The 60948-nt window shown below is 41.1% G+C and overlaps 1 protein-coding gene, 2 non-coding genes and 1 pseudogene across 3 annotated transcripts; 3 read left to right on the top strand and 1 right to left on the bottom strand.

Annotated features, from left to right (window-relative positions):
- Window positions 1-2549: 2549 nt before the first annotated feature.
- On the bottom strand, window positions 2550-2656 carry LOC111766235 (U6 spliceosomal RNA). Its single transcript, XR_002798330.2, has one exon. It is a non-coding gene; the product is annotated as a U6 spliceosomal RNA (small nuclear RNA).
- A 6783-nt stretch (window positions 2657-9439) lies between these two features.
- On the top strand, window positions 9440-45583 carry GOT1 (glutamic-oxaloacetic transaminase 1). The gene is made up of 9 exons (XM_004467145.5): window positions 9440-9720; window positions 21642-21823; window positions 29120-29243; window positions 29952-30064; window positions 30243-30347; window positions 32133-32283; window positions 32382-32547; window positions 34587-34729; window positions 44786-45583. Exons 1-9 carry the CDS (start codon window positions 9603-9605, stop codon window positions 44923-44925), a joined length of 1242 nt encoding a protein of 413 aa, XP_004467202.1. The 5' UTR covers window positions 9440-9602; the 3' UTR covers window positions 44926-45583.
- LOC139439226 (ER membrane protein complex subunit 4 pseudogene) lies at window positions 12970-13748 on the top strand (annotated as a pseudogene).
- Window positions 20263-20366, top strand: LOC111766236 (small nucleolar RNA U13). Its single transcript, XR_002798331.1, has one exon. It is a non-coding gene; the product is annotated as a small nucleolar RNA U13 (small nucleolar RNA).
- Window positions 45584-60948: the final 15365 nt, after the last annotated feature.

Raw genomic sequence — 60948 nt, forward strand, 5'->3', positions numbered from 1 at the left:
TTCCTGGGGAATATGTTCACCACCATATCCGTAGCACATGATGCAATGCCTGGCACATAGTAGATGGTCACTAAATATTTATGGAATGAATGAGTAAGTGAATGAAGAGATCATGCAGAAAAAGAAACACTGGGAGTAAGCCATGAGATGAAGTTAAATCAAGGTTAAAACTAAAAAAAAAAAAAAACCTAATGAATGAATGAATGAATGAATAAATAAATAAATAAATAAATAAAGCTCTCAAGAATTCTACGAAGTTTAGGTATAGAGGAAATATTCCTGATTATGAACGTTGGAGATCCATTGGTTTAGCTGTGTGGAAGATTAAAGACACACACACAGCACTTTAGCCTTTTAAATAATTTTGACATTATTGTTATGTAATTCTTCTCTGTAAGCCCTTATGCCTCTTCCATTTCTAGAGCAGGATGTTTCTCTGCTCAGAACTTGGAACAGTTATCATGGAAATTAAAATGATGTCAGAAAGGAAATACAGCAACCTATTCACAGGAACAAGAACTTCCACATTCTTTTTAAACACAATTAGTGAACTAGTAATACATTTTTAAAAATTTAAATGTGCTCTACTTTAAAGGGAAGTTGTGGAAATTATTTTCAGATATGATTTAATATAAAATGTTCTGAGCTCCCTGGAATTAAGGCACAATATAATTTCAAAAACAGTTAACACCTCATATATTCTTTTATTCAACCAACGTTTTATCCAGTGAGAGAAGCCACAGCACAGTGGTTAGGAGCAGGGACCCAGGGTTCATATCTTAACCGTTGTCCAGCTGTGACACCTTGGGCAAATTGCTCAACTGCTTCTAGCTTCAATTTCCTTAGCTGTTAATGGGATAATAAGACCACCTCCTTCAGTTTTTATGCAACTTGAATGAGTTGATATTTGTAAAGCACTTAAAATGGTTTCTGGCTATATAGTAAGCACTATATAAATAAACTCTTGTAATGTATGAGGCAAGTATTAAGCACCAATAGGACCCCAGGAAACTAATATCAGGAGCCAGGAAAGTAGTATCTACTGAACACCTGCTATGTAAGAACTAACTGCAGGAGCTGATGTGGCTCAGGGGTTGAGTGCCGGCTTCCCACATAAGAGGTCCCTGGAAATAAACAAAAAACCTAATCGTGAGGCATTTTGGCATAAATTCTTATAACAGCCCTCATGGAGGTATCATTCTCATTCATTCCTTCAGCCAATATTTATTTTCTACTAAATGCCAGGTGCTGTTCTAGGGGCTGGGGATACAGTGTCTTGGAATTCATATGTGTTTTTAAAAATCACTATTTTATTACCAAGAGATTTTCGATCCTCTCTAGATTTCCAGATCAGCTCTAGACTATGGTCCACCATATTTTTCTTTATTAAAAAGTAGTTTCTGGGAAGCGGGCTTGGCCCAGTGGTTAGGGTGTCCATCTACCATACGGGACGTCCGCAGTTCAAACCCCGGGCCTCCTTGACCCGTGTGGAGCTGGCCATGCGCAGCGCTGATGCGCGCAAGGAGTGCCCTGCCACACAGGGGTGTCCTGTGTAGGGGAGCCCCACGCGCAAGGAGTGCGCCCTGTAAGGAGAGCTGCCCAGTGTGAAAGTGCAGCCTGCCCAGGAATGGCACCACAATTGGAGAGCTGATACAACAAGATGACACAACAAAAAGAAACACAGATTCCCGTGCCGCTGACAACAATAGAAGCGGACAAAGAAGAACACGCAGCAAATAGACACAGAGAACAGACAACTGGAGCAGGGGGGTGGAAAGGGGAGAGAAATTAAAAAAAAAAAATATTTCTCAGGGGAGTGGATGTAGTTCAACGGCTGAGTAACTACTCCACATGTACAAGGACCCAAGGTCAATCCCCGGTACCTCCTTAAAAAAAAAAAGCTTCTCCTAATTTCTGATGTTTTAAAATACTACATGTGTAGTGCTTTGGAGAATGATTTTAGTTTCCCTCTGTCTATTCCTTTATCACTGTTAGGAACTATCCTAATTTTGTATTCTTATGTAGTCTTTTTCAAGCCTGTTATTTTTTCAATAAAAGCCTGATTTTTAGCTTATAAAAATAATACTTCTGTTGGAAAGTATGTTGTTGTTTACTGTTTTTCTATTTAAGCAATGCTGCAATGAATATTTGTATATTTCTATACATATCTATTTTTGCAAACTTGTATACATTTCTGTAGGATAGCGTTCTAGAGGAGAAGTTGCTTGGTCAAACGATATGTGCATTTTAATTCTGACTGATATTGCCAATACACACTCTAAATTTACATTCTCTGTCCTTTTCTCTTCTCTCACCAATGCTGTTTTACCAATTTTTAAAAATTTTGTTAATCTTATGGGTATAATGGATAAATTAGTGTGGTTTCAATCTAATAATGAGAAGGGCCATTTTATTGATTCTTTCCTTTTTGACTTCTTTATATCCTTAAGTCATTTTTCTATCAAGACAACGAAGCTCTGAGTATATAATAGATATGCCTGACAAGCATGGTGCAAATATTTTTCTAAGTTATTATATATATATATTTTTTAATTATGGACTCCTTCACAAATTTGTGTGTCATCCTTGTGCAGGGGCCATGCTAATCCTCTCCATATCGTTCCAATTCCAGTAAATGTGATGCCAAAGTGAGTACTATATTTTAATTTACGTAGTCTTCCACCATAAAAACTCATATGTTTTGTGGCTTCTGAGATTGTGTTATGATTAGGAAAATCTATTCTATCAAATACTGTTTCAAATGCTTCATTATTTTCCCTATTTTGCTTATATTTAAAAATATTTAAATCTTAAATACATCTAGAATTTGTTTTGGCACTTGATTTGATTTGAGAAAATCAAATGAATATGACATGGTAATTGATAGTCACAACATTAGATGAAGATCTGTGGTTGAAAAAAATGCATTGTTTCTTCTTTTCTTTTTTTTTTAGGTACTGGGGGGCTGAGGATTGAACCCAGGATTTCATATGTGGGAAGCTGGTGTTCAACCACTGAGCCACATAGGCTCCCATGAGTTGCTTTTTTTGTTTGTTTGTTCTTTGTTTTTGTTTTTTCAGGAGGCATCAGAACCAGATCCGGGAACTCCCACTTGGGAGGCGGGAGCTTCACTGCTTGAGCCACATCCACTCCCTGCATTGTTCTAAAAGTACATGTTGAGAGTTAAATACAGTCATGCCATTTTGAGAGGCTTTTAGATGCACATATATCTATAGCCAAAGCAGTGTCCTTGTCTGGGACAGTTTCTCCTCATACTGCAGTCCTCATATGCGCTAGCTAAATAAAAGTGCTACTGTGAGAGAAATAAGGATGAAAAATAATACTTTATTTTCAGTAATTAATAAAAACCAGATACCCTGAAAACCAAATAATTGGCAAATGAATTTATATTCTAAACATGATCATTTCCATCTCAAAAATATTGAACTATATGTTAGACATAAATGACTCGTGAAATCCTTTATGGAGGTGCCTCCCTTTTCTGGCCCATATTCCCAGGTTTCTAGGAAATGGCTAATTTATAGGTTAGGGAGAGAATAGAGCAGAACCTCTAAGAGGGGAAGATGAATTTAAAACATTCTTTATCTTACTCCACACATCTCTGGCCACACAGTGAAAGGTCATATTTTTTGCCCATTTTTGTCCAAGCAATAAAGGAACACTTTGGAAATAGGGTATTAGCAATGTAGAAAATAGTTATTAAGCATTAATTCTAATATTGTAGTTTATGTTTTTTAATCAGTTAACACCTATTTGAGAGCCTATTAGGTGTCAAATATTTTCTTGCTGTGAAGGATACAAAGAAGCTCAATTGATGGTTTCATTTCGCAGGAAACCAACAATCAAGTCCGGGGAAAAAAGTTAAACACACATTAAAATTAACTATGTCAGGCACTTTAATGATTACAAAGGAGGAAAAGAGACAAAGTCTAACGTCTCAAAGGAGTTTAGAAATTGAAGGAACCTCTTTGGGTTACAATGATAAAAATATTTGTTAGGTATTTAAGGGCTTTCAAAGCACTTTAACCTATATTTTCTAAATTGACCTTGTCATAAAATCGAGGAAGTATTATCTCTGTTTAACAGATGAGGAAACAAAGGCTCAGAGGTTGCCCAAATTCTTGTGGCAGAGCTGGGAACTAGACGCAAAGTCTTCCAGCTCCTATTCCTAGTGGGATTTATTTAAATCAGCACTGAAATTTGCTGCCAAAAATGTTTTGAAGGTTATAGCAGAATCCCACTATGCAATTTCATGTGGCATGAACTTGCTAAAATCAGGATTACTTTTTCCTTTGTACAGCTGGTCAAAGAGCATCACATAACTGTTGATACAAAATAATTTTATGTTTTCTTGCTACTTACTTAGACACAGACTCTCAAATCATACTGCGCAGAACGAGGGCCAGCATAGAAGGCTTCACTTTTACTGCTATTTATGCGCTCCCGTTTAGCCAGCTGGTAGCCCCATAGGAGACATTCCTTACCCACCATGCCTGCCATCATTCTTTAAAGTCATAAGAGATGTAGTAAATTTGTAGATAGTTCTGATCTGACCCAGGTAAACTAACAGAGAGAAAAAGCAGTTATCAGGGCTAAGACCATATGAGTTACACACATTTTTTAAAAAACCACATCCTGCCAGCTCAGTAAATTGACTTCTACCCAGCAAGAGCAGGAGCATTAGGTCTGTTCATACAATAGCCCTATCTGATTACCCAGGGTCAAGCTACTGTTTATCTTTGCCAGACAGAATCCATATCCTGAGCAGGAGACCTAAAACCTGTGTTTTTCGCCAATCACCTGGCCTACTACTTCCAAGGCAGCACCGGCTCTGGTGTTCTTTTTACGTAATCACTTAAATAAGAAAAAAACCTCTTATTTCTTTTTAAAATATTAGATAATAGAAAACAGGAATTTACTAACCCCCCGCCCTCGCCCCCACCCCCACATCCCAGCTCACAGTGGCCAGGAGCTTTTCTTCCCTTTGCTTTCCCCCCGCCCCCACTTTCTCAAGACAGCGCCACATATTTCAAAATAAGAGCAGTCCTGCCCTCTACTGCCTGATGTTGAAATGTTAGAAATACACTTTCACATCCCTGCCATCTATCCTGAGATTTAAAATGTTACCTTGTTTTAAACTATCCCTTTATGAATTGTTTTAAAAGAAAGTTTATCTTAGCAAACACATTGAGTTTGTTTAATTATCTCCTCCTCTAACTTAATCTTGTACCAAAAGGTAAGATTTTAGGATTTGACCCAATAAAGAAAGGACATCATAACTTGGGGGAAAAAAGCTTAAGACAGTGCTTTAGAGGCTATATTTGTGATCCACCTTCAGAGAAAGAGGGCATGGAAAGGAAACTTTCTTCTTACTTTACAGTCTGTAGTCATTCTACTTTTCTGACATTTGGAGTGTCTTCCTTTGCTTTTTTGCTAGGGCAATCCATGTCCTTCTTTATGTTTCTTTGACAGGAGATGATCACAGTCATCGGGGAATGTTGAGAGAATGTGGGAGTGTCTGCAAAAACTTTCTACTCTTGAGAAAAATATAGAACTCCAAACGGCTATTATTAACATATTTACATTTTAATGATTAATGACGTTCCTTTCAAATTGCCTTGAGAATTTGCAGATCTCCATAAAGATTTCTTTTAATTAAAAAATTTTTATTGAAGTATATTATTCATACATGGGCATATATAAACAATAAGTGTACAGTAAGAGCTGTGAACTTACAAAACAAACATGCATATCATTATACAGGGCTCCCACATATCACCCCACTATCAACCTCTTGTATTATGAAACATTTATTGCAAACTATGGAAGAGTATTGTCAAAATATTACTACTGACTATAGCCCATATCTTATATTTGGGGTATTTTCCCCCAAACCCACCCAATTATTAACACCCTTTATAATACTATTATAAATTTGCTATAGTTCAAGAGAGAATGTCCTCATATTTGTACAGTTAACCACAGTCCATCTTCCACCACAGGATTCACTGTGTTATGCAGTTGCACACTTTGTACAAAGATTTCTTGAAGGGCTCTAGATCTTTGAAAATTTGTGTTCTCTGCTTTCTTTTCCATTTTCTAAAAACAATTAGATAACAAAGACTAGATAACAAAGACTCATGATTAAAGAGAAACAGGGTGTGTGAGGACACATGGAATCACAATTCTGATACAACCCAGCCGTATCAGTGCACAAATCATTGAACAGAAATACAGGTTGGTTGCTCAGAGAAAGTGCTGGGGAATTGCATGGACAGCATTCACCAGTCTATGTCAAAATGCCCTCAGGAGACCGGAGGAGATGGACTTCAAAGAGAATTAGCCAAACACCTTGGAGGTGTTTAGGGACTAAAATAGAACATCCATGACAATAACAGGAAGAGAAGCAAAGGGAGAGATGGTCCCATCAAGGCAAACCCTAGACACAAGCCAGTTAATTCCAGAGGAGCGAGGATGCATAAGCAATCACTTTTCCTCCTAAGAGCAAATTCACTTCAGTGAGAGAACTGCACCACCTCAAAGGCTCTATGCTTATCCAACTATGCACTATTTGCCACACTGTGACTCTTGAGCAGATTTCCTCTTACAACTTTGATTTTTAATGAAACATTTGTTCAGCACACAGGTCAGTTTCTAAATAGTATCCCATACTTAGCTACATAAGCTCAACTATAATCATTCCACAGTACTTGAGGGCAAAGTGTGATAAACCCCTCCCTCCCCTGACTTATCCCTAAATTTAGACCCTTAGGGTATTCAGGGGCATGACTGAGTAAAACAAGAAGGTGCGTATTTGCATAGGGGTCCTTGCAGTGCCCACTGCCGCCCTTGCCTGTCCTGCCTCTTATGGTATGGGGCAGTGCCACTCAGCCCTGAAGGCTTCAAATTCCCAAGAGAGTATATTCTAAAGGAATTCGTTCCAGATGAAGATGTTTTTTTGTGTGGGTTCCCAGGTCTTTTTTTCTTCTTCTCTTTTTCCTAATTCTTTTCAAGAAAAGGAAGGAAAAGGCAGAAGGAGAAGATGAGATGAAGATGCTTGAATAGATAGTCACAACCAAGGCAGCGAGCAAGAACACCAGCCCCTTTCTTCTGACCCTTCCTGCCCTTTGCCTGGATACTCACCTTACCTGGCTGCCTGCTCATCGAGGCAGCATTCACCCCTCAAATGTCTTTTGCTTGAAATAGCCATGCAGCAGGGAGGCAGTATTGGGTCCATTCTAAATCGGTGTTAAAATTAGCGATGGCCTGGAAAGCATTTTGTTTATTTTAAGATAGGCTCCTTACTTAGAGGGCAGCTTCCAAGGTTCAAGCCAGAAGGATACTAAACTTAATCTCAAGAAGCTCACATTCCTGAGGGGAAAAGTTGGAGACTTTGAGCCTACATATTATGTAGGTTTCCCTCTCCACCACTCCCTACCCAGTAACTGACCTTTTCTAAAATTTACATCAGATAATATGGGGACATGTAGAAAACACTGCATTATGGTGCTTTCTCTGCCCCATCAGCATTGGCTTGTTTGTAGAGCTGCTTAGGTTGTCAATAAATATTTATTCGGTCTTAACCAAGTTGATAGCGTTTAGGTAATCTAGGGCTGTTTTCCCCCCTGGGAGTGACGTAAATAGTGACCGTGATATTGGTTGGCCAACACTGTGAAAATCTTAAACCAAACTCTGGGAAGGTTGAGCTGTAGAACACCCATCTAAGCAGTTGCCCTTTGCCTCTTCTTTCCGGAGCACTAGAAGTTCACTGTCATTTGACCTTTGGTGTTGAACTTGCAATCTTTAGAGGAAAGTGTTGGTAATGAAATGCGCAGACAAAATTGCTTTTAAAACCAGAGGCAAATTTTCTGAACAGCTGATGATACAAAGAGTGTTAAAGTTCCTTTGGCTTGTTTTGATGACTTTGAAGGAAAAATCCCATTTTTTTAAAAAAGATTTGTCCTATTATCCAGTAAATAAAGGCTAAGGTATTGTTTTCTTCCAAAACTCCTTCCACCAGTTATTGACTACTTACTATGCACAAGAAATGAAGGAGACTCAGACAGGATATGATCCCTAACAGAAGCTTACCATCTAGCAGCGTTGCAGCAAATGTGAAATTATAGCAACAGCTAACATTTAGAGGGTGCTTTCTATTTGCTATTAAATCCTTTATATATTAATTTATATAATCCCCACAACAACCCTGATGTAAATACTGCTATCTCCACTTTACAAATCAAGAACAAATCAGGTTACTTAATTTGCCTAAACTTGCCCAAGCTAATGAGTGGAAGAGCTAGAATTCAGAATTTAAATAAAATGATAAACTCATACAGGCTTTTTTTTTTTAGCTTTAAAAACTTCATTAAATGTTTAAGGTACTAAAGCAATACATGCTCACCGTGAAAGTGAAACAATATAGACATATAAGGAAAAGGTGAATAATTCCTTCGTTCTCCCCATCTTGAGGTCAGAGATAGGTTCTCAACCACAGTATCGTTTTCTAAAATTGTAATACTGCCAATAAGGCAAGAAGCACAGGAAAGGGAGACGAAGGCCTAAGGGGAGTCTTTATAGGGGAAACAGGCATTTGCCCCGGTCTTGAAGGTCAGCTGGCGGGGAGAGAGGCTGGGAAGGAAGGACTATCAGGCGGGGAAGAAGGGCCTGACTAAAAGTAGAGGCAGTCTGGGTTCTAGCCAGTTGACGCGGGCAAGATCTGGCTGGGAACGAGAGTGGGAAGAAGTCTGGAAGGGGGGGCGCGCCCTAGTCCTCAAGGTCCTTCGAGACCAGGCCCTTACTCTATAAGGCATGGGGAGCAAAACAAATTGCAATCTGAAGGGCAGCAGAAAGGACCTCATGGCCACTCTCTCGCTTTTAGAGGGCCAACCTGGTCGGAGACCAAGGCGGCAGCCCACCCCTAATTTCCTCAGGGGCAACGGCGGGTCCAAACAGTCAAGGTCGTCCGCGCGGGCTCCGGAGCTGCCAGTCCAGCGAGGCTGCGAGAACGCCGGGGCTCTGGCCGCCGGCCCGGGCCGGGTCGGGTCAGGAAGGTGCGCACTGCCGGGCCTGGCAGAGGGCGCCCGCTCGGCGGGGACGGTACGGCCAGTGCCCCGGAATTCCCGCCGGCCGCTTGCCCCTGGTCTCCTGGCCCGCGAAGGTCGAGGAGGCGGCCCCCGCGGGACCCCAGCCGCTCTGCTGGTCCAACCACCGCGCCGAGCCCCGGGCGACCCAGGAAATAACCTTCTCGGCGATAGGAGCCCGCGTCTGCCAATCACCCCTAGCCTCCGCCCTCAATTTGCCGGCATAAATTGCATTGGTTGCATCATTGCCGGCCTTCGATAAGATTCTCTTCTCGGATTGGCTGATACCATCCCCTCCCTCCGGTCCTTTTTGCGTCAGAAGCTCGCTACTGGCCGAACGCGTTGCCAAGCTCCGGACGCGGCTCGCCCATTGGAGGGCGCGGGCCCGCCCCCTTCGGCGAGGTGAAGGTGAGCGTCTCCTCCAGGCGCCGCGGCTAGCAGGACCGAGCAGCCCCAGAAGCCGGGAGAAGGCTGTCGGCGGATTCCGGCGCTCTCGCTATGACGCCTCCATCATTCTTTGCCGAGGTTCCGCAGGCCCAGCCTGTCCTTGTGTTTAAGCTCACCGCCGATTTCCGGGAGGATCCGGATCCCCGCAAGGTCAACCTGGGAGTGGGAGGTAAGGATGCAGTGCCCAGGAGTGTGAGCAGCTTGAGGAGTGGAGCGGACCCAATCCGGGCTATGGGGACTGTGGGAGAAGCCGAGACCTAGTTTGGGGCTGCCTGGAGAAGTGGGAAGCAGAGGATCCGTGAGAGCTTAATTCCACCTGCCCGTTTTACAGATGAGAATATGGAGGCCTTGAAAAGGACGATGTGCCCAGGGTAACACAGAGCAGGTGTAGCAGCCAGGACACAAACTCAGGTTTTCAGATCCTGTATTCCTGATACTACATCCTTTTATCTCCTAAGGTATGGGGCGGCCAGGATTGTAAAGGCAGGGAGCAAAATAGGAAACCTGATAAGCTTGGGGTCCAGATTGCTGGGAAATGGATCAAGGAGAACTCCTAGCCTTAGGGATCCCTGGTATGGATCGGTAAATATTTGGCTGACCATCGGGTCAGGTATCTTACTAAGCATTGCCGGGCGGGGTGGATGGGAGGGTGGAGGAGCAGAGAAGACTGACCCTTGGTTGTTTGCACTCAAGGAGATTAACCAGCAGTTGCTAAATGCTATAAAAGGTTTCTAAATGCTTCTCATACAGATTATTGCTGCCTGCGGGTGGGGGTGGGGGGGGATCTGGAAAGAGGCTTGAGGCCCTCACAGATAGGGTAGGACTCAGTAGAGATGGTGAAAAGGTTGTGCTCAAAATGGAGTAGAAAGAGTGTGGTCAGTAGAAGCTCAGTTGCCACAATCCTTGTCCTCGATTCTCTCTTGTACTTTTTGGACCTTGGAGCGCTCAGAGACTGGACCTCAGTTTCCCAATCTGCCAAGAGAAGGGTTTGGACTGGATTGCCTTTGAAATTCCTTTAACACTAACTTTCTCTGGTGAATTTGTTATTTCAACCACCATCATTTGGATGATTGAAGCCACACAGACACTTTCTTTGGGCCTTGCCACATACAAAGACTAACCAGAGTAAAGAAAATGAGTAGGATAACCTAGTTGAGAGAACAGACTTAGAATAAAAGGACTAGAGACTTTGGAGAAGGAAAATTGAACTATTTTTTAGCAGAGGGTGATGTGAAGGAGGTTCAGAATCAAGTTTTCCACAGTTACTGTTATCCGTACATAGAAAGTATTAAAAAGTCTTCTCCACCCTACCCCCACCCCCCCACCCACCCCCAAAAAGAATATCTACAACTGCAAGCAAAACAGTTCCTTCCATCTTCCCCATACGTTCCAAGCCTTCTCAATCTGAAGCACAGCGGGCATCACCATCCCCAAATCCTCAAGATTGAGGAATGAACAAACATAAGAGGGAATGCAGCCATGGACCTAATTGGACTTATTGTAGTAATGAAAGAACTATAATTGATATAATGATAGTGGTTACCAGAGGTTCTGAGGGGACAGAGGGAAGAATAGGTGGAACACAGGGCATTTTTAGGGCATTGGAATTGTTCTGCATGATATTGCAGTGACGGATACAGTCAATTACATATTTTGTCAAAATCTATAAAAACGTATGGTGCAAAGTGTAAACCATAATGTAAACTATAGACCTTGGTTAGGAACAATGCTTCAATATTTGTTCATCAGTCGTAACAAATGTACCACACTAATGTAAGATGTTATTAATAGGGGAAACTGTGGGGGGGAAGGGTGGGGTATATGGGAATCCCCTATATTTTTGAGGTAACTTTTCTGTAATCTAAAACTTCTTTAAAAGTAAAGTTAAAAAATAAAAATAATATCCATTAAAGGTTTACTATCCATGACATACAAAGAGATAATACAACTCAACAATAAAAAGAAAAACTACTCAATTAAAAAATGGGCAAAAGACTTGAAAAGGCAATTGTCCAAAGAAGAAATACAAATGGCAAAGAAACACATGAAAAAAATAATGACCATCACTAGTGATTAGGGAAATACAAATCAAAACTACAAAGAGATATCATTTCACACCTATTAGACTGGCTACTATTAAAAAGTCAAAAAACTGTAAATGTTGGAGAGGATGTGGAGAGATAGAAATGCTTATTCACTGTTGTTGGGAATGTAGAATGGTACAGCCACTGTGGAAGTCTGTTTGGTGGTTCCTAAGGAAGTTAAATATAGATCTACCATGGGATCCTGCAATACCATTACTAGGTAAAAATACCCAAAAATACTGAGAGCAGTGACATGAACAGACGTCTGCATACCAATTTTCATAGTGACATTATTCACAGTTGCCAAAGATGGAAACAACTGAGCTGTCCATTAACTGATGAATGGACAAACAAATTCTGGTATATACACACATTGGAATATTATGCAGTGGTAAGAAGAAATGAAGTTGTGAAGCATATGACAACATGGATGAACCAGGAAGACAATAGGTTTAGTGAAGCAAGCCAGACACAAAAGAACAAATATTTTATGATTGCGCTGTTATGAACTAAATATATTGTATAATCTCATGGAGTTAATGATTAGAATATAGATCACCAGAAAATAGAAGGAGGGTAGAAAATGGAAAGCTGACGGTTAATCTGTGCAGAATTGGTGAAAAAGTTGTTTGTAAATCTTTGGAAAGGAATAGAAATAGTAAATGCATATCATGGTATTTGTAACTGGTAGAGCTGTTACATGGATATGACAGTGGTTGAAAGAGGAAGTCTAAGTTCATGTATATTACTAGAAAGAAAGCTAATGACTATAACATGGTACTGTGAAAGTTGGTAAAACCTCATGCAAAACACAAATATGGGTGATATTGCATATGTGACTGTTTTTACAAAATATAAATACCAGTATACTAGGGAGAAGGAAACAATAGCAGTTACGTATGGCAGAGAAGCATAGAGAAATTGAGAGGTGAATGGCTTTTGTTTGTTATGATTAGAATAATGAAAGTGCTTTAATGATGAATGCACAAATATGTTATTATACCAAATATCATTGATTGTACACTTTGGATGAATTTATGCTTTATTAATGTGTATCAATAAGATTGATTTCTTAAAAAAAAAATGTTATCTTCACCAAAGAGGGGATGGGAATTTTAGAAAATGGTTATTAAAAAATGATGATTTATTGAAGCTGGATGACAGGCCTCCATTATATTATTCTCTCAACACTTGTATATGTTTGAAATTCTCTGTAATAAAGCATTTTTTTAAAAAAGAGTCAGTACTACATAGTTTCCCCATGGCCAGACATTAATGTATTTAGCAGTCATCAGAATGGGAGAAATATTGAAAAGACTGCCTTGAATTGAGTTGGAATGGGTACCATTTAAGCTCTTTAAATCCAATGCAAGAGCAAGATGAAGAAGGGCATGCCAGCAGCACTGTGGTTTGGGAGTTGTTTTGGAGTGAGAGGTTTCACAGCTTTTGGAGGTGACTGTTGCTGTGATGGCCCAAGGGGGCCTGGTGGCCAACCTTGGCCTGTGCTTCAAGTGGACCATTGAGCTGAGCAGTCCTGGAGGAGGTAGCAGAGTCCAAAGTGACCAAGGCAGTGACCAGGGAGACTCCTTGTACCCAGTCAGTTACTTGGACAAGCAAGTGCCTCAGACCATTGCCTTGGGTCCCCTCATACAGATTCCCATGAACCTCTTCGTCATGTATATGACTGGCAATACTACTTCTATCTCCATCTTTCCTACTATGATGGTGTGTTTGATTGCCTGGTGAACGATTCATGCACTTACAGCCATTTCAGCCACTTTCAAGATGCTAGAAAGTTCAGGCCAGTAGTTTCTGCAGAGTTTGGTCTATCTCATGGGGAACCTCACGGGTTTGGCATTGGCTGTGGGACTACGTGGGACTACTGCCTACACGTACATCAGAGTGGTTAGCCTTCATCAAGCCTCCCTGAGAATGGAGTTCAGGGGTAGGGGATTGCTTCTGTGAATCTGAGAAAGAAGCACCTAGCACCTTATATATTTGGATCTCATTTACATACTTCTTTAGACCCAATGGCTCCTGAGCATATGCACCCTTACAAATTATTCTCATGTTGAAAATAAGCAAAAGTTCTCTTTTCTCCATGATGAGGAAACAAATCCTACAAGGACAATGTCCATATTGCTACAAATGCAAAGAAACTAAACTGCAATCCTGACTGAAAATACTATAGAAAACTTTGTTACCAATACAGAGCAAAACAACAAATAAAACCATAACTCTATGGAAACAAAGTATAGTTGCTAGGGGATTTGAATCTCTGGACTGACAATGTGATAGCCAGGCCCAGAGCCTCAACAGACTTCAGCTCCTACACTCTGATTTATTGGACTTACCCCACTCAGCTAACATGGAGTTGAAGAATGTCAACCACCACACCATGGAGCCTAGAGTGCCTACAACTGAAAGCAGGAGGATTGCATCTAGTATCCATGTGGAATCTAAGCCCCCACTTGACATAGATGTGCAATGGACACAATCAATCCAATGTCCACAGAGAAAATGTGGCATTGGTGTGGGAAGGGTGGCCATGGTGGCTGCTGGGTGCGGGGAAGGGGAGGAAGAGATGAGATGGGGAGGCGTTTTTGGGACTTGGAGTTGTCCTGGGTGGTGCTTCACGGACAACTACGGGACATTGTAGATCCCCCCAGGGCCCACTGGATGGAACGTGGAAGAGTGTGGGCTATGATGTGGACCATTGACTATGGGGTGCAGCGATGCCCAGAGATGTACTTACCAGGTGCAATGGATGTGTCATGATGATGGGAGAGAGTGTTGCTGTGGGGGGAGTGGGGGGTGGGGGAGGTGGGGTTGAATGGGACCTCATATTTTTTGAATGTAATATTTTTTTAAAAATGAATACAAAATTAAAAATAAATAAATAAATAAATAAAAAACAAAACACAAAGTATAGTTGCTGCTAAATCAAGAACCACAGCAGCATCTCAATAAATTCAGTGGTTGAGAACAGCAACAACAAAAATCCAATCCAAAGCCTCCAGGTGTTTCTTGAAGACCAGATACACACTGAAAAGCTACTACTGATACTACTCTAAAGATAACTTCTAAAAACTTTAGATTTTGCTGGCTCCATTTCCTGTGGACTATCTTATAGAGATTTTGTGAAGATAAAATGCATTTAAAGTGCTTAGCACAGTGTCTGGTCATAAATTGGAGTTATATAAGCACTAGCTGTTACTCTTACTGTTTTGGCATTTCTTTGGGTGGGGTCTTACAAAGGATGTTAAAAAAAATGTTCAGCTGGAGAACTACAGAGTGAAATAATTCCTGAGACTGTTTCAGAAATGAACTGCTCATGCAAAGGGAAAGCACCTTGACAGCCCAAGTAAGAGGTGACTGACTCAGAAACATAGTCCTCAGCTCAGATGGTCACCTCAAGTGTGAGGATGCTTTATGATGTTTTCCAGGAACCTGGGAATCCCAAGTCCTTACTATGAGCAGATGATTTATACGTGTAATCTTATTTAAGCCCCGTAACAACTCTGGAGTGTTCTTTGTACTATAAACAGTTTTAGAGGTAAGGTAGCTGAAGCCCAGAGAAATGAAGCATGAGCCCCAGATTGTATGACCAATAGGTAGAGGTGGGACTGGGATTCCAGGCCAGCTGTCTCTAGTCCCTGCCCCTTCTTCCATGCCTTCAGGTGGTCCAGGGTAGCCAGTGCACTGGAATGGAAAGAATCGAGATCTGGGTTCAGCCTCAGCCCTGCTATCCAGTGATGTGACCTTGGGAGGGCTAACATTTTCCAGACTCAGTCTGTTAAGTGAAGAGCCAGAGCTGAATAACATCTCTCAAATTCTAGTCCAGGATTCCATTCTACTAAAAGGTTACTCCAGGATTTCTCTAAACAATGAAGTTAAACCATGTTTTTGAAGCATGTGGTTGCCTCGACCCCTTATCAGCATATTCATTACTGTTATGTGGGATAATAATGTTACTGGCCTCACCATTGACTATGAATTAAATGAATAATTGTGTGTGAAAGTGATATGTAGATGAAAGGTGTTATATAAGTGTATTTTTAACTATCACTGTGACCCAGCCCTTTTTCTAGGTGGCAGGTGCTGGGATAAGGGTGCAGTTAAAGCAGAGTAGAGTGAAAGGTCTGTTTCCAGCTTTTGGGGGAAATGTATACATATCCCAAAGTGTATCCTTTATGTCGGAAATGTAATTAATCACTAAGTTTGGGAAAAACACTCTTCTTTTTTTCAAGTTAAAGTAAAACCAAAAGGTTATCCAGCTCATGTTCTAGTGATGCTGGACATGTTTAGTGTGACTTATAACTCGTTAGCCAGTTCCTACCTGCAGATAGCCTTCCCAGAGATTTTCTTCTTGCTGTTGCTATTTCAATTTCCTTTTAGTTAAACAGCAGAGTATCACGTTACGCTGTTAAGCACTACACTTTCTGAGTTGAATATTTTAGTGCTTCTCAAGGTTTTAGACTAAAGTGGCTTTTTAGTTGGGGTCCCGCCTGAAGCAAGAAATTTCTTCCAAGATTCCAGTCCATTTTATCATGTAAACTTAGCTTTCTTTTGTTCTGAGTAAACTATGTTTGCTTTAATATTTGCTGTTTTTAATGTGGTATCCCAACATCTTCAAATAAAATTGTTGGGAAGATAGGCTGTGTCAGGTCTTCTGAATAACCTCTGGCCCTCTCCCCAGGATCCTGTGTGGGCTCAGGAGGTGGAGTCGGTCATGGGAGTAGAGATCTTGGGAGGAAGAGCGTGACGGCTTGTTCATGTAATTCTCTATGTTCTTCCCTCTTCTGCAAAGCAAGATGGCAAACTCCCCGCCCTGCCCCTCCCCAACCTGTGTGTGACTCTCTTAGAAGGGCGTGTAGCCAGGAGAAGGAAGTCAATGGAGCTGGCATGAAGGCTGAGTTTGAGGAAAGGGCTCCTGAGACAGCTTTCTGGGGCTTGCTGGCTTCAGCTTTCCCTCGACAGCTCTTGCACTTTAAAAAGTACTTAAGTAGTTATGGCAGCCTAACTCTTATCATCGTTATGATCTAGGGCAGTTTATTTAACTTTTCTGGCCTTAGTTTCCAGATCCCTAAAATAGAGATTATAATATCTACTTTGTGGGGTTGCTGGGAAAATTAAATGATAATGAAAAAGTGTAAAGGGCTTAGCACAGTGCCTTGTACAAGATGTACCAAGTATTGAGTTAAGTTCTTGTTATTGCTATGGCCCCGGATGTCACTGGTGTCTATATTAGGAAATCTCTCTCTGCCCTGAGTGCCAGACCACTCTTGCTACAGTTTCCTGGACATATCCTACACCTGCCTTAAATTCAATCTGCTTAAAGTACAGCTCATCATTTCCACTTCCCCTTGGTCTTCTTTTTCTTCCCCTTGTGTTCTATATCTTGGTTGACAGCATCACCACTGTCTTCTCATCATCCAGACTAGAGAGAGACATTGGAGTCACTGGCAGACATTTCCCTGATCCCATGTCTATTTACTTGGTCATTAAGTTCTGACTTTTTTTCCTCATAAATCTATTTTTTAATCTCTCCCCCTTTCTGTATCCCTGCTACTGCTACCTTAATTCAAATCCTCATCATTTCCCTTCTGCATTATTGAACTTAACCCCCTGACTTAACTGTCTGCATCTGTCCTGCTTTCCAGGTTATTTCCCAGGATGTCACCCAAATAATCCTGGTAAAATGTACACCTCTCTGTGTCACTTACCTTCATGGCTCTCCCTTGAAACTCTTGGAGTCATTCCCTATTCTTTCCCCACAGATCCTACATCTGAGCCATGCTCTGAGTGGATCCTCAAAAACCTCATGTTCTCCAAGCCTCTGGGACCTTGCACAACGTGTTCCCTCTGTCTGGAATGCCTTTCTCCCTTGTCTGCCTTTGAAACCCTTACTTATCTTTCACATTTCATTCTCTGTAAAATCTTGTCTGACCTGTCAAAGAATTAGGGGCTCTGTGTTTCCTGGAGGGCAGCAGTATCTTAGGGTATCATATCATCTCCATGTATCTACTTCAACCCAGGGCCTGGCTCATGGTAGATTCAGTGAATCCTTGTTAAATGATTGAGTGAGTGAATGAAAAGTGAAAAAGAAACTGCAATAAAAATTCCCTGGGAGAGCAGGAAGAGTGGTTGTTGATAATTCTTGACCTCACTTCTTCAAGAATAGTCTGCAGTTCTGCTTCATTGGGGTAGTTAGGCAAGGCGTTAGAAATAAATTTAGAACTGAACTTGGGAGAAACTGGGCAGTGAAGAAGGAAGGGGGGTATAAATTGGCCAATTTCTCTTTTGTCATAAAATAGACAATGTAGTCACAATCTCCCCCCTCCCATGTTAATATAGGATTGCTGAGCATTGCAAAGAGTATACAGTGCTAATAAGAACAGTGATATTATGGTTTTTTCTTTCTCTTTCCTGTTTTATTTGCTTTATTTGTTTGTTTGGCTCTCTGTCCACATTTCTATCACTAGCTTGAAATGCTCATTACATTTGCAGATGACACATTTCTGGGGGGTATAGAGTTGGCTGATAATAATAGAAGATAGATGGAAAATTCAATATGGTCTTACTTGTTTTATACCCATTGATCTAGTAATTTTTAAATCTAGAGATTTTTCCTAAGAAAACAATCAGGAATATGTATAAAGATATAAGAATGTTCATCACAATGTTGTTTATAATAGCAAATAATTGAAAGCAAAATAGATAGTTAATAACTCAGGCATAGAAAGGAATATTACCTAGCTGATAAAATAGTATTGTAAATGACACATGTATATGAAAAATGTCCAGTTGCATTGATAATTAGAGAAATGCAAATTAAAATTACCCTGAGATACCATTTGATAATCATGTTGGCAAAAGTTCACTCAGTGGAAGGTGGATGTGGCTCAACTGCTTGGGCTCCTGTCTACCATGTGGGAGGTCCTAGGTTCACTTCTCGGGGCCTCCTTGTGAAGGCGAGCTGGCCGCGCCCATGGAGAGCTGACGGCCCACGCCCACAGAGAGCTGGCACAGCAAGATGACATAACCAAGTGAGACAAGCAGCAAAGAAGAACGTGCAGCGAATGGACACAAAAAGCAGACAGCAAGAAAGTGGGGTGTGGGGGAACCAATAAATAAAAAATACATCTTTAAAAAAAAATTCACTCAGTGAGTAAAGCTGGGGGGAAACAGGCACTCTCATACATTGCTGGTGGGAATGTAAATTGGTATAGTCTCCATGGAGAGCAATTTGGAAATATCTGTGAAAAACAGAAATACACATACCTCTTAGCCCATTCATTCCATTTTCCACCCTGAATCTTACAGATCTGTTTGTATCATATGAGATGACGTACGTACCAAGTTGTTCTCTGAAGTATCGTTTTGTAATAGTCAACAATTGGAAACAACTCAGAAGTCTACCAGCAAGAGACTGGCAAAATAAGTTACGGTACATTCATCAGTTATGCAGCTGTAAAAGAGAACAAGGATACTGTCTACACACAGATATAAAAAGATCTCCAAGTGAAGTGGGAAAAGAAGCAAAACCCTGTATAGTGTGCTGTATGTTACCTTTAGTGTAAAAGGGGGGAAATAAGGTACTGCATTTCCTTGTGTATGCATAAAGGAATTTTGGAAGAATGATACTAAATTCAGTAGAGTTATTTATGGAAGGAAAGGATTTGGGATCTAAATAGATGGGGGATATGGATGAATTAGAAGAATAGGCAGTGAAGGATATTCATAATATATAATTAAGTGGAAAAAGGCATGTTGAAGATTCTATGTACAGTATGAGCTCATATTTTATAAAAGAATATGTCCATGTAAAAGAAAGCTTGGAAGGCTGTACACCAAAATTTTCATACTCATTGTCTCTGAGTGTTGGGATTACATGTTAATTATATTCTTTATTATTTACTTTCTGGACTCTTCTAAGTTTTCTGCAATCAAAATGTGTTCAGAAAATAATACCCTAAAGGTGATTTTTTAAAAATTCAGGGATTAATGTTGGGTAGAAATCAACAAGATAAAACTTAATCAGAATTGCTATGAAGTTTTGTTTCAGTTTCAAAATCACTTATATAAGTATGTGATTGCTAGAGACATAAACATTCAAGCAGAGGCAAATGACCTCCTGTCGGGAATCTTATACAGAGCGGTATTGACTTAGGTACAGGACTAAAGCAGCTACCCTCTAAATCTGTATCCCAACCTAGTCATGAAGTAGTAGAGGAAAAAACAATGATAGGATAACTCAAGTAGACTGGGAAGCAGCTGTGGCTCAATCAGCTGAGCTCCCGTCTACCACATGGGAGGCCCTCAGTTTGCGTCCCAGGGCCTCCTTGTGAAGGCACGCCCGCCTGCGCGCTGCAGGCACAGGCACCGCGGAGAGCTGACTAATAGGTGATGCAACAAAAAGAAGGGAGACAAGCGAGAACACAGAAGGGCCCACAGCGAATGGACTGTGAGCAGACAGCAAGCAAGCCGCAAGCGGGGAGGGGAAATAAATAAATACGGACAGAAGAACGTATAGCGAATGGACACAGAGCAGACAACACGCACAAAAAGCCACAAGAGGGGGGAGGATAATATATATATATATAAATAATAAAAAGTAGACTATGATCCTTTTGTGATTCACAGGCATGATGAATGGGTAGTCATGCACTTATATGAGGTGTGCCTCCCTCCAACCTTGTTACGATATCGGCACATTACTCGTCTGACGTGAAAAAAAAAAGACTAAAAATACCTTTAGTGTAGTAGAAATGCATGGAACTTGCAGTATCAAAATTAAATATTATGAAATAGATGAACTTTATCAATAAAAATGTGATGCAGATAAAGGGGGACAGTCAAAACAGTAAACACTGGCTTATGGTAAAATACAGAGAGGCAAGGATGTGTTCACGGGAGTCCTTCGGTCGTTGTGTAACCAGCTGTTGGAATCTTCACTCCCAGGGCATTTGCTCACTATTAGTCCTACCATTGATCTTAGAGGACTAGAGGCGGAGGTGGGCCTCCTTTCACCGCTCTGTGCCTTTGGCTAAAGTTTGAAGGGATGGAGTCCATCTGAAATAGCACCTGGCCCTTTTCTGGAAATCCCCTGGGGAGGTAAATGGCAATAGGATTGTTCCTGGGAGGATAAATTCTAAAATCTTGATACTATGGCGGTTTCACTTCCTGGTGGGGTGGGGGTACGCAACTTCGATTTAATCCAGGATGGGATATTTTATAACCTCTGTGCTGTGCCTGGATCCCGAATTCAAACCAGAAGCCTCTGCACTAAGAAATATTTGCAGCCTAAACTGACTAGATTTAATAATTTGAATGAAGGGTGGAAGGAGGCAGTTTGCACAGATTTTCATGTTGGCTGAGCTTTGAGTGACTGATATTAAATGGAATCAGAGCTGCACAGTTGTAGGAAAGCAAAAAGAGCTTTTATACTGCAACCTGCTAGAAGGAGAAACTGAAGGTGGCCATGGATTTTTACAAATGTTTGCTTACTGAACTTTTCTCTATAAGAATGAATTCTTTGGTGTGAGTGTGTGAGCACTGATTTCTTTGAGAGATTGCAAGGTGGCAGAGTGGCCTGGGATATTGCAGAATATGCTGGCTAGAGGTGCAAAAGGAAGAAGATTGCTGGGCCAATAACCCTAGAGACGCCCCTGCTCTAATAATACTGATAGAGTATTTCTAAGATATTTTTTAGTTCTGAGTGCTTTCCCACGCATTCTCTGTCTTGAGCTGACTCTCTGATGTCCTGGTTTTATTTAAGCATTTTACTCTATTTTTTTGGAGGCTTTTTTTTTTTTTAAAAAGTTGCCTGTTTACCCAATGTCTGGTCCAAAGTAGGTATTCAGAAGTAAGTGAATTTCATTTTAATTTTCTTCACTGTTCTGTTTTGATTGAAAGGTGATGGACTTCTCCCTTTTCGCAGTCCCAAACTCTTACTTGGACGAAACCTAAGACTCCTCCATGATCTAATTCTTTTTCACACCAGCTTATCGCACAAATGATTGCCAACCCTGGGTTTTGCCGGTCGTGAGGAAGGTGGAGCAGAAGATTGCTAATGACAGTAGCCTAAACCATGAGTATCTGCCAATTCTGGGTCTCCCCGAGTTCCGGACCTGTGCTTCTCGCCTGGCCCTTGGGGATGGCAGCCCAGCTCTCAAGGAGAAGCGGGTAAGTTCTGGGTGAAGATATATTTTCTTTTTAGAAACTGTGAGGGTAAAAAGAAGTTGACAATTCAATTTGTTTTAAAGTGTTAGGTTTTATGTCTGTATAACTGCCAATGGATAAGGGTTTAAGTAATAGGATTTCCGGAATTTGGTTGAGGAAATAATGTGATAATATACAAAGCATGGCTTCCATCTTCCAGTTTTGCTCAGTAGATCATCAGGTTTCAGCAGTCAGTGGAAATGCCAACCAAAGGGAATGTAATGGAATGATTGAGAGACCTGGGTTCTGGACCCAGCTCTGCCATTACTCGTGGCTAGTGAATTCATTTATCCTCCTCACCCCTACATCTACATGTTAGAAAAAGACTAGTTTGGAGATCATTGTCCCATAAGGAGCACTTGCATAGGAGATCATTTAAGGAGCCTCAGAAAGCCCCAGAATGACATGTAGGCTTTTGTGTATATGTGCTTATTTCTGGGGAGAAGGTTCATAGCTTCTATCAGATAGATTTTCAGAAGGAGTCTATGGCTCCCAAAAGTTCAGGAGTCACTAGCCTAATGGCTCTCAGAAGTCCCTGCCAGTTCTAATCATCTTTAATTCTTCAAGCCTTGTTCTTACCACCTCTTATTTAAGTGCTACTTAGTATGCTGTTTATAACTAGAGATGTGAGGAAGAAGGACACGTTTGGAAGCAAAACACAGCAAGGTAGGCTGTGGGTGGCTGGATGTCATATGGGACAGATTCTCAGTGTTGCAGAAATTTATGAGAGACTGAGACCAGTAAGGGCCAGATATGGGACTTGAGCTGAACCTTGGGAAAAGTGTGAAGGAGACCGGGGCACTGGTTCTCAACTTGACTGCACATTAGACTCATTTGGAGAGCTTAATTTAAACCAGTGCTATTGCCTGGACCCAGGCCAGGCCAGTTAAATCAGAATCTTGGAGCCCCTCCCCCACCGTGGGCAGGGCTTTAAAATTTCCCAGGTGATTCTAAAGTACAGCCACGTTGGAGATTCACAAGGTGTGGAGGAGGGCAAAAGGAGAGGTATTTGTTTTGAGTAGCAGGAGTCCAGGGACGGGCTGCTTAGGTTGTAATGAGGGTTTCCTGATTAGAACTGCAGAACATGTTGGATAGATCAGGCAGGCTGGGATCTTGGCTGCCAGGGCAGAGGAAGCCACCTGAAGGTCTGAGCAGGGAGTTACCCAATAAAAATGATTGAAGAAGGTAAACCTGGCTACCTGGGTGGCAGGGGAAGAACGGTAGTTCTTGCAGTAGTCTCATTAGGGACTGTGTGATTTAAAGTAGCTGTCCTTATTGCTGCCCTGGGCTTGAGTAGTGCAGCTGGTTCATGAATTGAAGGGACCATAGATTGGAGTCATCTGATTTATTCACCACATGCTGTTTCCAACAATTTCTTTCTTCTTTAAAATGTGTTACCCAGATGCCCTGATAAGGAGAATGGCAGAGAAAATTAATTTGTACATGTGCACATTCTTATATCTACCAGGAAGCCTGGAGGTTCTGGGTGGAGGTTCTTGGAACTCAGGTCAATAATTAGGCAAGTAAACAATTCAATTAGTTTTGTTTGAGTTGGTATGAGACCATGACTTACTTGCCTCGAGGAACTGAAGGAATACTGGTAGAAATGTTCACTACAGAGATTACTGTGACATTCAAGAAGTTGCTGATGCAAATCAGTGTTTCTACAGAGGGAGGGGAGAATCCCAATGAAGTTTGAAAGCGGGGAATTTTGACATGGGGTGGGGGGGAGTTTGAAATGAAAACAGATTATGTGTTAGGGAACTTCTTCCTCCATTTATTCCTTATATGTTTGTTAACCATGTTGAGCAGATACTTGCTCCTCTGCCCTTTGATCCCTGTTTCGATCACTTACACTGTAAGACTTGAGGCTGTTACTTGTGGCCGTGACCTGGGAACAGAGCTCTTCCTCTTAGTCTAGTTCGTTCTGTGTTTTTGATCATAGAAGAAATCTGGATGGCAGTCTTCATAGCAGTCTAAGAAGAAGGCCTTTTTTTCACTGCTTTAGGGTACTCTCTTGGCATCTACATCACCCTAAGTGCCAGTTTCTACTGAGCTGTGAGTCTTCTCGTTCCCTGGTGGTTCTCACCATCTCTGTGCTACTGTTGAAGTTCAGCCCTCTATTCTCATTTGGATTCTTTCAATAGCCTCTGTAGCAATTTGAGATTATTTTATGAATTCCTCAACCCCCATGCCAAAAAACAAGAGAAAGATTATGTTTGGGTGCAACCTTTTTCAACTGGACTACCTGAATGAGGCACTGCTCAGGTTAAGTCTCCACCCTCTTGCGGGAGACAAAAAAATGGAGACAGACACAGGAAAAGGAAGCTGCCATGTTTGATCCTGCCATGTAAGAAAGAGGATCGCTAAAGCATGAGGCCCCAAAAGGCTGGGCCCACGGAGTAGCTCAAAAGGAAAGACTAATCCCAGAAGGGAAGCTGAAACCTCAGCAGAGATCAGCGGCCATCTTGCTTCACCATGTGGCAACATGCCAGGATCAACAGCAGCTGACTTTGATGAGAAAGCATATCTGATGGTGCCTCGGTTTGGACTTTTCATGGCCTTGGAACTGTAAGCTTCTGCCCCAAATAAATCCCCTTTATAAAAGCCAACCCTTTTCTGGTACTTTGCATTGGCAGCCCTTTGGCAAACTAAAACAGCCTCCTAATAGACCTTCTTGCCTTCTAGTACATTGCAGCTTCTGCACATTGCAACTAGAATGATTTCCTTAGTAAATAAAGCTAATCATGTCACCTGCCCTGCCACCTCCAGGAGCTCCCCCATTACCTACAAGGTGAAATCCAGACTTTGAGCTCGGCATATAGCACCTTTTATAGCCTGCTTCACCCTGTTCTTCCAGGTGCTTACTCCCCCTCATGCCCTTTGTGGTGCTGCCATTCTAAAAGCTTTGCTGCTTTCTAGACCCTTTGGGTCCTGCATGACTTGGAGCCTTTGCTGGGCTGTGTTCCCTCTCCTTGGATGCCTTCCTCACTTCTCTTAACTCATCAGGCCCCACCTTCAAAGTCCTTCAAGACCCTGATCAAGGGCCACTTCTGTACCAAATCTTAGCTCTGTCAGGCTGAGTTATCAGAGGATTCTGACCACAGCTTTGGAATAACCATACTTGTTGTGCTTACTTTAATGTACAATTTTATAAGTCTTTCCCTCCCACAACACCATAAATCTTCCTCCAGGGCAGGAATTCCAACTTATTTGCAGATCTTAAGCATTTAGCTCTTAGCCTGGTACCACAAAGATTCTTAAATGTTTTAGTCCATTCAGTTGACAAATAAGTACTCACCACTAGTGCTAGACACCATTCTAGATGCTGGTAAATGCTAGAAATAGACAACGTGCAAGGCAGGTCAGGAATTTTGGGAGTGAAAGGAGGGGATGGATATAGTTTTGACTGAGATGGTAGAAAATGAACATGATATTTCAGCCAAAACTTGAAGGAAATGAGGCATGAATGAAAGAAGGAAGGAACCAGAAAACAAACTGTAGTCATGTCTTCACTCAGATTTTTCTTCTTAAGATATGACATTACCAGCTCCCTTCCACCATTTCGAGGAGACCTGTTTCGTAGATTCCTCACTGCCTCTTAAAACATTTCCATTTCCAGACCCTAGGATCTAGACCAGATGTCCATTTCGCATCCCCTGAGTGGTAATGTTTCAGCTTCTGAAATTTCTGCATTGCTGGGTGCTGGAGGGCTTAGGGGCCTTACCTCCCTGCCATCCCAGTCTCTCACTATGATCTTTGCCTCTAGGAGACTTGGACTTTTGCTGTGGTCCTGGTCTTTTGAACATCATCTTTCTTCATTTAGTTTAATACGTGTTTGTTTAGTACAGCATGCCAAATACTGTGTGATCTTCTTGGGGCACCCAGCTGAATGTGACCCGGCCCTCCCTGCAAGAAGCTCTTACTCAGCTCTCCTACTTCTCACAGTGGAGTCATCATAACATCAGCAAATTGTGTGCCAAGACAAGTCTTGTAGAATCTAGCTGGAATTTCTTCAGGTAGTGTGGCTCAGTTGATAGTACCAATTATATACTGACATATGTAATAGATCCAGAGACCTGCTTTGTCTGGAGTCACACCAAAACTCCCTGAATTTCCCTTTTTCTGGAAACCTTCCAAGTCCAACTGCCTGGCTTCTTGAGAAGTCTGTACTTATTTTCTTTGGTGTTATGATTTCCCTCTACACCAAATGCAGGACTTTTTCAATTTCTAGATGAATTTGCCAAAGATTGATTCACAGAATGACCAAGTTGACTATTGCATCACCAAAGACTTGTTTCTTCTCATTGGAGATATGATTTAGAGTAATTTGTGTTACGCTGAAGCTATCCAGCATTCTATATATATATATTTTTAAAGATTTATTTATTTATTTATTTATTTCTCTCCCCTCCCCCCCGCCCCAGTTGTCTGTCTGCTACGTCGTCTTCTTTGTCTGCTTCTGTTGTTGTCAGTGGCACGGGAATCTGTATTTCTTTTTGTTGCGTCATCTTGTTGTGTCAGCTCTCCGTGTGTGCGGGGCCATTCCTGGGCAGACTGAACTTTTTTTTCGTACTGGGTGGCTCTCCTTACCGGGCACACTCCTTGTGCATGGGGCTCCCCTACGCGGGGGACACCCCTGCGTGGCACGGCACTCCTTGTGCATATCAGCACTGCACATGGGCTAGCTCCACACGGGTCAAGGAGGCCCAGGGTTTGAACCGCGGACCTCCCATGTGGTAGACGGACGCCCTAACCACTGGGCCAAGTCCGCTTCCTTCGATATATTTTTAAGGAATAGTAATTTCTTGAGAATTTGATATTTCAAGTGTCATGTGTATCCATAATGAGGATTATTTTATGTTTGTGAGGTGCGTTTATCTCTTCCAAACACATTTTCAATCTAGTCTGTTGACATTCTAACTTCCTTTAATGAATTAATGAATTTACAGGGGTAGAATTAAAAGTTGAGCACAGGCAAAATACACCGGAGAAATTTTAATTATTTTTAAATTTTTGGTAACATAATATAACATAAAATTTGCCATTTTAACTATTTAAGTGTACAATCTAGTGACATTAATTACATTCTCAAGTTGTGCAACCATTACCACAATCACTATTTCAGATTTTTTCATCACACAAATAGAAACTCTGTACTCATAAAGCAGTAACTCCTTATGCTCCCCTCCCTCCAGCCCCTGGTAACCTCAAATTTACTTTCTGTATCTATGAATTTGCCAATTCTGGATACTTCATGTAGTATCATAAAATATTTGTCTTTTGTGTTTAGCTTATTTTACTTAGCATAATGTGTTCGGGTTCATCCATGCTGTAACATGTATCAGAATTTCAGTCCTTTTTATTGTTGAGTATATTCCATTGTATACATATACCACATTTTATTTATCCATTCATCTGTTGATGGATATACTTGGACTGTTTCCATGCCTGGGAATGTCTTCACTGATATCCATTTGTACCCATCATGTTTCCAAGATAACTTAAAACCATATTCCAGGGAAACCTTGCTCATGTATTAGGATTCCAGAACTGCTTAGGTATCTGAAATAATGTGTGACATTGACATTCAATCTAGCTAGATGGCAAATCCATTAAAAAATAAATAAACGCACATTTGGGTGACATCTCCTTGGTAGCAATTTGCATGAGGAATTTAGGTAGGTCACAATACTGTGCAAAACCTTCAAAGTAATGGGAAGGAGTCAATGTTGAATAGGGATCTCTGTAAAGAACAGAGAGGTTGGGGCCCCAAATCTGACAGACACTGACTATTTTCAACCCAGTCCCTTCCCTCTGCTTCTCTCTGTGATGTGAAGCTGTGTTCATTTCCTTATTCCCTTGAATGTTAATTTTGCTTATGTTTCACATTTCACGTAGTATTATCTCGCAAATTCTCAGATCTTTGAGAACAAACTGGTATTGTTGCCTTGTTCCTGGCTCACATGGGATTCCTGCTGATCATTCATTATTCATCATGAAGCAAACTTACAAGTTGAACAAGTTTTTTTTCAGTTATTTTTAGAAAGTATCCATCATTTCCTATTTTGCTGAGCATTTATATCAGGAATAGCTAAGCTTTTTTTTTTTTAATGATGATCATTTGAGTTTTCTCCTTTCACTGTTCACAACAAATCTTACATTTTTTACTAATCGTGCATTCATGGAATGACTCTCACTTGATAAAGGGATTTTTTTAGTCTTCTGTTGGATTCATTAATGTTTATTTAAGAAGTAAGTATTGATATTCATGAGACAGGTTCTCTTTTGCTTTTTTTCTCTCCATATTTTAGCATCAGTGTTATGCTGGTGTTTAAAACAATTTAGGAAGTTTTTCTTTTTAATGTGGAAAATTTCAAACATATAAAAGTAAAGAAAAGAGCATAATGATCAAACTTACTACAGCAATTATCTGTATATGGTCAGTCTTACACACTGCTCTGCCTACTCCTCCTCTCCTCCAGCTGCATTAGTTTATAGCAAATCCTAGGCGTCTAGATAACAAATTATTTTAAAGTTTTACAAGTAATACATGGATACATTCTCCTTATTTTTTAAACAAACTTACAGATTATATCCAAGTCCCTTTGACCATTGCTTCCTATCCTAGAGCCCTCTCCAGAGATTGACACTATTGTCAGATTGGTGTATGCCCCTCCTTACTTTTATTTGGATAGGCTTTATAATGTGATCTTTTTCTTCTTTCTCCTTAATCCTTTTTTTAAACATAAAAGGGAACACGTAATTTCTGGCATTTTTCTACCATTCTGTAATCAGAATGGCAAAATGGCAAAATCGGAACTATAGGCAGAACAACAAAAGAAGGGCATAGTGATTAGATTTATAGTGAGAAGACCTGGTTTTATGCCCAGCTTTGCCACTTACCAACTCTTTGTCTTATGGCAAACCACTCCTCTGAATCCATTTCCTCGGGTGCCAGTTGGGAGCTGAGAACTTGCTTTACAGGATTGCATGACGATTGAGTCAGGCTTGCTGGGTTGAAGACCTGGCTCTTCCCCTCGGGTTACTCTGGGCAAGGTGCTTCATGTCTTTTAGCCCCAGTTTGCTCATTTGTAAATGTGGGCAAATAATAGTATCTTCTTCATGTAGTTGTTATGAGGCTTTGATGAGATAATGCATTTTAAGGGCAAAATAAATTAGCATCATTATTGCCTTTTCCTCCCTAATATTACCTGACTTCACAATTATCAACTAGTGACCCTGCCTCTTCTCTTTCAGGTAGGGGCTGTGCAGTCTTTGGGGGGAACCGGTGCTCTTCGAATTGGAGCTGAGTTCTTAGCTCGATGGTACAATGGTACAAACAACAAGGACACACCCGTCTATGTATCCTCTCCAACCTGGGGTGAGTCTTTTAGCTGTAGCAAGGGGAGAAAAAAAGAAGCCAGGGAGGGGAGCAGATGTGGCTTAAGTGGTTGATTGTCCACCTCCCACACCGGAGGTCCCAGGTTCAGTTCTCAGTGCCTCCTGAAAAAACAAAAACAAACAACTAGCAAAATAAATGAAAAAACCAACTCAGGGAAGCTGATGTGGGTCAGTAGTTGAGCACCGGCTTCCCACGTACAAGTTCCCAGGTTCAATTCCCAGCCCTCAGAACCTCAAAAAAAAAAAAAAAAGAGCCAGGGAGAATTATCCTTATGATTCCCATTGGTTACAAAGAAAATGTGACCCAGCCCTGGGTGCACTGATATTTGTGAATGGTTTGAGCAGTGAATTGTGACAGTACATAAGAAACACAATACTCAAATTCAGATTGGAATACTCTTTCCCAAGACATATGGTCAATTTATATTTTACTATATGTTGACACTCCCCAGAGAAGGCATTAACTGTAAATGCAGGAAGTACCACTATAGTAGGGTATAAGTTTGATATTAACATGACTGACTGAACTTGTTCTTGGTTGCAGTCCTTCTAAATCTTAACCCCCAGTCTTGATGTTACCTGGTGGAAGTTGAGCCCATTTGGTGTCTGGAAGCTGGGTTGTATCCCTTCCAACAGTGCCTCTTGGTGTTTTGTAAAAGCACTTAACGTTTTACTCCTTTGTTTGCAGAGAATCATAATGGTGTATTTTCTGCCGCTGGTTTTAAAGACATTCGTACCTATCATTACTGGGATGCCGCAAAGAGAGGGCTTGACCTCGAGGGTCTCCTGAATGATCTGGAGGTGAGTGGTTTAGAGAAAGAGTCAGAAGCAGTTGTTAAATGAGAGAGTATGAGACATCTTTCCCAAATCAGATGTGGTTTCTGAAAAAGCACGAAATGAGAGCCTGCGGCAACCTATTTGCCCTTCATTGCTGACCAGTTTGCTGCTGTGAGAGCTGACACAGCTTACTTTTCCTCAGAATGCTCCTGAGTTCTCCATCTTCGTCCTCCACGGCTGTGCACACAATCCAACTGGGACCGACCCGACTCCAGAGCAGTGGAAGCAGATCGCCTCCGTCATGAAGGTAGCTGCCCTTCAGAGCAACTTTTAAAAAACTGTATGTACAAACAAGTGATAGATTCAAAAGTTCTTCCTGTTTATTGAAGAATTTGAAAAATGGAGATAAATCCAAAGAAGAAAATAAATATCAACTGTAAATCCTATTACCCAAAGAAGGCCACTATTAATGTTTTGGTATATAGAATGTCAAGCTTTGTGTGTATATGCATATGTGTGTAGGTATACATATATCTATATATTTTACAAAAATGGGATCATTTTGTTGATAATATGTTGTGACATGCTTTGTTTTTTACTTAAACTCCTTTATATGTCGTTGAATACAGCATCATTTTTCATAGCCATATTGTAGTCCTTGCATGGACATGTCATAATAGGCATCAGTTAAATTGATTGAGGGACATTTAAGTTTATTCCAGATTTTTGCTCTTATGAAAGATTATATAATAAAACTTACTTTTATAATCCCTGTGGGATAACTTTCTAAATTGGACTTTGTAGCTCAAAGTGTGTATATTCGTCATTAATGTGTTCAAAGAATATTTATCAAGAAAGTATTAGGTGTTAGATACTATGGAGATGTATCAGTGAATCAAGCAGATATGGTCCCTGTCCTCAGAGGGTGTACAGCCTGCTTAGGAAGACAGCCAAGTGCTAAGGCACCTACCATACTGTGAGACAGTTGTGTTGGGATTACTATGGTGGGATACGACCCAGACTTTGGGGGAGAGTGTGTTTGTATGTGTGCAGGGTGGTGGCAGAGGAAACCTTCCTGGAAGAAGTGGTTTCCATTTGACACTTGGAGGAGGAGGAAGATTTCAGAAGGCATTGGCAGCGGGCAGGGGGTGTATGTGTGTGCTCAGAGAAGGAGTGTTTCTTGCAGAGGGAAGAGGGTGGCCAAAAGCCCAAGACAGAGAGATTATGGCCCCTTTAAGGAAGTGAAAGTAATTCTTGTTGTGGGTATGGCCTAGAGTTCAGAGGGAGTTGGGGGGGTAATAGGGCCAGACCCCCTGCTGAGGAGTTGGACTTCATCCTGCGGGCATTGAGAGTCCTTGAAATCTTTGAAGTCAGGGAATGGATGATCGGGTGTGCACTGACTTCAGGTCCCTGACTACAGAGTGGAGAAAGGATCAGAAGGGGCAAGATGAGGTAGACTGGGAGCACAGTTAGGAAGCTGTTGCCATAATTCAGGCAGAAGTTGATGGTGGCCTGAAGTAGGTGGCTTTGGGGTAGTGGAGTCTAGAGTTTTCAGGAGACTTGTCTGATGGATATGGGAGATAAGCTGTGGAGGATATACCCAGGTTTCTGGTTTGGACAGTTGGAGGCAAGGAAGTGTTGTCACTTAAGAGGGAGACCAGTGGGAGAAGCAGATTCAGCATGGGGAGCTCTTTGAAAAAAGAAGAGTGATAAGAATAGAGTGATTCTAGAACAACCTTAAGGTTGTGAGGAGGCCCTGGGGATACTGAGCCTGCACTTGACTGAGCTTGTCGCATCAGAAATTCTTGGGGAAGAATCCACCAATGTAGGACATTACCTTCAAGCCTCAAAACTAAGCTCATTTGGCAAAGCTGCATCATGACTCTCTAGGAAGTAAGATTTACTGAAGTTGTTACATTTCTTGGTTGGTGTTTAGCTGAACAAACAGATGTAGACTGGTGGTTGGGTGTAGAAAGAAGAGAAATGGATGGTGTTAGAAATTCTTTCCATGTACCAGTTAGGGAAGGAAGGCTGGTGTCTGAGGTCGGTTCCAAAAGGATTTCCTGCACTAACTCATTTTCCTTCCCTGCAGCGCCGGTTTCTGTTCCCCTTCTTTGACTTAGCCTATCAGGGCTTTGCATCTGGAAGCCTGGACAAAGATGCCTGGGCCGTTCGCTATTTTGTGTCTGAAGGCTTTGAGCTCTTCTGTGCACAGTCCTTCTCTAAGAACTTCGGGCTCTACAGTGAGTGTTCTCCTGAGTTACAGCCCCGCCTGCTGCCCCCTCCCCCACCTCTCCCATCAGTCACTGCAGCCAAGGCTGATTCTCGTCCCTTTCTCTAGATGAGCGAGTGGGGAATCTAACTGTGGTTGGAAAAGAACCTGATAGCATCCTGCGTGTCCTTTCCCAGTTGGAGAAGATTGTGCGAATTACTTGGTCCAATCCTCCCGCTCAGGGAGCTCGAATTGTGGCATGTACACTTTCTGACCCTGAGCTCTTTAAGGAATGGTAAGGGGTTCAAAGCCTGATGAGCAAAGGGTGGGGTTGTTAAACATAGCTGTCCCATTAAATGACACTACGTATTTTCCTTTTATTTTAGCAGAGGCAGGACAAAATTACTTTAACCTCTGAATCTCAGCTATTTCTGTAAAATGGGATGGTATCTGTGCTTAGTACTCCTAGAACATAGGTAAAGGTACTCAATGAATGGGAGTTTCCACTATTCTTCTGCCACCCAGTCCTCCTCCCCTTAAATTTGGGAAACATAGGAAGGAATTCCTGATGGAATAAGAATATCCAACTTTAAATTATAATGACAGCTTTTGGATTTCTTTTTCTCATTCTCTAATTTACATATATTTTTTCTTATGTTGAAACTAGTTTTTATCTAGTAACTAAATCTGCAATTTCTTTTTAATTAGGCCTGGTAAAATATATTTTCCTGTCTATATCAGCACCTCAGTGAAGTGTGAAGTAAAGCATTACTGGTATTACAGTCAGTATACCCATGTCTAGCACTGGACTCCATTAGTAAATACAGTTCTCTCCTGCCTGGTAGATGTAGTTCTCTCTTCTGCTCATCTGTCCATCCATGTACCCATATACCGTAATTGGCAGGTCATGATTCCTTTTTTTTTTTTTAATTAATCACAATTTTTTTTTTACAATCAATGGTATTTGCTTTAATCACTTAGTTATGCATTCATCACTTCAATCATTATTAGAGCATTTTCATTATTTCTATTATAATAATAATAAACAAAAAACAGACAAACAAGAAAATTCCCCACTTCTCAATCTCTCTCTGTTCCCCCCACTCAGCATAGCTGCTGTTTCTAGCTATTCTATCCAAAGTGTATAATCAATGGCTTTTAGTATAGTCACAATGTTGTACATTCATCATCTAAAAAATTTTAGAATAATTTCATTAAACCAAATTTAAAAAAAATTTTTTAAGTTGCTTAGAGTAAATAAACATTACATAAAAAATAAAGGAATTCCCATATGCTCTGCTCCCTCCCTCTCCCACACTTTCCCGCATCAACAACATCCCTCATTGTTGTGATAAAATATACAGTGGCCTGTATCTGTCACTGCAGTGTCATTCAGGACAATTCCAATATCCCAAAAATGCCCCATATTACACTTATTCTTCCCTGTCCCATCCCTCAGAACCTCTGATGGTCACTGCCTTTATATCAATGATAAGAGTTCTTCCATTGCTAGAATAATAATAAAGGGAAGCGGACTTGGCCAATGGATAGGGCCTCTGCCTACTACATGGGAGGTCCGCGGTTCAAACCCTGGTCCTCCTTGACCCATGTGGAGCTGGCCCATGCGCAGTGCTGATGCGTGCAAGGAGTGCTGTGCTACGCAGGGGTGTCCCCCACATAGGGGAGTTGCACGCGCAAGGAGTGCACCCGTAAGGAGAGCCGCCCAGCGCAAAAGAAAGTGCAGCCTGCCCAAGAATGGCGCTGCACACACGGAGACCTGACACAAGATGATGCAACAAAAAGAAACACAGATTCCCGGTGCCGCTGATAAGGATAGAAGTGGTCACAGAAAAATACACAGCAAATGGACACAGAGAGCAGACAACTTGGGGGGGAAGGGGAGAGAAATAAATAAAAATAAATAAATCTAAAAAAAATAAAGTGCAGTACTAAAAAAACAAACGATAATAAGTCTATACTAGAATAATAATGTCTATTTCAGTCCATTGTTCATTCCTCAGTCTTGAGGATTTGGGGATGGTGATGCCCACTCTGCTTCTAATTGAGACGGAGCTTAGATCCCATAGGGCAGATGGATGGGACTATCTTGCTTGCAGTTGCAGACTCTCTGTTCCTTTAGAAGGTCATTGTCCATCATCATCTCCTTGTTAGTTGTCCTGAGTGAGTCCAACAAACTGGAAAGTAGGTGTTGCAGCTCTGCTGAGATTCAGGGCACCACTGGCATATGGATTATAGATTAAATTTCTGTTTTTAAATCTCTGTGTACAATCCTGCCTGTCTAGATTGGAATTTATATCACTGTCTTCTCTTCAGGACAGAAAATGTGAAGACCATGGCTGACCGGATTCTGACCATGAGGTCTGAACTCAGAGCACGATTAGAAGCCCTCAAGACCCCTGGAACCTGGAATCATATCACTGAACAAATTGGAATGTTCAGTTTCACTGGGTTAAACCGTAAGTGGCCCCTGCCATGTCAAGTACCCATGTACAAGGTAGACATTGAGTACTCTCTTGGCCAATGTTTTTGATCTCACCTCCATTAGCTATCAGCTAATTAGTCATCTATTGCTTTGGACCAGAACAAGTTAGGTTTTCTCATTGTGTCCTACCCATCTCTTGAACTCATTGGTCTTAGAATATCATTGTCCTGCTGATCCATAACCAAGACATTTCATATGCATGGGCTGAGAAGTGGCTCAGAGCCAGTGCTGGAAAACAACAGAATTTAGAGCTTGGAGCCTTGATTTATGATAAGTCTCTCATAGGTACTCAGGTGCCATTTGGCTTTACCTTACTCTTTTTTATTTATTTATTTATTCATTCATTTAAAAATTTCTCTCCACTCCTCCATTGTCTGCTCTCTGTGTCCATTCGCTGTGTGTTCTTTGTCTGCTTGCATTCTCGTCAGCAGCACTGGGAATCTGTCTCTTTTTGTTGCTTCATCTTGCTGCGTCAGCTCTCTGTGTGTGCAGCGCCACTCCTTGGCGGGCTGTGCTTTTTTCGTGCAGGATAGCTCTTTTTGAGGGGTGCACTCCTTGTGCATGGGGCTCCCCTATGCGGGGGACACCCCTGCATGGCCTGGCACTCCTTGCGCGCATTAGCACTGCGCATGGGCCAGCTCACCACACAGGTCAGGAGACCCTGGGTTTGAACCCTGGAGCTCCTAAGTGGTAGGCAGACTCTATTTGTTGAGCCAAATCTGCTTCCCACTTTACCTTAATCTTAAGTATAAATACTATATATCATTATTGAATGACCTAATTTCTTAGCATGTCTTTCCTAGTCTCAAAGAGTGAACCTCAAAGAACTTACGAAGTTATCTCTTCACTTCACAGTAAATACAAACTTAGATTGGTAATTGAAATTAAGTGCTGATTAAAAATCCAGTAGGTAGCCATGCATAATCTTGGTCAGCTATCAGTAGAGCATATCAGCAATCGGCAGTTCCTACTGATGACAGAGGAGTCATTCATTTAATAATGACCACCTACTGGCTACACCTCTGGTCACATAGTATAGATATGGCCACTTACCTGCATGTAAAGCTTCTGGTCTGAGTGGCTTTAGGAGGGGATGTGTGACTAATTTGAGTAATGGTGGGACATCAGAGGCACCAGGAGGTATTAAAGCCAGGACTGCCAGAGTACTGGTTTGAAATGGGTTCAGAAAAAGTCAATGAATTAAATATAAATAAGAAAAGTGGTAGGAATTTTATTGTAGACCCTTTGAAATACTTTGGGGTAAAATAAGGGTACCCAAGAAAGTAAAGAGATATCTCAGTTAGCTATAGATGTCCTCATGACTATGGAAGGGGGGTATTAGTTCACTTGAATAAGTAAAATTTTGAAATTGTAAAAATTTTGTGTGTAATGAAAATGGTCTTTAGTAGTAATATTCTAAAAGCTTCCAAGATGGTGATGTCTCCCCATAAATATCCATATCCTCCCCCTGTTGCAACATTAGTTTTATTATGAATTGAAAAATGACAAGAATAGACTGATAGAAAGGTTATATTTTTAGCACTTAGCACCATTTACTTTTTAAAAAAAACATGTTTTTTTAAAAAATTCCAACATTTTGTGAGAAAAATTTAAAAAAAATTTTTTTTTCTTCATTAGATAAGTTGTGAGTTCACAGAAAACTCATGCATAAAATACAGGATTCCCATATGCCACCCCACCATCAACATCCAGCATTGGTATGGAACAATTGTTATAGTTGATGAAAGCACATTTTTATAATTGTACTATTAATTGAAGTCCATGGTTTAATTTAGGGTTCACTGTATAGTGTAGTTCCATGGATTTGTTTTAAATTTTTTCTTCTATTACCATATATATAATCGAACATTTCCCCTTTTAATCATGTTTAGATATATATTTCAGTGTTATTAATTGCATTCACAATGTTGTGCTACCATCACCACCATCTATTACTAAAACATTTCCATCATTCCAAATAGGAACCCGGTACATTTTAAGCCTTAACTTCCCATTCCCTATTCCCACCCCCATCCCCAGGTAACCTATATTCTAGATTTTAACTCTATGATTTTGCTTATTCTAGTTGTTTCAAATCAGTGAGGTCAAGTACTATTTGTTCTTTTTTGTCTGGCTTATTTCACTCAACATGATGTCTTCAAGGTTCAGTCATGTTGTCGTATGTATCAGGACTTCATTTTTACAGCTAAATAATATTCCATTGTGTGTATATACCACATTTTATTTATCCATTCATTGGTTGATGGACTCTTGACTTGCTTCCACCTTTTGACAATTTGTGAATAATGCTACTTTGAACATTAGTGTGCAAATATCTGATCTTTGTTATTTCCTTCCTTCTGCTTGTTTGAGGTTTTAATTTGCTCTCTTTTTCTAATTCTTCCAGTTTTGAGGTTATGTCTCTGATTTGAAGTCTTTAATATTTTTTTAATGTAAGCATTTAGAGCTATAAATTTCCCTGTCAGCACTGCCTTTGCTGCATCCTATAAGTTTTGGTATATTGTATTTTCCTTTCTCCCTCTCTTACTGATTTCTAGCTTCATTCCATTATGATCAGAGATTATACATTATATAATTTCAATTTTTTTTCCCCATGGAGGCATTTTATTTGCATGTATGTTTTACATTCCTAGAAAAAGAATCCCAGGATTTTTTCTCCTGTGTTTTTTTGCCGTGCTTCCTTGTGGTCCATCATGACTACTGAACTTGTCAGTACAATGAAACCAAACTGATGGAATAGGAACAGATTATTACTGCCATTTTTCTAAATCAAATCTGCGACTAATCTCTCCACACTTGTTTAGCCTCCCTGTAAGGTTCACAACAATTTTCCCAGCTCTGTGATCATCAGTGATTTCAAATCCTCCAATGTAACTATGCTTCATCATCACAGTTAGAAACCTTATGATGACTTTGGAGCACGGCCAGATAAGAACCTGGCATTTGCCTCTCTTCTTGGCATTGTTGATGCTCTTATGTGCACCATTGTGATGGCACAGAAAGCTGGCTGAAAGAACTGATTTCAATATTTTTAAATTTATTGAGATATGTTTGTAACCCAACATAGGTTCTGTCCTGAAGAATTATCCATGTGCACTCAAGAAGAATATATATCTTATTTTTGTTGGGTGCATTATTCCTCATATGTCTGTTAGGTCTAGTTGGTTTTTTATCATTCAGGTCCTATACTTCCTTTTTTTTTCTTTCTTTCTTTATTTTTTTAATGTTACATTAAAAAAATATGAGGTCCCCAAATACCCCCCACTCCCCTCACTCCACTCCTCCGCCCATAACAACAACCTCCTCCATCATCGTGAGACATTCATTGCACTTGGTGAATACATCTCTGAGCACTGTTCCACCTCTTGGTCAATGGTCCACACCATAGCCCACACTCTCCCACAGTCCACCCAGTGGGCCATGGGAGGACATACAATGTCTGGTAACTGTCCCTGCAGCACCACCCAGGACAACTCCAACCCCCGAAAATGCCCCCACATCACATCTCTTCCTCCCACTCCCTACCCCCAGCTGCCACCATGGCCACTTTCTCCACACCAATGCCACATTTTCTTCGATTACTAATTGCAATAGTTCATGAATAGCATATCAGTACACTGTAATCCATTCCTTAATGATCTTCTGACTAGATATTCTATCCATTACTGAAAGTGGTGTGTTAAAATCTCCTACTATTAATGCAGAACTGCCAATTTTCCCCTTCAAATCTGTCAGTATTTACTTCATATATTTTGGGCTTCTGCTGTTAAGTGCATATATATTTATGATTGTTAAAACTTCCTGTTGCCTTGTCCCCTTTATCAGTATGTCATGACTATGTTTGATTCTCATAAATGTTTTTGTCTTAAAGTCTATTTTATCTGATATTAGTTACCCCAGCTCTTTTTTGATTACTACTTGCATGGTATATATATATTTTTTTCCTTTCACTGTCAGCCTAATAAGGTAAGTCTCTTGCAACAAGCATATGGCTTTTTTCCACTCTGCCAGTCTCTGCCTTTTGACTGGAGAGTGGAATCCTTTCACATTTAAAGTCACTACTGATAATACAGGTCTTTCTTTTGCCATTTTGCTACTTAGCCTTTGTAAGCCTCTTTTGTCCTTCACTTCTTTAAAGCCTACTTTCGTATTTGTTTGCTTTCTTTGTGTTGTACCATATTGCGTGCTTTCTCATTTTATCTGGATATATTTTTCATCTGTTTTCTTGTGTTCCCATAGGGCTAAAATTTAATGTCCTAGATATATAACAATTATATGTTCTTTGATACTAACTTAACCTCAATAGCATGCATGTATACTTTTCCTATACTCCTCTATTCCCCTGTCATTTTTTTGTACTTGTCACCACTTATATCTTTGTACATTATGTGTCCACAAATACAGATTTATCATTACTTTTTATGCATTTGCAATTAGTGCCTGTAGGAATTAAGAACTGGAGTTAATATACCTTGTGCGTGAATTCAAACTTATCTAATTCTATATCCAAGTGTGCCTAGTTTCTAGAAAGCCAATTAAGTGATAGAGGCCCTATAGGCTTTGAATCTTCAGAAAAGATGTAGACTGAATATGTTTTCTAAGTTATATCCAGACAGAATGTGGGCAATATGTTCATTCAAGCTTAGCTGGTATTCAAACAAACCCCTAAACCCTAAAAAACTAACAAAGAAAGTCTTTTTGACCTCTAAACCTCTCTGGCCCCACCACATGTGTCTCTTGTATAGAAATAACCTAAAGGCCCTACTCTGGGCTCCGTTTTTTGGACAGGAGTCCTCTGGGCCCAGCCAGTCAAAATAAACCTTTCTTCTCAGAGAATTCCTATGTCTTAGCCTTCAATACGCAGTCACTGAATCCTCTCTGCTTCCACTACACGGCTGCATACAAAACAGTACAATATAATCATACTGGCATTTATTATTACACATGTTATTACATTTACCGCATGTCTTTATTTCTTCATGCTGCTTTGAACCACTGTCTAGTGACCTTTTGTTTCAGTCTGAAGATCTCCTGTTAGCATTGCTTATAGGACAGGTCTAGTGGTGATGAGCTCCCTCAGCTTTTGTTTATGTGAGAATGTCTTAATCTCTCCCTCATTTTTGAAAGAGACTCTTGCCAGATATAAAATTCTTGGCTGGCAGTTCTTTTCCTTCAACACTTTTTAAGTATTCCAATCCATTGCCTTCTTGCCTCCGTGGTTTCTGATTAGAAATCGGCACTTAATCTAATTGGTATTCCTTTGTATGTAACATGTTGATTTTCTCTTGCAGCTTTCAGAAGTCTCTCCTTGACCTTTGCATTTGATATTATAATCAGTATATGACGAGGTGTATTTTGCTTCACGTTTATCCTATTTGGTGTTCTCTGAACTTATTGAATGTGCATAGTCACATCTTTTGCTCAGTTTGGGAAGTCTTCTGTCATTATTTCTTTGACTCTTCCTTCTGCCCTTTCTCTCTTCTTCTTCTAGGACTCCCATAACATATATATTGGTGTGTTTGATGGAGTCCCATAGCTGTCTTAGGCTATTTTCACTTTTATTATTTCTTTTTTCTTTCTATTCCTCAGCCTGACTCATTTTAAATGTCTTATCTTCAAGTTCACTGATTTTTTTTTTGCTTGCTCTAATCTGCTCTTGAAATCCTCATGAGCACTTTTTTTTTTAAAGATTTACTCCTATCCATTTCTCTCCCCTTCCCCGCCCATCCACTGTCTGCTCTGTGTGCCCATTCACTGTGCGTTCTTCTGCATCCACTTGCATTGTCAGGTGGCACAGGGAAACTGCATCTCTTTTTTGTTGCATCATCTTGCTGCGTCAGCTCTCCATGTGTGCTGCACCACTCCTGGGCAGGCTGCACCCTTTTCACACAGGGTAGCTCTCCCTACAGGGCGCACTCCCTGCATGTGGGGCTCCCCTATGCAGGGGCACCCCCACGTAGCATGGCACCCCTTGTATGTGGCAGCACTGCTCCCAGGCCAGCCCACCACATGGGTCAAGAGGCCCTGGGTGTCAAACCCTGGATCCTCCATATGGTAGGTGGATGCTTCATTCAGTTGAGAGCCATGTCCACCTCCCCTCATGAGTATTTTTCATTTCAGTTATTGGGGTCTTTAACTCCAGTAGTTCTGTTTGGTTTGGTTTAAAATTTCTGTCTCTTTACTAAAGCTCTCATATTGTTCATTCATTGTTTTCCATGATGTCCTATAGTTCTTTCTCTGTACTTTCATCTCCTTAAGCATTTTAAGATCATTTTTTAAAGGATTTGCTTGATATAGCCACATTCTCGTCTTCTTCATTGGTGTTTTCTCTATTTCTTTTTGATGGGCCCTCATTTCCTCTTTGTTTTGTACTCTTTTATTGCACACTCTACATTTTACTATTTTGAAGTGTTAACTCTGGGATTTACTCCCAGCTTGGTTTTGTAACCAGCCAGTGATAAGACATTTTCTTGAACTTCAGCCCTCCTATCAGGAAGGTCTGCCCAAGGCAGATGCACTGTGCAGGGTCTTTCCTGTCTTACTTGGCCTCTGTATTACCCTGGGCCTTTGCTTGTTAGTAAAGTTCCTCCATTTGTTTGGTTGTTCTCTCTGTTTCCTAGGAGATAAACTTCCCTCTCCCAGGTATCTGAAGCCAGGAGGTCTTTCTCCCAGACTGTCTGCCTCTATAGTTTCTTTTACATTCCTTTCATTGTCTTAGGCAGCTTTTGCCTGGAGGACAAATTATGGGAGGAGGGTCATCCCAGAGAGGACTTTTCCTAATTCAGTCTTTCCCAGCCAGAACAGGGCCAGGGACCCACAAACGGGGTGCAGACTGTCTCCAGAGAACCATATGGAGGGGGTTAGGAAGGGTGGCCAAAACTACTCTAAGACTCCCCAAAGCTGAGCTTCCTTGGCCTGTCCAGCACATGCAACTGCTAACTTTCCCCCTCAGCCCTGAGGAAACCCTGTGCCTGCAAATCTCCACTGCCTCCACCCCTGTCTGGGGAGAGTTGAAATAATGGCTGCCACCACCTTTGTCCAGGGCAGGGTTGAAACAGTGGCTACACTCAGAGCTGTAACCCAGGAATCTGAATTTGCTAGTCAAAAGCCATGATCAGTGATAGGCTGTCACACCACTGTACTTGATGCAAAGGATTTTTATGTTCCTTTCAGTCAGTGGCAACCTGCAGTGAGAGTGGGGCATGATCGCTGGTAGCCACCTTGTGGAGAGAGCAATTTACAGTTTTTTACTGTAATTTATCAGGAAACACCTGTAAACTCACTACCTAGTTTCTACAGTTATCATTTTACCGTACTTCCTTTTATCACATTTTATCCATCTATCACTACAGAGGCTTTTAACTAGAAATCTGGATGCACTTTAGGAGATCTGTGAAACCCTGAAATTATATTTTAAAAATTGTGTAAGTGTATATTGGCCTTTTTTTGTAATAAAATTCCCTACCTTTTACTAGTTCTTAAACTGTGATGCTTTCCTTGCCCCAAAAAGTAGAGAAGTTTCATTTTTATGAAAAAAAAAGGTAGTGCATCCCTGTTACCACAACTGCTGCCTCCTGGGCATAGGCCTGTTTTTTTCCCCCTTAAACTTTTTATTTCAAATAAAAATAATACAAACCCATACAGAGAACTCCAGCATTACCACCCCTCCCGAATACCCATATCCACCAATTTTAACATTTTACCACATTTGCTATATCCATCCATCCATCAGTTTACTAAACACTTGAGAGTATATTCTATACACCATGCTCCTTGAACACGTAATAACTTTCATGTACATTTCTTAAGAATAGGATATTAATTTATATAACTATCTTAAGTATAATTATCAAGTTCAAGAACTTTAACATTGATATAAAGCTTACAGTCTATATTCCAATTTTTTTGTATGTCCCAATAATATCCTTTTGGGCCTTTTTTCCTCCAGTACTAGATCCAGTCCATTCTGTATTGACTTTACTGAACAGTGGAGTGCTCCTGGTGTGTGAGGTTAAGCTTTATTTCCTTTGATGACTCTTAATTTACACATTGAAATCCAGTCAAGGCTGCTCGGGAAGCTTGCTTGCTTTGTTTCTTTGGAGGGGCACACAGGGAGCCTGGTGGAGAATCCAGGTTTCCCACTTCCACAGAGGGACAGCACAGTGTCATGGTTAAGAGCCCAGACTCAGGAGCCACATTGCCTGCGTTAAAATCCCAGAGCCACCACTTACAGCCGTGTAACCTTGGGAAAGTTATTTAACTTCTCTATGCCCTTTCTGTAACATGGGGATGATAAGGTTATTATCAAGATTAACTGAGTTAATATAAAGTGCTTAGAACAATGCCTGTCACAACATGTTTGCTCCTCTGATTATTTTGATTTTATTATTATTACTCCATTCTGTCAAATTGGAGGTATCGTGAAGATGAAAGTCTTAGGTGAAAATCAGTAAAAATTTTGTAAGAATGCTATAGGGATTGTAGCATAGTGGAAGTACAGGCAATCCTTTCCTATTTCATATGTGATGCAAGAGAAAGCATTCCTGCATCTCTTTGAAAGAGTGTATTGAGAAATGAATGAAAGTCTGATGATGCCAGGTCAGAGACATCTTTGTTTTTTTTTTAGCCTGTTGTTTTATTCACATGGCATCTATTAAGTACCCATCCTGCATGGGGCACTGAATAGTGTACTGTAAAAGTAAAATGTCAAAGGGTGTTGCTTCTAGGTCCTCAGTAGAATCCTCAAGTGTGTTTCATGTTGCCTTCTCTGTGCCACAGAGCAGAGCCCAGGATAGACAGAGCTAGCCATTCTCTATTCCGGTCCAAGCAGAGAGGAATCTTTTCCTGTTTTACAATGGGTTACACCCCCAAACTCTTCTGTACCTCAGTCATTTGAAAATAGAAATACACTTTTGCATAGACCCACTGTTACAAATGGTGCTTGGCTTCCCAGGCTATCCTACAAAATTTCTTTGACTTATAATGTGGTCACATTATAAATTACATAAATATACAAAACCTGTATATTGACAGAAAAAAACTAGTAGAAAACAAAGTTGTAATTCTAGTAATAAAACAGATAAGAAACAATGAAATTTAATCATTTAAAAACATATCTTTAAATTAAGGAGAATGTACAGGTTGAAGTCCACCTTAGGTCGTGCTGAAGGGACTTCTGGCACTTTTAGAGATTTCATATTAGAGCTTTTTTTTTTTTTTTTTTTTAACCTACAGAAGCATCACTAGCATTATTCCTAGACTTCTCAGACAAAGTTATTTGTTGGTAATTACCAAATGGAATGACGTGGTAGAGGTGATTGTGTCAGAGCTAGAAGTAAGTGGAAGAAAGGAAAGTAAGCTTAAAAAGAGGATTGTGTGTGTTGGTGAAAGAGATGTTATTAGAGGTTAATTCTACCTGAATTATTAGTGGTGGGAAAATAGAGGGGGGTGTGTGTTGTGGGCAGGGGTGGCATGGATTCATTTCTATAGCATGGAGAGGGAAAAGCAGTAGGGAAGATGCTGGATCATGCTTTTTTTTCCTGCAACCATCATGTACAACTGTTGGACCCAGGCATCTTAGTGGATTTCTGAAAGGTAGAATAAAGCAAACAGAATAGAGAGGAGATAAAGGAAGCATTTTCTAACCAGTTTGTCATAACAGTGGAATATTCTTAAGTCTGATGGTCACTGTTAGTTGACAGGAGCATCCAGATGAATGTAATGGATGAGATTTGGTTGGGAGGTAGTCCTGGATTACAGTTCCTATCAGGAGCAGGTAACTATAGCCATATTGAGCTCTCTGGGGATTAGACAGTTAACTAACAAGAGATACTTTCTGGAATCCAGTTAGTTTATATTCCTATATGTCAGTTGGATGAAATGGTTCCTTTTGTTTTGTTTCTGTCTGTTAGGGGGATAGAAAGGGAATTGTAATTATCATATCTATTGAACCTCCACTATTTAAATGATTCTGACTACTCTGATTCTGTCTTCTTTCTGTTTTCAACAGCTAAGCAGGCTGAATATCTGGTCAATGAAAAACACATCTATCTGCTGCCAAGTGGTCGAATCAACATGAGTGGCCTAACCACTAAAAATCTAGATTATGTGGCCAACTCCATCCATGAAGCAGTCACCAAAATCCAGTGAAGAAACACCCTCCAAACCAGCACCACCAAAGTGGTTCTGTGTCCCGTGTGTTCCCTGCCTGCACAAGCCTAGCTGTCTATATCATGTCGTAGAGACTACTAAAGGACTGAAATGCCTGAGCTGGTGAGGCTGCCTGTTTCAGTGAAGAGAGCATCCCTTGTGATTAGAGCTTTTGTGGAGGTCAGAGCAAATTAAGGTTTTTATTTAAGAAGAATAAAAAGGTACTTTGAGCATGATATGTCAAGAGATATTGCCCCTCTCGCTAGAAGCAGGAGAGTTGCCCGCGGTGCTCATCTGCTTTTCCGTGTTGATTCTGTGTAAGGTATAGCCCCAAAGATCAAGGTGTCTCAAGGAACCAAGTATGAGTGTGTGGCTATTGGCTGTGTCATTAAAACTTGTCACCTCAACCCAGAGTGTCAGTCTCCCTGCTGTCTCTGCATGGTTGTGTCCCTTCGCTTTTGTTCTTTAGGGCAACCATGGTAATATATTTATATCATGACATGCATACACACACACACATATTTAATGGAAACAAGTTTCCCAAAATAGTTTTTACCTTTGCTATGTGTGGTGCATTATGTTATTTTCTAGTCCATTCTATTCTATTGTTCTATTTCACACAGAAAAAGGAAAAAATAAATGACAATGCTGATCAAGACCTATGGAATTGATTTTGTGATCCATTGAGTCTGTAACCCATGTTTAACATGAGTGCTTTAGGGAGATTTACTAGTGGCTAAAGCAAAAACTAAAATATACTCTCACAGTGTACCTCTCTTTAACCAGCTCACCAGGCTGTGACTCTAGGCCAGTTTTCTGGGCTTATGGTTTAGAGGCCAACTGTCTTCTTGTATTACTTAAGAAACTGATTCATAGAATCATAGGAGGGTTGATATTGTTGGTGGAAGGCTTTGGGTTCTGGGCTCCAAGGTTCTTGGCTTATGTCACTTAAAAGAATTACGTACACACCATAGGGTAGACAAGGGAGTAAAGAGTTTATTATGAACTAGGAAAAGAGTACACAGTCCTAGACATGCTACAGGTTGGGTTGCATGCATGGGGGCCCCAGGTTAAGCCTTTTTAAAACCTTCACTCCTCTCCCCCTTCTTAATGTGGGGAGGGGCCCCAGCTGTTTGCTGTGCTGATTGGTTGCCTTACGATCCCCGCATTTTAGCTCTAAGAGACCCAAACAGGAAGCCTGTTTGGGGTTATCCAGGGCTTCTCCTTGACCCCAGAAAGAGTTCCACATGGGAGCTCACAGTCAGGACCTCACGGAATCTTTCTGCCAGCCTTCCCCTCGGAGTTTCCAGGCAGGGTCTCATGGCCACGGTGTCTGCCAGGCATGTTTTCTGCCGGGTATTCAGCCGTGACCCAAGTCTTCCCTTTCCCTATTCTAAACTGCCTCAACTCCCCCCTCAGAAAGTTTACACCCTTATTCTTACTGGGGAGCTGAAGGCCAATGGTCATTCTTCCATAGCTGCTTCCTGTTGGTTAGGGGGCATTAGGCCCTACCTGATAGAGTGTAAACTCTCTGGCTATTCTATTGATGATGAAGAAAGGCAAGTCCAGCACCATAGTTGGAACTGGATGAAATCCCTGCATGACTAATACCTTATGGAAGGTGTTGATTCTGGAAGAAATAAACTTAGTTAGAATTTAAGATACATTGTCCTACTAAAAGGATAAAGAAGATAGTGGTAAGCAGGCCCAAAAAGGAGGCCAGCCATGACATACTGGACCATGAGTGTGAGAAAGGCAAGTTATCTTCAGGGGCTATATCCTCCCAAAGTTGATGGGAATCAGCATTCCTTGAGTTCTTTTATGCTGCTGGTTAACTCTGGGAGAGATTGTGGTAGACCTGCTGGGTTTGGCATAAACTGCCAACCCCAATTTTCCCATGGTGGTGTTTTATGCCTAGGACAGGTCGGAGAGGTATGAAGAGAGGCACTGCCCTAGACATAAACTCATAAAGACCATGTAGGCAACAAGACAAGTATATGGCAAGCAAAAGAAAGTGCTTAAGAGAGCATGTTCATTAGCTACTTAGGAAATGAATTAAGTTTACTAACACTTTTAACATGTTCAATATCCTGTATATTTTCTAGAACAGAAGAGATTACATTCATCAGAAATATAGGTACAGTACTTAATACTAACCAATGCTCAGATCAAAGCACAAGTACCTCTTTGAATTGCAGTTAATAGATCCAAGCTCCAGGTTTGTAATACCGTACATGTTCTCTCTCCATGGGAGCAGGCCATAATGCCAATTGTGTTTAAGTTCTATCACATTACTCTGGTAATTATTGCTCCACTTGGTATATCCTTTACACAGTCAGCATGCTGCAGCACTGTTGGCCCTTGGAGAGAAGCTCCAGTGCCTCACCAGCCTGGTGCATAGCACCCTTTGTCATTATAAAACAGAACCAGTCTGAAGGCAACGTCTGTTGTAAATCTGGCCATGTTGAGCCATTGCCAGCTGCTGCAGGAGTCTGAAACAGCAACGTACTCTCCATCCACTTCAGGAACATAACCAGAGATGTAGATAATTGTTTTTGGGGTCTTAGTGACCAGCCTAGCCAACAACTCAAAAGGAGAGGCACCATACAGTGTAATAAATGGTTTTAATGCACAAGAGAATTTCACAATATTGAAATCTCTTAATTTTTATACACTTTCTAAATACTTCCAATGCAATATATAACATACCAAATGAACATAACTATTTATTTTACTACCTTGCTTTTTACTTTTGCACCTTTGGCACAATAACATTAATTAACAGGTATTTTACTTTAGCTGTACAGGAAAAACTAATTTCTCCATTATTTTATGAAAATCTAAGATTCCCAGTAGAATCAAGATTATCTTTTCCTTACCACCACTTTAATATGCAGATTGAGGTGGCCTCTGACAGGCTTCCCTGTGATGAAGTACTTTTTGTTATTAATTTAGGTTTCCAATTAATGACTTCCTGGAATTAGCCATTCAAATGCTTCTGCTTAGAAGATGCTTTTACAAGCTCCCTATAATTAGCCATAACCACATAGACTAGTTACTTTACCTTTAAATAAGCTTACTAAATTATAATTAGCAAGCAATGAAATTTACCTTTATCCCTTTAAGTCTTATGTTCCTCATTATGTTCTGTGAAAACCAGTCATTTTACTTTATGACAGATCTATATTTCATTAAACATGAAATTACAACTTTCATCATCTTAAAGATTTAATATGTATAATGCTAATTTATCTAATTGGTATCCTATAAACCTAGGGAGATTACACCCAAACTAAATAAAATTGAAACTGTTATTGTTTATGCAAGGAATATTCTTTTTTTCCTTCACAGGAGACTAAAACCTTTTCTTTAATAGAATTCTAAAATTGTGAATAACTTTTTAAAATATCTTTTTAATTTATTTTTAAAAGATACTTAGATTATATAAAATATTACATAAAAAATATAAGGAATTCCCATATGCCCCACCCCCCACGCCTCCCACTTTTCCCCATTAACAACTTCTTTCATTAATATGGTACATTGACTGCAATTGATGAACACATTTTGGAGCATTGCCACACAGCATGGATTATAGTCTACATTGTAGTTTACAATCTCTCCCACTCCATTCTGTAGGTTATGGCAGGATATATAATGGCCTGTATCTGTCTTTGGAATGTCATTCAGGACAATTACAAGTCCTGAAAATGCCACCATATTACACCTCTTTTTCCATCTCCCTGCTTTTGGCAACTCTAGTGGCCACTGTCTCCATATCAATGATGTAATTTTCTTCCATTGCTAGAATACCAATAAGTCTATAGTAGAATACCAGTAAATCCACTCTAGTCCATATTTTATTCCCCAATCCTGAGGATTCTGGGATGATGATGCCCACTCCACCTCCATTGGATTGGGGGCTTCGATCCCATATGACTGATGGATGGGACTCACCTACTTGCAGTTGTGGACTCTTTTGGTTCCTTGGTGTAGTGGTTGTCAATCTTCACCTTCTTGTTAGTTGTCTGGGTGAGTCCATTGAACTGGAAAGTAGGTATTGCAACTCCATTGAGACTCAGGGCCTAATAGGCACATGGACGGCTCTGAGATTCAATCTCTTGGACATATAACTACCAACTCCAGCACCAACTGTTAGTTCAAATAGAAGAGCCAGACAAATGCATGTGTAGAGATATCACATCTGAGTAGTCCAACTCTGTCACACTTGGGAGCACAAACTCCAAAGTAGGGCCCACTGGCAAGGCGCCAAACTCTGGAGTTATCTGCCACGACCATAGGACCTAGGTGTCCGCGGAGCCCTCAGGAGTCCCACTATTTGGGGTAGTATCTACTTTGGCTGTCTATAAGATCCTATTGAGATGTGCATAAGCCCTCCTGACTCACTTTGAAGTCTTTCAGCCATATAAACTCACTTATCTTTACCTTTCCCCCCTTTTATTCAAGGTCTTTTTCTAGTTGCATTACCAGCCAGTTCTTGGTAGTAATCCCTCAGTGCCAGGGAGGTTCATCCCCAGGAGTCATGTCCCATGTTGGGGGGAAGGTAATGCATTTATATGCTGAATCTGGCTTAGAGAGTGGCCACATTTGAGCAACATGGAGGCTTTCAGGAGGTAACTCTTAGGCGCTCTACAACACTAAGTTGCAATTTCAAGAGCAAAAGTCTCATAAACATAGTGAATATCAAGGGCCCATCAATGGACATCCTTCTTCACTAGTCATTGCCCCTGTACTTGGGGAATTGTTGCTGATCCATTAAAAAAAGTGTGGCAGAGTTCCCCAGGATAGGAATTCAGTATTCTTTTGGTTGTTGTGTGAATCTCTACCCATTGTGGTAATGCCCCATGAACATCTGAATGTATTTATATACCTTGTATGTATGCCCAGGTGAACTTCCTCCCATGTATCCCCCATCGCTGATACCCCACACCAATGATCCTCCCCTGCCATAGTTGCAACCCTTCTGTGATCCAAAACTTCATAAAAAATTAAGCCAAGAATATTGCCAAATTCAATTAATACAAAGTAAAATAGTAATGATAAGTTTAAAGATAAATGAAATACATAATAATGTAGAAAAACTAAAATAAAGTAAAAAACAATTGAGGTACTAAAAAATGAAAAATATTAAAAAATTTTTTTGACATTTTGCCTTTCATTATTGTAATATTTTACAATATTGTAATATTGTAATATTGTAATTGTTTTCCTGTATGTACAGTGGCATTTTCTTCCATTTCTTCCCCAGCATCTTACTTTTTTTCACTTTGTCTTCAAAGAAGTTTTAGGTCACAGTAAAGTTACATACAGAATATAGGGAACTCCCATATACCCAACATCCTCCCCCTTTTCATGAATAACTTTAAGTACTGAATTTAATTGTAATTTAGAAGAGATCTTCCATTGCTTTACTCACTGAAATTTGACAAATGGATTATTAACCACTCTTATTTTAAGGCTTTTATTTTTTTAAAGATTTATTTATTTATTTATTTCTACCCCCCATTTCCCCCATTGTCTGTTTTCTGTGTCCATTCACTGTGTGTCCTTCTGGGTCTCCTTGTATTCTCATTAGGTGGCCCCAGGAACTGATCCAGGGACCTTCCAGAGTGGGAGAGGCAGTTATTCTCTTGTACCACCTCAGCTCCCTGGCAGGCTTTTTTTAAAAAAGTTTTTTTCCCTTCCCCCTCCCCCTCCCCTTGTCAGCCCATCATGTCGCTTGCTGTCTTGCACATCTTCTCTAAGAGGCGCTGGGAACCAAACTCAGACCTCCCATGTGGTAGGCAGGAGCCTGAGCCACATCCGCTTCCCAGTATTGACATTTAAAGACTCAATTTTCAGTTATCTTTCACCACTATACAATTTGTAACAGGTGAACCAAGAATCTGATTTTCTAGGAACAAGCAGACTGACAAAGTTAAACACAGATTTAAAAAGTTAAACAGGTTTAAAAAGTTAAACACAAAGTTAAGCACAGATTAAACAGAAGAAAGAATTTTACACATTTAGCATAGGGAAAGACTTGACAGAAGCCATTTTCCAGGAACTTTTTAAATCTTAATTGATGGCATATGAGAAGGGTTCCTTATTGTACAGGGGAGAGGTTTAATAAATGACCTAGGGAAGTGGATTTGGCTCAATGGATAGAGCGTCCACCTACCACATGGGAGTCCAGGGTTCAAACCCAGGGCCTCCCAACTTGTGTGATGAGCTGGCCCACGTGCAGTGCTGATGTGTGCAAGGAGTGCCCTGCCATGCAGGGGTGTCCCCTGCATAGGGGAGCCCCACGTGCAAGGAGTGCACCCTGTAAGGAGAGCCACCCTACACAAAAAAAGTGCAGCCTGCCCAGGAGTGGCGTCGCACACACGGAGAGCTGACGCAGCAAGATGACACAACAAAAAGAGACACAGATTCCCGGTGCCGCAGACAAGAATACAAGAAGACACGGAAGAACACACAGCAAATGGACAGAGAGAGCAGACAAGGGGAGGAGGGATTGGGACGGGAGAGAAATAAATTAAAATCTTTAAATAAATAAATAAATAAATAAATAAATAAATAAACAAATGGCCTAGATCTTGATTCCCCCAGTCACTTCCCTTATTTTTAGGTCCAAGTAAAGTGGCTCCCCCTGGTTGATGCTTCACATGTGGCTTTAGGTTCCTTCCCTCCTCCCTTGGGGCAAGACCCCATGGGTAGGGGTGGTGAGGTAGTTTGGGGCCAGGTTCCTGCTGACCTGGAGCCTGGATTTGGGTAACCCTGAGATGACAGTGACTTTAATGGCAGCAGTTAAAAGTGGACCTCTTCCAGATGCTGAGCCTGCCCCTCCTTGCCTTCTCCATCTTGGCAGAGTGGTCTCGATTGTTGAAAACTGAGAAGGTGGTTTCTAAAAGGGAGTTAATGGAAGTTTGGGGGCCCAGGGAAAGTTTTATCTGAGGCAGGCTGGCTTCTGCCAGCTTTCCTTGAAATAGCACTGGGTTTCTAGGTTCTGCCTCTGAGTAATTTCCCTGAGCCGACAATTGAGCAGTTTGATAGCACATTTTCTCATTTCTTTAAGGAGAAATGACCATGTGGTTTCTGAACCTTAGGTCTGTCTGTCCTCTCTCTCTCTTACACAGGTTCTGTTCCCATACGGAGCCCACTGCCGGCTGTACTGTAGTCATGTGGTGTGGCAGGAAAAGATTAGCCTCTTCCTTTTTTGACTCAGAAGGCAGGTTATCCTAATTCCTGAGAAAATGCCCCAATGGGAGTCTTCTGGAATGCTAGAGAAGCCGTGCCCATTGTTCTAGGCAGAAAAGGAAAAAAGTCTATCAGCTGATCTGGTGTCCCAGATCCAAGCCTAACTGAACTTTTAGCCTCCAAACTGAAGCACTCAAGACACTTAAGTTTTGGGGGATGTTTGGAGTTGCTTCTCTGGTTCCTGGCATGCCGGAAATTGCAGAGATCAGGCGCCTGGGTGTCCCCAGGGCAAACTAGGTCTTGGGAGAAGTCTCGACCTAGGTTTTGGACCAAAGCTACCAAACTACATTATTCTTCCTAGAAAAGGAGTTGGCTTGCAACCTTTCTTTTGGACTACCCTTGCAGAGGCATTAGAAACATTGGCTATGAGAGAGACCACAACCATGGACCAAATTTGCAGTTAAACTGGACATTAAGAGGCCCACTCAAAGCAGAAACTGATCTGCAACTTACAGGCAAAAAGCCTCCAGGGCCCCGGACATAATGGATTAAGAGGAACTTCAGGGTCTCTTGGGGGCTGAATAAGAAACAAACCTCCGGGCATGGCTCAGGGTGAGATTCTCAAGTGGGGGCATCACTAATATAACAAAAGAGGGCAGAGCCAGGCTTTAGTTAGAAAGCCTAGGTTCATCGATCTTTGGTGGGGGTAGGGGAGCATTATTTACCTCTTTTATCTCCTGGCTAGCTCACCAAATATGTTAGCAGAAGGCTCTGGGTTCTGGGCTTTTAGGTTCTTGGCTTATGTTACATAAAAGAATTTAAGGACACACCATAGGGTAGGCAAGAGAGTAAAGAGTTCATTAAGAAACAGGAAATGAGTGCATAGTCGTAGGCATGGACTATGGGCATGCTGCAGTATGGGTCACATGTGTGGGGGCCCCAGTTTAGGCCTTTTTATTTTTTTATTCCCCCCCCCCACCCCGTTGTCTGCTCTCTTGAGTCCATTTGCTGTGTGTTCTTCTGTGTCTGCTTGCATTCTCAGCTGCACCGGGAATCTGTGTCTCTTTTTGTCGCATCATCTTGCTGCACGAGCTCTCCGTGTATGCAGCACCATTCCTGGGTAGGTTGTGCTTATTTTCCCTGCACTGGGCATCTCTCCTTGCGGGGCACACTCCTTGCGTGTGGGGCTCCTCTGCACGGGGGACACCCCTGCATGGCATGGCACTCCTTGCACATGGCAGCACTGCACATGGGCCAGCTTACCACATGGGCCAGGAGGCCCTGCGTTTGAACCCTGGACCCATTTATGGACGCTCTATTAGTTGAGCCACATCTGCTTCCCAAGTTCAGGCCTTTTTAAACCTTCACTCCTCTCCCTTCTTAATATTGGGAAGGGGGCCCAGCTGTTTGCTGTTCTGATTGGTTGCCTTCTGATCCCCTCCTGTTAGCTCTCAGGGGCCTAATGAGGAGGCCTGTTTGGGGTTATCCAGGGCTTCTTTTTGACCCTGCAAAGAGTTCCAGAGGGATCTCCTGGCAGCCTTCCCCTTAGGAGGTTTCCGGGCAGGGTATCATGGCCACGTGGTCTGCCGGGCATGTCTTCTGCCAGGTCTTCAACTGTGTTCCCTTTCCCTATAATGACCTGCCTCAATATCACTCAGGGTGATTTTAGAATACCTGACTTTCCGCTGCAGCTGAGGTACTTCCTAGTCTATTGAAGCAACAATAGCCACTTAAATATAGATCACTTTTTTCAGAAACTCTAAGGGACTTTTTGCTTTTCCATATTAACTCCTGTCCCCTCCCTCCCCCAATCCCTTGATACAGTGTTTCTACACAGGATATCCACACAGATCCTTCCCCATTCTGGTTGGATCCCTGGCTTTCCTTCTGAGCACACTCCTACAGTGTGCCTTGTACCCTGATGTGTGTTAGGGCCTGCAGGATGTGAGCAGACTTAAAGTGATTAGATGACCTCGTGCTAATCTCTTCCTTGCTTTCCATTCTAATTTCCTTTTTTTTTTTTTTAAAGATTTATTTATTTATTTCTCTCCCCTTCTGCCCCCCCTCCCCCCGCCCCCGTTGTCTGTTCTCTGTGTCTATTTGCTGCATCTTGTTTCTTTGTCTGCTTCGGTTGTTGTCGGCGGCGCGGGAATCTGTGTCTCTTTTTGTTGCGTCATCTTGTTGTGTCAGCTCATCGTGTGGGTGGCACCATCTCTTAGGCAGGCCGCACTTTCTTTCTAGCTGGGCGGCTCTCCTTACGGGCACACCTCTTGCACATGGGACTCCCCTACACAGGGGACACCCCTGCGTGGCATGGCACTCCTTGCGCATATCAGCACTGCACACGGGCCAGCTCCACATGGGTCAAGGAGGCCTGGGGTTTGAACCGCGGACCTCCCTTGTGGTAGACGGACGCCCTAACCACTGGGCCAAGTCCCTTTCCCCTAATTTCCTTTTCATCAATATTTGTTCTGCTTCCAATTGAAATATTCTTGTCCTTTGTAAGGGAAGACAAAAGCAATATAGGAATCACATAATTCTACCTCCTGTTAATCTTCTGATATTCTCCCTAAACATAGCTTTATGCCATGCATTCTCAACAAGGATGATATTACCTCTGAGAGGGTAAAAATTGGTTCTTAGAAAAAGAAAGCCTTAGACTTTCAGAAGGTTTGGGTCTTCCAAAGCGCAACCCTACCTGGCAAAATCTTAATCCTATAGTATTTAACTTCTCTTGTTAGGAAGAATTTAAATTTAATTTTTCTTCTTAGAGAATGTTAATGAAAAAAAGGTTAAGAAACACTGTTTTATACCAAAGTGTTAGGATGTTTTTAGCATTTAAAAATAAGCCCATCTTCTCAATGGGGAACTTGGCCTTCTTAATTCTATTCTTACATATCTTTTGGTCAATATTTCCCAAAATGTTAAAAAGTTTCCCATGACTACTAATGTGAAAAAAGGGGCCTGTGTAAGTTTAAGAGTTTGGAAAGGTTTCTTTACTGCAGGACTTTTCGGGGCCTCTAATATGCAGAAGCACACTGAATATCAGAGTAGGACAGTTCCACAGATTTTGCCTGTTCAGGAGGAGTGCACTCAGACCAAAAGGCTCCACCACTTCCTGGCTAGGTAACCTTGAGCAAATCATCTAACTTTTCAGAGCCTGTGTCATAGGCTATAAAAATTAATGCATGAGTGAATATTAGTATAGTACTTGGCATATAAAACCCTCAGCAAAACAGTTGTTACTATTAATAACCAGGGGTAAAGAATTAGCAAATAATTATGGTTATTATATAGATGACATTTTACTTCTAGTAAACTATAAAATAGCCAAAGGTTGGTATCTAAAATTACTGAAACTGGCTAGACAGATTTCACCTTTGTATATGGCCATTTCCAGCTACAGACCTGCTATTGTGATTATTATTCCAGACAGCTAGCTCTTACCCTGGCATATGGTTGTTTCTACCCGCTATTATGATAATTATTCCAGATGGATCTTATATTTGTATATGAATATTTCTATATTTTTATTCACATGGAAAAGCACTCCACCTTCCTCTGGTTAATATCCATATGAAAAAACTTTCACTGACCTTTGTCTTCAGTATCCCCCTCCCCTAGATGCCTCCTTAATCTCTGATAATGATTGTAACTTTGTGGCTACCCTGGTTTGGTACCCACCCCATCCTATTCAGCCCCTTGTTTACTGATGAAGAAGCCTGTGCCCAGCTCCTCCTCAATTATTCATTAGCGTCTGATGTTATAAAATATTAGAATTTCTGCAGATCCAGGAGGCAGTTTCTGGCTACAAGGCCACTGACCTCTTTGCTTGCACAAACCAATTCTTTCTCTCTTTGAAACCCAGGGCCTCAAGAATGGGCCTTTAGAACGTGCTGGGGAGAAAGAACCCATACATGCTAGGTATCAATTTGATGACCCAGATGGGACTAAGGACAAAGGGGTCCCTGAAGGAGTCCGTCTGCCTGAGGTTCTGGGATCGTAGCAAGGGGTAAACACGATAACCGAGCTTTCTGCAACTGCTAGATCCTCTTGGTACTAAAAGCTTGACAAACAGGTTTTTCTTACCTTGCTGGCTCTCCAGGTCCTAAAGGCACTTTAAAGCTTCAAAGGGAGAAACACATCCAACCGGGTGAGTGGGCCACCAAGGTACAACTGGTTGGGATGTTAGTTTGGAGGTTTGAGTCCCCTTAAATTGATTCCAGAACAATTCCCCTTGCTCTGACCTCTCTACCTTTTCCTGTTGTTTTTTCATTTTTGGGAGGCGGGGGGGGGGGGGGGGGGGGGGCCGGGAAGGGGTACCATTCTGTTTGGGGTTCAAGTCCCCACCTTAAGTCTGTTAAGTGTTATTTACTACTGAACCCTGAGTCTGCCTGTTAAGTGTATTCCTAAAAAGTAATCCAGAATATGGTGTTAAGTGTCTGTTTGTTAAATGGTATATATTTAGGTATAGTAAATGTTCATTGTCTGTTTAAATGACTAAATCAGTGTTTAACTGCATTTATATTGCTTAAGTATTCCGAGTTGGTTACTGGTTACCAAAATTCTTTAAAATGGAAAATTCTAATTCTGCTAGCATTTCTAAGTATAACCCTTCAGGCTGTAATCTGGAAGACTGGAAAACTTTAGTCATGAGCCTATGAAAAAGCAGGAAGTAGTTTTTCCTGTAGCAAAGGTTGGCTTCACTATAACTTAGAATCAGGAAGAAAATGACTGGAGTATGATTCTTTAGAGAAAATTCCTGTATCTCAATTCGTCCAGGACAGCTCTCTAAAATCAGCATCTGGGCTGGCAAAATTTCTACTCCTCCAGGAAACACCCCCAGGATAAAAAGCTCAATTGCTCTAGCCTGTAAATGACATTACAAGGAATAAGTGAAATAGTACAGAAACTGAGGAAAAGTCCCTCATCTTTCTCTAAAGTCCAAGTTGAGAAAAACCTGGTGCTACTCGGGAAACAAGTGCACAAAGGCCAATTAGATAAGGGTTGGAACAAAAGGTAAGACCTTTTTGCCCACCCCTCATAGGACTGGAGATGTCCTTAAGAAATTAGAAAGCCCTAAGGACAGCTGGGCTGAAACCCACAGAAACCTGGAATGAAAAGCCTGGAGAGGAGAGGAAACTTACCAAGGAATTAAAACCAAAATATTTAAAACATAGCTCCCTAAGTATACCTTCCTTGGTTAAAAAAAAACCTGTTAACCAGATATTACCCAGATAACTTTTTCTCTAATTTTTATTTGTATAAAAGTGTTTCCAAGGACAAACTTGCACATTATAGGCAATGCTGATCCCAGAGGAGATCTTAAAATCTGTAATAATCAGAGACATGGAATGATGGAAAACTTGGAGACAAACATAACAAAAGAGTGAGAATTATGAGTCAAATTAGTGAGTTTTGGGGAGTGGATGTAGCTCCAGTAGTTGAGCACCTGCTTCCCATGTACGAGGGCCTGGGTTCATTCCCCGGTACCTCCTAAAAGAAAAGATATTATGAAAACAAATAGATTTTAACCTCTGTAGCAGTTTGATATAGTTATGAAATCCAAAAATACTGGATTATGTTTGTAAACTGGTCTGTCTGAAGTTTCACATTTACTTAATTAAATTATGATTAGGGCTTTGATTGGACCATGTCAGTAGGGTGTTTGGTTTCCACCCCTTGGTGGGTGGAGACTCACAGATAAAAGACCTGGCAAAGGACAGAGTTGGGAATTTTGCCGTTGGAGTTTTTGATGCCAGAGTTTTGAGCTGGAGTCCAGGAAGTGAACACACAGGAGAAGAACACAGAGGAATAGAGATGGCTCCTTACACATGGCAGAAGTACCAGGGAGAGAGACAAAGCCATAAATAGGGAGGTAATTTATGCTTTATGACCTGGTAACTGTAAGCTTCTACACCAAGTAAATACCTTTTATGAAAGCCAACAGATTTCTGATATTTTGCATTAGTACCTCTTTGGCTAACCAATACAACCTCCTACAGAGGAAAAGAAAAAAAAACATTTCTTACATAAGCTAATATTCTAATTTTATTCTATTCAGGTATAATCTCCCTAGGTTTATATGAATACTAATAAAATAAGGTAGCATTAAGTCTGTTAAATCTTTAAGGTGATGAAAATTATAAGTTTTTGGTTAATGAAATTTTCTTTACAAACTTTTTTTGAAAATAATTGTTTCATAGGAGATATATGAAAATAGTTCAAAGATCTTATTGCTGACTTAAAGAATGAAGTATGCTGCAGTTGTATAAAATGTAAACAATATGCTTTGATAAAGAAGGGAATGTAGTTTTGTCCTAAAATAAAATGACTAGTTTTTTGCAGAACAGAATAAGGAATATAAGATGAGGCTTAAATGGATATGGAAAGAAGCAGGTTTGTAAAAGCTTGTTTAAGGGAGTATGTTTTATCCTAAGATAAGATGGTTGGTTTTCATAAAATCAGGGTGGAAATATGTATGATGAGACCTGAATGGATATGAAAAGTTGTAGAAGTTCTGGAAGTAAATTTTGCTTGATGCTGACTGTAATCCAATAAACTCATTTAAAGGTGAAATTTGTCTTAAGGCAAAGTAACTAGTCTATATGGTTATAAACGGTTATAAAAGTTTATAGGAAATTCTAAGTTGTGGGAAGTTTGTAGAAGCACTTTCTACACAGAGATTTCAGTGTAAATGGCTGATTCCGGGAAGTCATTATTAAGTAGAAATCTCTGAGTTGGTACTTGTGGCAGTTTGAGATTATTAATGAATCCCTTAAAAAGGATTATGTTTGTAAACTAATCTGTTCCTCTGGGTGTGATACTCTTTGAACGCATTAGATTCAGCTGACAAGTCTTGATTAAATTATCTGTTGGGATTGGGGCTTTGATTCGACCATGCCAGTAGGGTGTGACTCGGGGTTGAGTCCCCACTCCCTTGGTGGGCTGATACAAACGGACACTCACTCAAGAGGACATACGGAAGAGAGATAACTTGGTCATTTTGGTCCTGTCATGTGATAGAAAGGAGAAGGCTCAAATAGCTAAAGTCCCAGGAAGAGAGCTATCTGCCTGATAGTTTGCAGCCAAAGAGAACAGAGCAGCTGATAAAGCCAGAGACATCAGGCAGAGGTTGCCCACCGTCTGCCTCAACACTGCTGTGATGCGAAAGCAGACTGAGTTGAACTCTCTAGGGCCTTGTAACTGTAAGCTTTTACTCCAAATAAATACCCTTTATAAAAGCCAACAGATTCCTGGTACTTTGCATCAGCACCTCTTTGGCTGACCAATATAGTACTGAAAATGAAAAGTAACTTCATAGCAGAAAAACCTGTTGAACACCGCCTTAATCTGTTATCATCTGTGCTAACTAGGATTTGTTTGCTGAATAGTGTACTGATTCAAAACTAGAGTTTATTTTCTCTCTATTAAAGTAGCACGGTCTTCTTAAATTGCTGGTCTGTTTGAGTGGAAGGATATAAAAGTCCTTGTAAAATAATATGTAAAGAACAGAGTCTGTGCCTTATCAGAACGGTATCATGTACTTCATATTGGCCTTACCATATCCTTAGTGGCTTAAGAAAACACAAAGCCACTGCTTTTTGAAAGTTAAGTCTTTTCCTAGCTATTCTACTAATTTTTTTGTCACCGTGATAGAGGCCTGTTTATTTTTTTATTTTTATTTTTTTAATTTTTTTATTTTTTATTGACTTTGTAATAATATTACATTAAAAATATATATGTGAGGTCCCATTCAACCCCACCCCCCCACCCCCCCTCTCCCCCCCCCCAACAACACTCGTTCCCATCATCATGACACATCCATTGGATTTGGTAAGTACATCTTTGGGCACCTCTGCACCTCATATACATTGGTTCACATCATGGCCCATACTCTCCTCTATTCCATCATGTAGGCCCTGTGAGGATTTACAATGTCCGGTGATTGCCTCTGAAGCACCATCCAGGGCAGCTCCATGTCCCGAAGACGCCTCCACCTCTCATCTCTTCCTGCCTTTCCCCATACCCTTTGTCCATTATGTCCACTTTTCCCAATCCAATGCCACCTCTTCTATGTGGACACTGGATTGGTTGTGTCCATTGCACCTTTATGTCAAGAGGAGGCTCAGATTCCACCTGGATGCTGGATGCAATCCTCCCATTTTCAGTTGTAATCACTCTAGGCTCCATGGTGTGGTGGTTGTCCTTCTTCACCTCCATCTTAGCTGAGTGTGGTAAGTCCAATAAATCAGATTGTTGGTGCTGGAGTCTGTTGAGGCTCAGGATCTGGCTATCACATTGTCAGTCCAGAGATTCAAATCCCCTAAATATATCTTAAACCCCAACATTAACTGCACCTCCAGCACATTAGCATGAAAGTCTTATGAAGGGAGATCCCATCTGAGTCCAGATTCATCACACATAAACACCATTTCCAAAGAGGGGCCATCTGCCCTGGTAGTTAACCCCATCGGCCATGACCATAACTCCCATGGGTCTCTTTAGCCCTCAAAGGAACCAATATCTGGGGGTTGTATCTGCTTTATCTGTCTCTCTGACTCTGCTCAGTTGTGCATGAGGGCAAACCTTCTGCCAGCCTCCAGACTCTTTTTTAGAAACTCATAGCCATATAAACTCATTTCTCCTTTCCATTTCCCCCTTACTTTAGGTCAAACAGCATTTTAAAGTCATGGTATTTTATGTAGACATGGATATTCTGCTGATCCGCATTGAACCTTCCGTATAAGGTCATTTTCCAGTTGCATCATCAGTTGGTAGTTGATAGTGGTCCCTCGTTGCCAGGGAGGCTCATCCCCGGGT

The sequence above is a fragment of the Dasypus novemcinctus genome, chromosome 6, assembly GCF_030445035.2.
Source record: "Dasypus novemcinctus isolate mDasNov1 chromosome 6, mDasNov1.1.hap2, whole genome shotgun sequence".
NCBI classification, from domain to species: domain Eukaryota; kingdom Metazoa; phylum Chordata; class Mammalia; order Cingulata; family Dasypodidae; genus Dasypus; species Dasypus novemcinctus.

Excerpts from the sequence above, each read along its gene's own strand:
- GOT1 (XM_004467145.5), top strand. The coding sequence starts at position 9,603 with ATGACGCCTCCATCATTCTTTGCCGAGGTTCCGCAGGCCCAGCCTGTC. Across the intron at positions 30,348-32,132 it reads AGATCGCCTCCGTCATGAAG|CGCCGGTTTCTGTTCCCCTT; the intron begins GTAGCTGCCCTT and ends CCTTCCCTGCAG. Across the intron at positions 34,730-44,785 it reads CAGTTTCACTGGGTTAAACC|CTAAGCAGGCTGAATATCTG; the intron begins GTAAGTGGCCCC and ends TGTTTTCAACAG.